This window comes from Protopterus annectens, chromosome 9.part0 (assembly GCF_019279795.1).
Source record: "Protopterus annectens isolate FY-2018-M chromosome 9.part0, PAN1.0, whole genome shotgun sequence".
Lineage (NCBI taxonomy): Eukaryota > Metazoa > Chordata > Ceratodontiformes > Protopteridae > Protopterus > Protopterus annectens.
Window position 1 is genome coordinate 689501735 of NC_056743.1, and position 72089 is coordinate 689573823.

A 72089-nucleotide genomic window follows, 5' to 3' on the forward strand; every position below is an offset into this window, starting at 1 on the left:
AGGCATACATGACTATTTTTGATATAATGTAACAGCTGTACAGTGAACAGTGTAAATTGCAACTAAGAGCAAATGTGATACTTTGTTGCAGACAACTTGCTGATCAACCACCACAATGCAATACATCAGTTATATATATATACTCATTAGTTTTAAGGAATACCACCTCACCTAAAACTTAAAAAAATAAAATGTTGGCATCCTTGTATATGTAACATAGCCCCTCAAGTACACATGTTATTTACATTTACACATTTTACATACATGTACATAACACTTTTTAGGCATGGGCAATACTGTCATTCTACCTTGTAAATGTAAGAAAACCAATTAATCAGGAACCATGAGGTGTATAAAAAAACTTTAATGTTGCTAGTGTTGACACACTTTCATGTATTTTTTTTTATTTATTACCAGTTTGATGACCGGGGAGGTCCACTGGGCTCAGGGAGCCCATTTTCAGTGGAGGCCCATGGAGAAAAGCTCTGCAATTACAAAGTTTAGTTACAGATACAACCATAGTCTAGAAGGCACAATTTACAATTTCATATCATATTAGAGAGCAGGCATAAGTTCTTTTGTTACATAGTACAAATAAGATATTTACAATATGTACATTTTTGTGGTTAGCTAATACTGAGAGTTAGTTAGGAGTTTAGGGGAGGAGTAAAATATTAGACTAGGTGGGGAGAATTCAGTTGCATTTCTTGTTAGAGGAAAGAAAAGCATGTAGCTGAGTTTTACAATTTTCAGTTTTCACAAGCCCTTAGAGAGGAAGGAAGAGAATTCCATTTTTTAGCTAAGGAAAAGGATAGCAGAAGTTGACCAGCGGGACAATTGGGTTTTCGAACAGTGATTAGGTTTTGGTGAGTAGATCTAAGAGTTCTCTGAGGGGAGTAAGGTAGAAGGTTGCTGGAGAGAGCAGGGCACTTAGTTGGTTGAAAAATTAGTTTGTGGGCTGCAGTTATTTGAAGATAGTCAAGATGGTTGGGGAGTTCAAGCCAGTTTAACAAATTAAGGGCAATACAATGATGGGAGGAGAATTTGGCTTTGGTGGCAAATTTAGAAATCTTATTATAACAGACTTCCAATTTTGAGGTGAGAGCAGCAGATATGTTTGTTAATAGAGGAGCGCCATACATTAGTGAGGGGAGTAGACAGGTAGTGGCAAGAGTTTGTCTGGCGGAAGAAGAGAGAAAGTGATGTTCCTGTATAGCATACCTAGTTTTATGTGGGTTTTCTTAATGTTTTGCTGAATGTAAGTGTCGAATTTTAGGTGTTCGTCAATGATAACCCAAAGTAGTTTGGCAATGGGAACAACCTCAATAGTAGAGTTGTTTTGGCTAATAATTTGGAACGAGTTTTTATCAAGGGGGTAGATTTTGAGTGAGAGAATAATAGAATTTTGGATTTATTGGCATTTAATGAGAGGTGGTTTTGAAGCATCCAATTTTCAGTGGTGGAGAAAGCAGTTTAAGTCATAGTTTGAAGCTCTGGGAGGTTAGAGGCACAGCAGATTAAGATAGAATCGTCTGCATATTGTACAATTTTGGTATTAGGTATGGCTTTGTGGAAATCATTAATAAAGATGTTAAACAGCATTGGACCAAGTATAGATCCCTGGGGTACCCCAGTGGGGGTAGGAAGGAAGGTTGAGGTGCCTTTCCCCCATTTTACAGATTAAGACCTGTCAGAGAGGTAGCTTGAGAACCAGGATAAGGTATTCTGGGAGAGATTAAGGTTAAAAAGATGGTTCAAGAGATGGGTGTGGGAGATGGTATCGAATGCCTTAGAGAGATCTAGTAGAACTGTAGATACTATTTTTCCAGAGTCACGGGCCAGATTTATTGTGTCTAAGAAGGAGAGAAGTGCAGTGATAGTACGTAGATGTACATAAAACGCTTCTTCAGGCAATGACAACCAAAGAATGAATTCACGTCTTGTATACAGATAATGAATAACATGACAAAAAGGCAATTAAAAAATTTACTAACATACTACTTTACAAGAGGTATGCATACAATTTTTCTACATATGTTCAACATATAAATTATAAGTTATTCTATTGCTTAAGACTTTTAGAACTTGTATTATACTAACTACATCATTCAAACCTGGTGGATGGTGTGATTTGAAACGCAAAATCCACTTATTCTCTTCATTTTCAGTTTGCAACCTTATGTCTTCACCACAAACTTTAGGAGAAATGACACTCAAAATCATAAACTTAAACATATGTTTATTATCTGTACTCTGTATATGTTTAAACAAAGCATTATTTTCTATCCCCCTTCTTATTTCTGATAAATGGTTAGATATTCTATTCTTAAGGTGTTGGTTTGTTTTACCTATGTAGTATGCTGGACATTCACAGCAATTTGCTAAATAAACCAAATTTCTCGTATTACAATTACCATGCACCCTAAGTATGATAGAATAATTGTTGTATAAGGGGTGAATAATAGAATTATCAGTATAGATAAATTTACAAAAAGTACACCTGCCACACTGATGAGTACCAGTTTTTGTATTACGAGTTACTAATGTTCTTATTTGTTCTTTATAGCACAATTGATTTTTTAATGTAGAGGATCTTTTATATCTAAAAATAGGACCTTGCTCATATAAATTCTGAAGTTTAGGTATATGTGACAGTGTTGACCAGTGTTTCTTATATAACCCACTCCTGCGACCTATAGTCTGTGCTAGGGGTTAGGTTACTGAGCTACTATCTAAGGTTTTAGAAAAAGAGTTAAAAGTTGTTTTAAATACTTATACTACGATTGTAATGGACACGGGATTTTTTAGAGCAGTTATCTATTTGGAAAGCTTCTAATGCTGTTATTGGGTGTTATTTTGTACATTTGATGTTGACTCTTTACATCAATTCCAAATGAAGAAGGTATTACAATGCATCCTTCCACAAACCCCTTTTACCCATTTTTGCAGATGGGGTCGGGGTGTCACTTCTCTAGTGACAATCATCTAGAGTCAAGGTTTACACCACTGGTTGCCTAACCCTGGTGCACTCGTGTGTGTGTGTGTGTGTGTGTGTGTGTGTGTGTGTGTGTGTGTGTGTGTGTGTGTGTGTGTGTGTGTGTGTGTGTGTCTGTGTGTGTAGTCTGCATATATATTAAATGTTTGGCATCTACTTCTCTGAAGTACAGGCCAACACTAAGGGACTTTAGCTAACAAAGTTCACAGATGACTGCAAACTGGGAACCATTATTGAATCCTCAAATGATGTGGATATTCTACACAATGGCCTTACAGAAACAGATGCCTGGTGCCAGAGCCATGGGCTTAAGCTTAATGCCAAAAAATGTATAGTTATCCCCTTTGGAAAAAAACATGTACCCGTGAATTACCACATAGGTGGCAGGACAATAAACATCGAAAGTATGATGAGAGACTTAGGGACACAGGTGGACAGTGGTCTCAATTTCGATAACCACATTGCCACAACAGTCAGGAAATCCTTCTATGTGGCACAACTCATCACTAAGGGCTTTTCATTCAGAAAAAAGGAGGTCATTGTCCCACTGTACTCATCCCTCATTAGACCCATTATAGAGTATAATGCCCCGTTTGGTATGTACCTCACAAGACATCTGCAACAGCTGGAAAGGCCACAGAAATACCTCACTAGAAGAATCACAGGCCTAAAGCAGATGCCATATGCTGACCATCTAAAAAAAAACTCCAGCTGTACTCTGTGGCATATCGTCTACTCAGAGGCGATCTCTGCTTAACATACAAGGCCATGTCAAACCCTGAGCTGTTGGACATGCTCCACTTAAAGAAATCCCAATCCCTCAGAGCCACACACTCCAGGGATCTAAACCTTGTCATCACAATGAACAAAACATGCTGGAAGGATAGGTTCCTGACCCAGAGACTCCCCATACTCTGGAATAGACTGCCCATACATGTCAAGCAGAGCGTCTCATTGGCCCTCTTCAAAAGGAACTTTGATGATTGGATGGGAGATAGGAAATTCACCCCAGGGATCATGTCAGTCGCCCTGCTAGACAGGGGTCCAGAGAAGTAAATATTGTGGGAAGAAATATCCAGGGAATTGTTATGACTAGGCTTGCATAGGCCCTAGGGCTGATAGCCTAGTACCAACCTATGAACCTATATATATATATATATATATATATATATATATATATATATATATATATGTATGTGTGTATGTATATATATATATATATATATATATATATATATATATATATATATATATATATATATATATATATATATATATATATACACATGGGTCTACTTCAGAATTCTCTCCTATCCACCCAACCATCCATAACCCCCGTTTTCCCATTTTTGCACATGAGTCGGGGGTCACTTCAACAGTAACGATCATCTACAGCCAAGGTTTTCACCACCAGTTGGCTTGCTCTGACACAGTAGTCCTTCTACACTATGCAATCACACTCACACCTGTGGACAATTTAGAGTGTTCAGTTTACTTACTGCATGTCTTTGGAATGTGGGAGGAAACCAGTGTACCCGGAGGAAACCAACGTGAACACAGAAAGGATATGTAGACACTGCACAGAAGGCACCCCAGCCAAGAATTGAATCAGGGAACCACTTGCTATGAGGCAACAACTCTAACTTATGTGCCACTGGGCCACCCAGTCTTTATCATATCATCTGTGACCTCAACTGATCCTGCTGCTTTCCCTGACTTCATTTTCCTTAAAGCTATTCTTACTTCTTTCATGGAGGGCTCCTGCTCTTCTCTCATTGTAGGCTGTGTCAGGAGAAGTACAGCTTCTGTGGGGTTTTCTTCATTAGAGGCTGCTCAAAGTACTCCTTCCATTAACCTTTAATGTCCTGTGGACTGTTGAGCAAGTTGTTGTTGGCATCCCTTATGAAGGGTGTCTGACTGTCTTCTTTATCTTTCTGTCTTTGCCTTGCAGCCTGATATACTTTTTGTGTTATCTACTGAATCACCTTCCAGAAGTTGGTACAGTGCCTCTGATGTCTTGTTCTTTGTTATTGCAACTCCTTTTTTAGCCTTCTTGTTAGCCAACCAGTATTCCCTCCTAGTCTTGTCTTTTCTTTCTCCCATTTTTCTCTACACTCCTTCTTTCTTTCGATGACTTCATGGACTTGTGCATTCTTCCATCAGCATTCCTTATGTACCTTATTTCCATGCCTGGCTTGGCTATATATATGTTCTGTAGTCCTCACACATGCTGTTTTGATGTGCTTCCAATCTTCTTCAACTCCACTTATTTCCTCTTCTTCTTCAGGTGCTAGAGCCCTAAGCGATTCCTAGAACTGTTGTGCTTTCTCTCCAGTCAACTTCTAGGTCTTCAGCCTGGTCTCTGTTGACCTTGGAAACCTTCTATGACCACTGCTTGCATCTGATTGTGTTTCTTACTGTGGGCTTACTTTTCACTGGGGATGAATTTACAATCACTGATTCTACCCCATTGTCCTGTCTTTCCTGATATGTGCATTCAGGTCAGCCGTTATCAACACTAATTCTTGTTGTCCTGCTTTATAAAGCATGTCATTACAATGAATGTGTTTCCTCTCATGCCAGTCTCTGTTTTCCAACTCTCCTCTTGGGCAGCTGTTTTTTGTGGTTCCCCTGATTTTCACTGAAATTATGTTTTCACATCCAAGAGTGTTACAAGCCTATAAATAGGGCTCTTACAATTGTATGATTTATTATCATTTTCTGCAGATGTCAATCTCCACTGCAAAATTCAGTTTCTTGAAGTTTGTTAAATTAACTAAAACATTGACTAATTATATAAAAAATAGTTACAACATTTTCAGTTTGTGATAAGAGAAGCCTGAGTCAATTGGTTTGCATGTTAATTATTCTATAATTGTTACAGTCATCCTTGGCTTTTTGTTAAGGGTTTGTGATCTTGGACATACTGGATTAAACAATGGGTGCCAGCAGAGGTGAAAATTGTCATATCCAACTTGGTATGGTGTTAAGTGCATTGGTTTCTGGCTTGGTATTGACTTTCATTTCATTGAATGAGACATTTAAATGCTGAGCTGTTAAAAATGTCTTATGCATTTCAATGTATGTATTTCCCTGAATGTTTTAACCAGTGTAGTATATTCACACATTCATTACAAAGTAGTAAAGTCAGATATTGTCCAGGTGCATCATGTGGAGAGAGAAGGCCTGTCTTAATTGTTTGGGGGGGGGGGGGGGGGGGTATGCTGTTTTATGAAACAATATACGTCTCGCTTTCTACAGAATTCTGCTTAGTTGTGGAACTCACAGCCATAAGGGAAGGTTGGACAAGAGGATAATGCAGCATTTTTTTTAATTAAATTAATACTGTTTTTTAAGAATTTTGCTTTTTATGGTTGGTGACAGTGGGGTTATAAATGACTGTCACAATTTGCTATAGGTGACTTGAATTTTGGAGTTAGTTTTACAGATAATGGCGGTATTCTGCTGGTTAACCTGTTCTGTAGAGTCTGTGCAAGCCCTCTGGAGAAGCAGTCAGCATTGTAGGAGATGGCTGCTTGAAGAACTAATGGGACTTGTTTAGACTATACACTTGGACATTACAATTAAGTGAACATTTTTATACTTGGGAGATTCAGATTTAAACTGTGTGTTATTGATGACATCTCGTTTGGTTTCATTACTGGAGAAATTTAAGTGGACAATATGTGTCTGTTATACTTTTTGTTTCCATGTTGCATGGTTTATATAGTGTAAAGCTTTGTATTATCAGTTTAATTATTTACAGGTTGCTAGTTTTCCTGCACTCAGAGTGTGCAGTAATTTCAGTGTGTGTTTGTGTTAATGGAAGAGTGTTATCTCCATTGCTAACTGGCTATTTTTCCACTGATTGCATGGGAGTCTGGTTTTCTAGGTTTACCATGTTCTTTTTGCTTTGCTCTGCAGGATTTTAGTCCTACTAACAAGATGCAGTCATTTTTGAGGATCTTAGTGCGGCTTATTTATTTATTTTTATACAATATTTATTGTGTTTTCCTTTTGTGGATAGTGACAATACGTTTAGAATTACTTTTGTTGAGGGGTTGTGAAACCGGAGTTGTCACTTCACCTCCTGGTGCTGTATGCAAATGATTATGGCCATGTTTTATTGCTCAGATACTGGGTAGGGTTTCCTGCTAGCTCGAAGGAAACAACAATGCACTTCACACAAGAACATGGCTCCAGTGAGGCATTCTGGTACATGCTTACAAGCCTGTTGAAGGATGCTACAAGTTAGTTGTATGTTTTTATGTATGAGATTATTTAAATTCTCTTTAATTATTTATGTCAGAGTTTGAATTTGGAATATATGTTTTAGGAAGAAAAGTATGAATGATGCATTCAGTGTATTGTTGCGTCATGTTTTGAGCATAACTACTAGATTCATAGATTTATACTAGATTAATGACCGAGAGAGTCTTTACAAGTCCAAAATCATGTATAACTTTTAAATATTACCCTAATCCACATTAGTAGGAGAATAACCGGGTTTTGAACAACATGGATTTCCTAAAGAGTAAGAAGTATGACACTCTAATGTCTGGCATTACTGACTGACTGTAATCTTCAGTGATTTACCAGAAAATCAAAACATTTTACAAAGAGAAGGGTAATAATATGAGGCACAATCAGGGATAGTTGAGCAGTATGAAGTAGTTAATGACCAATAATATTGCTTTCATATTTTTTCAGTCTGATGATTTTTCTTGTGGTGTGGGTGGCCAGTTATTTCCATAGATTTCATTATCTGGGTGTAACTTTTTTTCTTGATTTTCAGTTGGGTAGTTGTTGCAATCACAAGCTGTATAGCGTATTGTATTGTATTATATTATATTATATTATATTATATTATATTAGTGGGGTGTAGCCAAGGGAAACATTTGTAAGGACAAGGTCAAACATGATATTTGTTTACTGATGTCTGACTACCAGGAAAGTCTAACTGGGTAGGTGTCCATTTTTATCTAGATAAAGTTAGGAAGTGAGTAAAAAGGGTGGGTCAGGAGGTGTAGGGTATGATTAGGAACTTGGTCATGTTTACGGATATCATTATCCTGAGGATGGGCAGAAAATGAGACAGATTTTGGCTAAGAGCTACTTCTGAATGGTTTTGAAGTACTGAAGGGAGGGTACTGATCTAATGGATATAGGTAAGGAGTCCCAGGCCTTAGCAACATGGTATAAATATAGATCATGCACTGCAGATTTGATAGGGTTGTGGACAGAAAGAGTTTTCCTCACTGAATCATAATGATGGAGTACGAACACAGTTGTCTAGAACGGTATTTATTGCTAGACAAGCAGATGATTGCTGGCTAATGTGGTAGGTGTGGAGAAGCTCTGTATACATTAGTTGATAGGTTAGTTCTAACCAGTATATAGGCTTTCAGTGCTATACAGTAGTGGGTTCTGAAAGGGGGGGGGGGTTGCTGATAATTTAGACACTTTTATTATAGCATTGCTCAAATTTTGCTTTTTATGGTGACTGGAAGTTAGTAGGAATGGGTGCTCCGTAAACTAGTGAGGGGAGGTGTTAATTAGTGGAGAGTGTAGCTGTAGTTCTTTGGTGAGAAAGTTTTTGGATCTGTAAAGCATTGCAAGTTTTTGGTGATTTTTTTATGCATTTTTGTATGTGCATCTCAAATGCAAGATTATAGGTTCATAGGTAAGGTAAGTACTTGGCTAGCTGCTCCTGCAGGCCATTTTATCTAGGTAATTTCACTTTTTGTGTTTGACATAATGTATCTCACTTGGTTATAGATTGGCCTTACCTGTTACATGGTTGATAATTATATATTATCCCTAATGAAAATAACTGGGATCATACCATAGATAATTTGAGTGGGGGCCATGCCTAGGATAATGCATTTAGGAGCTGCATCTGCCCATTAATAGTGCATGGGGCCGTTGTGGGGTAAAATTTCTGTTTCCCATCCATATATCTAAGTTGCAGTTGAAAATGGTCAGGGATGAACTTTGTTTTATGTGGATGGGGAATCTTTTCCACAGCAGCAGCATCGTCCCAGAAATATACCTGCCCCTCCAAACTGTTCTATTAATGTTGCAGAAGAGATTTGCTTGCCTAGGCAAAGCATTTCTGATGCCATTTGACTTACTGATGTGGAGTACATCCATTAGTAATAGGTCAGAAGTTTCCTTGTATGCCAAACACAGGTCACATCTTCAGAATCTATAGGTTACCGAGTATATTCCTAGGGGTTTCAGTCGGTCCATGAAGGATTTGTTGTTTAGGCCTTGTATCTTTTCAGTAAGGTATCTTTGTGGGAGCTCCAGTTGTTGCATGTGTCTGAATATATACATGCCAAAGGGGGATTATGTGCAATAATTGGACCAATGAAAGCTGAGTAAAGGGGGTCAATGACATCTGTAGATCTAGACACAATTCCTTCATTTATAATCTGTGCAGTAGAGAAGGACTTTCTTACAACAAGACACATGTTGATCAAAATTTATGTCACTGTCCACATAAGTTCCCAAACCCTGATCAACTGGGTAAATTGCTTAGGGGCATCTTGTCAGTGTGGTAGTTTCCAGGTGTAGATGACTTTCCAAAAGATACAGTAATGCATTTTTTAGTATTTAGTTTTAGACCATGGTTTTGACACCAATTATTTATTTCAGACCAACCTCCCTGCAGGATGGCCAAATCGTTTGAGGATTCTGTGACTGCTCCTGGCTTGCAGTCATCTGCAAACTTAGAGGTCATCATCCACTTTTATCATTAATATTAGTATTATGATCATTGTTATTATTATTATTCAGTATTACCTAATCATTCACTATCCCCCCTCATTATTTGCTATTAGAAATGACTTCAGATAGTGTATTATTAAGTGAGAGGATTTTAAATGTTGTTTTTCATGACACAGCCCTGGGGGGAATGGTAATATTTTGGGGGTGGGCAGTTGAGCATGAGTTGTGAGTTGCAAAGCCTTGTTTCAGTGTCTGTTACAGCTTCCTGAATAATTTTTGGGAGATGTGCCAAGTTGTATGATACACGGATGAGTGTAGAGTCATCTGTGTATTGTATGTGAGAAGCCAGTTGTGTGGCTGAGTGGAGGGTGCTGTTGTGTTAAAGAGGAGAAGACCAAGGATAGAGCCTTGTGGTACACTGGTAGTGACTGGAAGGTATGGAGAGAGTGCAGAGTGCCACTTTATTGACTGATACCTGTTGGACAAGTAGCTTTTGAACCATAGAAGGGTGCTCTGCGATAGACCTAATATGGAAATTTGAAGTAGAATTTTGGTGTGACAAATTGTGTTGAAGGCTTTAGACAAGTACAGAAATAAAGGGGAGACTAGTTTGTCATTATTTCTTTCTTTATTAATGGCATCTGTAGGGGTTAGAAGTGCAGGGTTAGTGCTATGGGAGGTGCAGAAGCCAGAGATGGTGCATTTAGCATGATGATTAAGGTCTTCACCTCATAAACACAGAGTACACAGTTTGATTCTGAATTCCAGGCAATTGGCCTACTATTCTCCCATGAAACTAAGATGACTCTACGTCTAAGGTTAGTGATGTCTGTTGAATTTCCTACTTTGTGTAGATAATGTATGATTGTTTCCAAGGAAAGGAAACATGGGATTCCTAGATTGATGTATTTATAAGGATTGAGACAAGATGGGCAATGCTATTGGATGCTATTTTAAGGTACTCACTTGGAAGGTCATCAGCTGAGTATGGTTTGAGTTCTTTTATATGGATTGAGGGAACTGGTTTGAAGGTGAAAGTGGATGTAGTGATATATGGCTGTTGGACAGGGTTGGGATTAGATGTGGGAATCCTTGGTTAGGAACACTACACTATCTATGAAATAAGAGATACATTCTACTGCAGGTTTGAGTGTTGAGTTTTTGGGAGAAGCAATATGGTTGAATTTTTGACCAGGATGCAAGATTTCTTTAGTAGATTACTGGAATCATTTTAGGGTTGTGTTAGCTATTATTCAGAGTGTTCATAGGTTAGTACTAGGCTATCGGCCCTAAGGCCTATACAAGCCTAGCCATAACAATTCCCTGGCTATTTCTTCCCACAATATTTACTTCCCTGGACTCCTGTCTAGCAGGGTGACTGATGTGTTGCTCTGGTATAGCTTTTTTTGCCTTCATTTATTTACGTTTTAATACAGATGTGGAGCATTCAGAAGTTTGAGATATTGTGATGTTTTTGTATTTCTATCATTCTTTCCACACTTTTTGTTTATCCTATATTGGCATTACACTCTTTGGATAGCCAAATTGCATTATTTGTTTTTACTGTCTTCCTTCCAGGAGTTGTAAAGCTATTTAGAAAGTTGCAGTGTATTCATTTAAAGCATCATGTAAGGGTAGGATTTTTTGGATATACCAGTTAAAAGATAATAGGGTAGTAATGCATATGTCTGGGTTAAACTTGGATAAGGTTGCATGTTGTTTTATAAACATGCCATTTAAGTGGATGCGTCAGATGTATAATTTAATTTCTCCAAATCTTTTTGGGTTTCTAATACTGTTATAGGAATGGACCCCATTCCTAAGTCAGGGTATAGTTAAAGTTCATGAAATGAACGTTGCTTCAATCTTTGTTATCCCAAAGTGCTCTTCGTAGCACACACAATAGGCCCAGAATTGATTCTTGCAATTCATTAATGGGTAGCATATCAAAAAATTACTTTAGTTTTTTTTTTAATTCAACCCATTGCTCCTGCTACTACAATTGGAAATGTCTGGGCATTTTTCTCCACATTGCTCTAATTTCTGCCTGCAGATCTTGATATTTTATGACTTTGTGTCTTGCTGTATGTAAGACACTATAATGGCAATGTATAGCAATTTCAATGACCAATGGTAGTTTTGTGTTTTCTTCAGGATCTACTATAACTGGTGGTCCTGCAGCTACTTTTTTGGACTGTTGGTAATGGCTGATCCACTCTGATGTACACTTCATCATTCTCTATAATACTTTGTGGTTCATGTTTCCAAAACTCATCAGGTACTTCTGCATTGTGGTGTTTGAACAATCATCAATGGAAACATCTTGCCACCCTATTGTGTCTTTCACTGTATAGGCCCTCTACCATACGTATTTATCACACCCAGCAACAAGGTATGCGACTCTTTCTAATTCTTTTTTTTTTTTTAGAGAACCTACATTTGTCTGCTTTTCCCACATGTTCAATAGTCTTTGTAAACTAACGTGTATGTAGTCTACTATTCTGGGCTGCTATTATTAACCTTTTATCCACTAGTTTCAACTTGCGTCCCCTAATTCATTCCTGTGCCAAATCTTATCAACATGATGTTGTTCAATGAGACCTCTATACTTCTTACTATATTTATGGCTTTTCCGTATTTTTTTCTTCTTATCTGATCCTTCTTACATTCTTTTTGTTTTTTTCACACACTCAGTTGCTGTATGATTTTTGTTGGCTTCTGGTTTATTGCAATTGTCTCATGTTCATTGACAACCACCTACTACTTAAAGGGACACTCTCGCCTTCTGAAAAAACATTTCTTGCCTCGGAATGAAGCCTGAACATCCAAGCTGTAATCCCTCCCTCTTTTCAATGTTTCAATAATCTCACCCACTGGATCAGCCTCACAATTGCAGAGCTGCTCGTTTTCATAGGACTGGACGCACAGATCTTATGTCTGCCCACTTTGGAAACATCTTTGTTGCAGGGATTGATTAATTGCCTGGTGAAACATCTCAACATTTAAATCATGCTCCTGCCGTAGCTCCCGTACTTCTCAACTTGCCGGAAAGTGCTCAAGAAATCTGGACAAAGACTAAACTTTTTTTTTTTACATAAACTAAAGTCAGAAACTTGATTGAATAACAGGAACTAAGTGTGCATTTCCTAAGGAGATAAAGTTTGAAACTAAAATGTATGTCATTATTTTTAGTAACGTCAGAAAACCACCATTTTTATGTAGAACAGACAGAAGGTATGAGTCAGAATTCTGAACATTCAGCGAAAATCTAGATAGCTGAGAAGGACTTGTACAACACATTCAGTGATCTGTAGCCATTCAGAGATGGTAAATGCATGCAGTAAGACATAATTTCTTTTAGGAAAGCCATATTCTGTTTTACACATATATATATATATATATATATATATATATATATATATATATATATATATAGTCAAAACCCCAGATCATGGAAGATGAGATCATCGAGATGAGTATCTCGAAATCCCAGTTCATCGAACCAATGGAACAATGAAGATCTTCCCAGTGTAAGTAACCACTTATCTAAAAAGAAACAAAACTTAAACCACATCATCTGTAACCCACCCAGGTGGGGGCACACCCCCCCACAACCCCATTGTGAGAGGGTGCCCCCCACACCCCCTAAATTAATATAACAACTCCAAAATTGCACTACAGGTGAGAAAAAGTCAAAGTTCACTGTATTTCACAACAGGTTACCTACCCTTCATTGTTCCGCTGGTTCAATGAACTGGGATTTCAAAATTCTCGTCTTGACAATCTCATCTTCGATGATGTTGGGTTTCGACGATGGCAGGTAAACCCATATATATTTATGTATGTATGTATAGAGGTCTACGTTGTTTTTTGAAAATACACTTACATGAATCTCTATTAGCCGAGATGACTTCACAGAACAGTTAAACAACTGAAACCACGAATCGCCGGCATTTTTAACTAGTCTAAAACTTTGTATTATAGGATCATAGGAGGTTCATAGGTTCATAGGTTCATAGGTTTATACTAGGCTATCTGCCCTAAGGCATTTATAAGCCTAGCCCAAATTTTTGTGGCTTACGCCACCCCTTATATGAAAAAATACTGTGCCCATTAGTTTGGTGTGCCTCTGTCCAGCAGTGACACAGAGATGATTCCCGGGGTAAACCTACGATCTCCCATCCACAGGTCAAGATTTCTCTTGAACAGAGTCAGCGAGGTGCTCTGCCTCACATGGACTGGGATTTTATTCCACAGCATAGGGAGTCTCTGAGTGATAAATCTATCCCTCCAGGACGTCCTATTTATATCCGTGCTAAGGTTTAAGTCACTTGCTCTAGTGGTTTTGGTGGATTTGGATTTTTTGAGGTGGAGCATGTCCATTAATTCTGGGTTGGACATGGCCTTTATGTCAGGCACATGTCACCTCTGAGCAGACGGTATGCGACTGAATAGAGCTGGAGTTTCTTCAATCTGGCAGCATATGACAGATTTTGGAGTCCCTTTATCCTTTTGGTGAGGAACTTTTGGGGTCTCTCCAATTGCTGCAGATGTTGGGTGAGATACATCCCGAATGGGGCATTGTACTCGATCATTGGTCTGATAAGTGAAGAGTACAGGGGAACAATGACCTCACTAGATCTGGATGTGAATCCCTTCATGATCAGGTGGGCAATGTAGAAGGTCTTTCTAACCACTTTAGCAACGTGAGTGTCAAAAGAAAGGCCACTGTCAACCTGGGTCCCCAGATCCCTGATAACCTCTTCTGTGCTTAGTGGATTGCCACCTATATGGTAGCTTGGGGTTACCTTGTTTTTCCCGAAGGGTATGACTATACATTTTTTGGCGTTTACCTTCAGGCCATGGCTCTGGCACCAGCTATCTGTTTCCGTGAGTCCCTTCTGAAGGATATCCGTGTCCGTTGCACTTTCCACTATGGCGCCCAGTTTGCAGTCGTCAGCAAACTTTGTCAGCCAAAGTCCTCCCATGTTGGCCTGTACTTCTGAGAAGTAGATGCCGAACAATAGGGGGCCAAGGACCGAGCCCTGTGAGACACCACTTGTGACCGGCTTGGAGTCTGACATAGCGCCAGCAACTCTAACCCTGTGGGTTCTGTCCTTAAGCCAGTTTGCAACCCATCTTGTGACATATGGGTTTACATTTAAGCTGGTAAGTTTTTCTACAATACCCGAGTGGGGTATTGTGTCGAAAGCCTTTGCAAGGTCAAGGTAGGCTGTATGGACTGCCTTTCCCTCATCAATGGCCTTGGTGACTGTTTCGAAGAAGTCGACCAAGTTCAAAAGGCATGATCTTCCCTTGACGGCCAAACTGGGTCGGGTCCAATGTCTGCAAGTCCCCTATATCTTTGTTTATGAGCTCCATTATGATCCTCTCCATAGCTTTGCAGACTAGACTTGTTAAGCTTATGGGGCGGTAATTACCAGAGTCCGTAGAGGCGCCGCCTTTGTGGAGTGGGACCACAGTTGCCGTACGCCACTCCTTGGGCATGTATCCTGTGGTAAGGCTGAGATTAAACAGCTGCCTTATGTGCGGGTTTAATTCCTCATTTAGCTCGTGTAGCACACAGCGGGGACACCATCCGGTCCCATTGATGCTGTGTTTTTAGCTTTAGAGAGAGCAGCTTTCACCTGCGCATTTGAGATGTCTGGGAGGCTACACTCGGCTGGGATAGTTATCTCTCCTTTGGGGGAGGGGTAAAGTTTGCACTGAACCTGTCTGCCAGTATGTTGGCAATGTCTGTGGGTTCAGTGATTTTTGTATCATTTTGGACTAATTCTGAGCATATCTGGGAGTTTCCACCCAGGTTCCTAACATAGCTGAAAAAGGCCTTATGATTGTCCTTTGAATCCATGGCAATTTTTCTCTCAAAATTGGCCTTAGTTGATTTTATGAGTGCTCATATTTTTTACTAATAATGATCAGGGTGACTTCCCTTTTATGGATTTTGTTCTATCATGTAATAGCTTTCTCCTCTTATTGTAAAGTTTGTTAATGGCTGGGGTCCACCAGACTGGACGTTTGCCCTTTGTGGAAAGAGTCTTGGTTTTATTTGGGATTGCCTGATCCATGCAGTCCTGGAGGTGTTCATAGAAGGCATTTGTAAGGGCTTCTGCAGCTTGGGTTGTGGTTTCCACTGGCTCAGGGGCCTTGAAGGATACCACACCAGTCTTGAGTAGTGTGAAGTTTGCTTTAGAGAAGTTCTTCACTGTGGTCTTTTTGTTTGGGGTGGGGGATGTGGATTTCCAGTGAGATTAGTTTATGATCAGATCTCACCAATGAGGGATATACTTCGTGTGGAGCATTTTGTCCCTATGTTTGTGACAATGAGATCTAGTATATTTTCTCCTCTCGTGGGAACAGTGACTAGCTGTTCCATGGCATTTGAATTTATGAACTCCAGGAACCGTTGGGCTAGAAAGTTAGGGCTTGAGTAATGTTCCCAGTCTATATTCGGTAGTTGAAGTCACCCAATATGATGGTGTTTGGAGATACATTTATACCCTCCAGTGTCTTCAGGAAGGCTGTGTGGGGTTCCTGAGTTTGAGAGGGTGGCCTGTAGCATGCTACAATTTGTAGAGCAGTTTTGCCTATGGTTAGTTGCACCTGGATGGTTTCAAGCTTCGTGCGTTGCCACCAACCTGGAGGTGTGGGTATCCTTTATGAATATGGATACACCCCTCTTTTGTGGTGTGGTCCGGGTTTTGGGGCGGAACGCATGAGGTAAAACCTAATAGTGCCGGGTGCTCTCAGGAGCCTTGAACCAGGTTTCAGTTACAGCACAGACATCGATGTTCTCCATACTGAGAAGGGCCTCGTGTGCATGCATTTTGAGATTTAGACTTCTGGCATTGAGCAGCATTACCCTCAGTTTCTTCCCATTTTTGTTTTCTAGGGTGGTAGGTTTAGAATTTGAGCCTTGCCTAAAAAGGCACTATGGGGTGGCAAGAGCCTTAGCCAATATCCGGAATCCCAGGGTGACAGGTGCAAGCCGTCCCTTGAAGCAGCGTGGCTTGTCAAGCATGTCATCCCAGGCAGACAGACACTGGATCCCCTTTGAATGACACCAGACATTAAGCCAATTGTTAAAGCTGATCATCTTGTCTCTATATTGTGGCATCATTCTTGGTGAAGGAAGGATACTGCTCAGGGTCAGGGTCATACCTGCCTGGGCTACATAATCAGAGAGCTCCTCTATGTCTCTTTTCATGTAGTCCAGGGAGGTACATCTCAGGTCATTCACACCAGCATGTACAATGACTGTGTCATATTTGTACTTGCCGTGGAGTGACCCGAGTGCTTGTGTTATGTGGCGGATTCTAGCCTCCGATAGGCAGCTTACTGTGACCCTCTCCTTGTTCAGCCTGGTGAGTGGGACGTCAGTGTGTCTGACTATGGAGTCACCTATGACAAGTATGTTTGGTGTTGTATTTGGCCTTGAGGGCTGTGACTGCTTTGCACACTGCTTTTGTGGTTTATGTGTTGCTTGTGGGGTGTCTTGAGGTAGCAGTTGTTTGGGTGTCTGCTTTGGAGGCATCTGCTGTTTAGGTAAATTTTTACTCAGAGCCTCTGAGTATGTCTTTGTGTGTTTATGTGTTTGATTCAGTGGAGTGGTAGCATTATGTGAGGCTGGTTTTGTGGTGTGTGTAGTTGCCTTCTCCTCCTGTCTGGTCTTGCCAGTCCTGAGTTGAGAGAGCTCAGCCTCCAGTTTGGCTAAATAGCTGCATCTCTCGCAAGTAATTGTGTTATGTGGGAGGAGGAGAGGGTTGTCTGTGTACATGAGGCAGTTATAACATTGCCTCAAGATTCCCAGATTCACCAGCTGGACCGGAGAGGAGATTGACAACTGACCTTTGGACATGCTAGAATAATATTGGGAAATCCTTAATTGAAAACAAGGGCCAGTGGGGAGTGAGGGTGTAGTGCTTTTAATTTTTAGTGCTGACTTATATAATTGCTTTAGTGAGCAAGTGCCAGGTAACTTGAGTGCAATGTGTTACAAGTAACTAAATGCAAAACGACAAACAGTAACTTTCTTTCAAGTGAAACAAGGAAATAAGTACAGTAAGCAATGCAGATATCACTAGTGATCCACAGAAGCTGAGAAGTTGCGTATTAGGTGGAATTAGCTTCCAGGAAATAACAAGCAAACAAACAACAAGCATATAAACAAAGCTAGATTCAGCAGGCCTGGATCTAGTCTATGCTAGAGCAAACAAGGTGTACCAATTTCAGTAAGATACAGTTCAAATATTCAGGCACTATAAACCTTTAACCAGAAATTCCCAGCTCAGAAGGACAGAGTCCAGCCTCTTCTCCAACAAGAGTGCAGACCACGAACCTTCTTAATGTAAAATAACTGGCCTGAAGCCCAAGTGCCTAAACCAGAACTAATACACTTGGACACTGGGCTCTCAATCAGCAGTTCCCAACTTAGAAGGATGAAAGCTACCTGTCCTGCCACCACAGTGCTTGCCACAAACCTTCCTAATGTAAAACAACTGGTCTGAAGCCCAAGTGCTTAATCCAAAAGACTTAGAATGATAGCTACACTTAAATTACAACCAAGCAGTAATAAATACAATTGAATACTTTAGAGAATGTCTGGATTAGTGCTCAAGTTACACAAACAAAGCTAGATCCAGCAGGCCTGAATCCAGTCTATGCCACAGCAAACAAGGCGCACCAACTTCAGTAAGAAACAGTTCAGATATGCATGTACTATAAGCCTTTAACCAGAAATTCCCAGCTCAGAAGGGCAGAGTCCAGCCTCTCCTCCCACAAGAGTGCAGACCACGAACTCTCTTAATGTAAAATAACTGGCTTGAAAGCCCAAGTGCTTAAACCAGAATTAATACACTTTTAGAATAAGACACTGAGCCCTCAATCAGCAGTTCCCAACCTAGAAGGATGTAAGCTACCTGTTCTGCCACAACAGTGCAGACCCCAAACCCTCTCAGTGCAAAACAACTGGTCCGAAGCCCAAGTGTTTAAACCAAAAGGCTTAGAATGAGTTACACCAAGCAGTAATAAATACAATTGAGTATTTTTAAGATGATGCAAAAGTAAAATGAAGTAGGTAGAAACACATGTACAGTAAAAGCAGATGAAAATTTTTTTTTTTTTTTTTTTTTTTTTATCTGAACAAGTGCTGAAATCAAAGAAACAGATTTGAGTGCTGAAACTAGAAAACTGGCTAGTTATAAGAAAAAAACAAGCTAGAAGGCTTCCCTCAAACACAGAAGGGCTTGGGGGCTCAGAAGCCTACAAATAGTCTATACCACTTAACAAGAAAGGCAGGAAATAAGCTTACTAGGCTATTGGTCCTGAGGCCCTTATAAGCCTAGCCAACAGTTTAGCCCATGTTTAGCAAATCAGCACCCAGTGTCCCTGTCTAGCAGGAACATGGGTAGAATCCCAGGGGGCATATTTTCAGTTTCCCATCCAGTTATCCAGGTTGCACTTAAAAAGGGGTAAAGAGGTACTCTGCTTAATGTGGAGAGTGAGTCTGTTCCATAGATGAGGGAGTTTCTGGGATACAAATCTGTCCCCTCAGTCCAAAAACAAACCCCCGCAATTAAGGCTGGTGCACAAGGCTAAAAAATCCTCAATGTTTAACAAAAACAAAGGCCAACACCATACGAGTAAGACCAACCATTTTTTATTGTGGCAACACCAAAATTCCTCAGTGATCCTAGCAAGGTGCCGGAACTGGTCTGATTTTGTGAATTTTGGTGTTGCCACAATAAAAAAATGGTTGGTCTTACTCGTATGGTGCTGGCCTTTGTTTTTGTGAAATACAAATCTGTCTCACCAAGTCTAGTTGATGTCACAGACCAGGTTGAGGCCGCACGTGCGAGTTACTCGAGTGGAGCTTGACTTGTGGATATGCAGCAGTCACATCAAGGTGGGGTCCACGATCACCTTGTATGCCAGACAGAGGTCACCTCTGAGTAGTCTGTATGAAACAGAGTAGGGGGATAGGGCTTTTAGCCTATCTGTGTAGGGTAGATGTATGAGGCTCTGGATTCTCCTGGTGAGGAACCTCTGTGGTCTCTCCAGCCGCTGCATGTGCTTTGCGAAGTATATGCCAAAAGGGGCATTGTACTCAATAATGGGCCTTATGAGGGAAGAATACAGGGATGTTAGGACCTCCTTCTCCCTGGATGAGACACCCTTACTTATGAGGTGGGCCATGTAGAAGGCTTTCCGTACCACAGAAGCAACATGGTGGTCAGAAGTCGGGTTGCTATCAACCTGGGTGTCCAAATACCTCACGACTGATTGAGTTCTTAGGACATTGTTATTAATGTGTTAATTTGTGGGGATGTCACTCTCCCCAAAGGGGATGATGATTCATTTTTTGGTATTCAGCTTGAGGCCATGTTTCTGGCACCAGTCATTTTTCTGAGTGAGACCCTCTTGGTGGATGTCCACATCACTAGGGGAATTGATGACAACACCCAGCTTGCAGTCATCTGCAAACTTTGTCAGCCATAGCCCACTGGTTTTGGCCTGCACCTGAGAAAAGTATATCCCAAATAACAGAGGCCCCGAGACTGAACTCTGGGGTACAACGCTTGTTACGAGTTTACTGCTTGAGATGGCTTCCCCTAATTTGACTACGTGGATTCTATCAGTGAGCCAGTTTGCTACTCATCTGGTAACATATTGATTGATGCCTGGTTGAGAGAGTTTATCTATTATGCCTGAGTGGGGAATAGTGTCAAAGGCTTTGGCCAGGTCAAGGTAGGCAGTGTGCATCGTCTTCCCCTCGTGCATGGCTTTGTTGACTGCCTCAAAGAAGTCAACCACATTTAACAGATGTGACCTCCCCTTGATGAAGCCAAACTGTGTGGGATCAAGTGTTTGGAGGTTGCCAATGTCCTTGTTAATGAGGTCCATGATAATCCGTTCCATGGGCTTGCAGATCAGGCTAGTTAGGCTGATGGGTCTATAATTTCCCAGATCGGTGGACGCTCTACCTTTGTGCAAAGAGATGACAGTGGCTGTCCTCCACTCAGCTGGGCAAAGCCAGTACTCAGGCTTTGGTTGAATATGGTGCCTAATGGTGCTGCAAGTTCATAGGTTTAATTTTTTACAGGTTGCTAGTTTTCCTGCAGTCTGAGTGTGTAGCAATTTCAGTGTATGTTTGTGTTAATGGCGGAGTGTTATTTACATTGCTAACTGGCTATTTTTTCACTGATTGCTTGGGAGTCTGGTTTTCTAGGAGGTTTACCATGTTGTTTTTGCTTGCAGCCACAGGATTTTAGCTCAGCTGAGAAGATGTGGTCATTGATGAATGTTTTAGTGTGTCTTATTTAGTTATTTTTTTATACAATATTTATTGTGTTTTCATGTTGTGGATAGTGACAATAATTTTAGAATTAGTTTTAGAATTAGTAGGGTTTGTGAAATAGGAGTTGTCACTTCACCTCCTGTTGCTGTATGTGGCTGTGATTATGGCATGTTCATAGATCATGACTTGCACGTTTGATAGGGTTGTGGACAGAAAGATTTTTCCTCACTGAATCATAACGATAGAGTAGAAACATAGTTGTATAGAGTGGTATTTAGTGCTAGACAAGCAGATGACAGCTGGCTATTGTTGGTGGGAAGAAGCTCTGTATATATTAGTCGGTGGGCTAGTTTTAACAATTTAGGCTTTCAGTGTGCTATACAGTAGTTGGTTTTGAAAGGGGCATTTGCTGCAAATGTAGTCACTTTATTATAGCATTGCTAAAATTTTGCTTGTTGTACTTCCTGAAAGTTAGTAAGAATGAGTGCTCCTTAAACTAGTGAGGGGAGGTGCTAAGTAGTGACGAGTGTAGCTTTAGTTGTGTTGGTGATAACGTTTTTGGATCTTTAAAGCATCCCAAGTTTAGGTGAGTTTTCTATGCATTTTTGTATGTGCATGTCAAATGTAAGATTATAGGTTCGGAGGTAAGGAAAGTACTAGGCTAGCTGTTCTTGCAGGCCACTTTATCTAGCTAATTTCCCTTTGTTTGTTTGAAATAACCCATCCCACTTGGTTGTAGATTGGCCTTACCTGTCCCATGGTTGATTATTACATAGTACCCCTAATGAGAATAACTGGGATCAAACCCTAGATAATTTGAGTGTACCCATGCCTAGGATAAAGCATGTATGAGCTGCATCTGCCCATTTGTAGTGCATGGGGAACTTCTAGGGTAACATTTTTCCCATCCATATATCTAAGTTGCACTCTGAAATGGACAGGGATGAAATTTGTTTTGTGTGAATGTGGAGTCTGTACCACAGCAGTAGTATCCTCTGTGAAATATATCTGTCCCTCCAAACTGTTCTATTAATTTTGCAGAAGAGGTTTAGATACCTAGGCAAAGTATTTCTGATGCCATTTGACTTAGTGATGTGCAGTAAATCCATTAGTAATAGCTCAGAGGATGCCTTCTATCATGCCTTTGGAGACTTTAGGATACCGAGTGACAGGGATTTCAGTCGGTCCATGTAGGACCTGTTGTTTAGGCCTTGTATCCTTTTAGTAAGGTATCTTTGTGGGAGGTCCATTTGTTGCATGTGTCTGAACAGATACATGCCAAAGGGGGCATTATATGCAATGATTGGCCCAATGATGGCTCAGTAAAAGGGGATCAATGACATCCCTAGATCTAGACACAATCCCTTTGTTTATAATCTGTGAAGTATAGAAGGACTTTCTTACAACAACAGGCACATCTTGATCAAAAGTTAAGTCACTGTCCAGATAAGTGCCCAAATGCTGAACAACTGGGTCAAGTCTTAGGGGTGTATTGTCAGTGTGGTAGTTCCCAGGCATAGATGACTTCCCAAAAAATACAGTAATGCATTTTGGTATTTGGTTTTAGACCATGATTGTGACTTTTTTGGTTCATCAATAAAGTACTTATTTTGTACATTTCCTTTATGTTTAACTGCATATCTTCTACATTTTTCTGCCTGTGGTGATATTTGCAGTCTATAATTTGTGATAGTACACAATAGATCCTGATCTGTTCTGATACTGTGCGTTGCTTTTGTCAATATCTATTTCTTTCTGAGTACTTGTCTTGATCTGTTCCCACTTCTGTACTCTATTAACAGTGACACTTCTTGTCTTAACTGCTTTATAGTTTTCTCTATTCAGTACTTCCACAATGACATTTGATTTCTTCCATTCCTTTCCCTTATTGTCATGTGTTTTTGTGGTAAGACTTTAACTGTTATTAATTTAGCTGCAAATTAATATAGCCTATTTACTTCTGTTATATTACACACATTTTTGTCGACAGATTTAATTACTGTGTTCATTTGTTTAATCAGACTTCTAACATTTTGGGTCTTATTGCCTTTCTGTAATATTTATTTTCATTGATCTTAATATGTCTATCCAAAAGTATTCTTGCATCTGTATTGTTTGGTTTCTGTCCTGTTTTTTTAATCAGATATACCTGTTGCTCAGGCTGCTGCAGAGAGATTTGACCTACTGCCAGCTGTGATACTGAGAAAGGATAAGTGCTTATTCCCCTTTTTTGTCTGCATTTTGATTTAATATCTCTGTAATCTGTACAACTGTGCTTCTTCTTCTTCTTGTTTGTCCCTACCCTCCCTCCCTGTTCTTGTTTTGGTGTTAGTGTTGGTGGCTCTGGAATTGCCCACCCCTCCTGTAAGTCTGTATTTGAACATTCCTCCTGAGTTCATCTCATTTGCTCACTTAACCGAGTATAGTGAGATCATATTCTGAGTCTGGTGTTCACTCTACATAATACAGAGAGAAGATTTGAGAAGGCCAACCCACTTAGGTTCTTCCTCCCTCTGTCCTTGCACTTTACAAAAAAAAAAAAAAAATCTGCTTTTACTGTATTTGTGTTTCCTCCTACTTTATTTTGCTTTTGCCTCTTCTTAAAAGTACCCAATTTTATTTATTCTGCTGCACTTATTGCTGCTTTGTGGTAGCCTGATTAAATTGTAACTGTTATTCTAATTCTTTTTGACAATCATTAGCGGTCCGGAGTTCCGCTGTGGCGACCCCTAACCGGGAAAAGCCGAAAGACAAACAGCAACATTCTAAGTCTTTTGGTTTAAGCACTTGGGCTTCATACCGGTTGTTTTACATTAAGAAGGTTTGTGGTCTGCACTATTGTGGCAGGACAGGTAGCTTGCATCCTTCTAAGCTGGGAATTGCTGATTGAAAGCTCAGTGTCTGCTATTCTAAAAGTGTATTAGTTCTGGTTTAAGCACTTGGGCTTCAGGCCAGTTATTCTACATTAAGAAGGTTTGTGGTCTGCACTCTTGTGGGAGGAGAGGCTGGATTCTTCCCTTCTGAGCTGGGAATTTCTGGTCACAGGCTTATTGTGCCTGCTTATTTGAACTGTCTCTTTCTGAAATTGGTGCACCTTGTTGCTGTAGCATAGGCCCAGATTCAGACCTGCTGAATCTAGCTTTGTTTGTATAACTTGAGCACTGATCCAGGCCATCTTTTTTGGAGAAGGTTCCCCTGCACCCTAGTAGCAGGAGTGTGCAGTTAGAACTTGTCTGATTGAAGACAGCTGGAACAGGGCTCAGTTTTGAGTTTTTTTCTGGTTATTTGGGTAACTTGTTTAAATCAGATTGTTCGTTTTCTATTGTTTTATATATATATATATATATATATATATATATATATATATACTGAACTTTATTTATCTGCTTTTACTGTATTTGTGTTTCTTCCTACTTTATTACTAGGGGCATTGACTACAACTCTGAACTGAGATATATAACAATAAGCATTTAAAGTATTTTTTTTATTGTGTCTGCTTTATTTTCTGAAAAAAAAAAAATATATATATATATACATACTTGTTTCACGCCTTTCTAAGCTAGTATAGTCCAGTTTTCAGGTTAGTGCTGTGTTACAAATCTCTGTGTTTGCCCATACCTTACATGGATAGAAGGAAGTTTCTCTGTTCACCTGTGAGAGAGGAGAGCTTTGAGCAGCCTAACTGTCCCTGAAAGTAGTAGTTTATTGGTCATTTTGGGCTAATTTCTATCTCTTTCATTTCCCTGCTATAAAAACCGCATTTGCCCGGTTTTGCGTGCCGGGCAGCGCCATTTAACTAGAGTATATCTATTCCCAGCTTCAAACAGTCTCCTCTTCAATTTTTCCCTTGGAACTAGACAAACTTTCAACTTAAGCACTTAAGCCATTCATTTCTCAGCCGGCACTTGCTCAAAACTCATAGCAAGCACTTATAAACCTTAGTACTACAGAAGGACAAGGCTCTCTATTCGACCTTACCAGCCATTCATTAAAACAGTTTACTGTACCTATCCAGGCATGTCCAAAGGGCAGTTTCAGGTGTACTCTACAGTCCAACTGGTGAATCTGGGCATTTTGAGGCAATGTTACAACTGCCTCATGTACAAAGACAACCCTCTCCTCCTACCACCAAACACTAATACATGCGAGAGATGCAATTATATAGCCATACTGGAGGCTAAGCTCTCTCAACCCAAGACTGGATCAGACAGTCAAGAGGAGAAGGGAAAATACTGGCCTCATACCACCAGTCTCACATAGACCCATTAAACCAGCACCGGCAAAAACACACGTAATTACATGAAAACATACTTGTAGGCTCTAAATAAAAATCTGCAAAAGCAACAGAGCCCTCCAAAGCAGACATCCAAGCAACCTCCACCCCCCCAACACAAACCATGAAACACATTCTTCACAAAACCAGTGTGCCACGCAATCACAGCCCTCAAGGCAAAATAACATACCCAACATCCTAGTAATAGGTGACTATAGTCAGGCACACTGATGTCCCACTCACTAGGCTGAATAAAGAGAAGGTTACTGTTAGCTGCCTGTCGGGTGCCAGGATCCGACACATAACACAAGCACTCAGGTCACTCCAGAACAAGTACAAGTACGACTCTGTCATTGTCCATGTTGGTGTGAATGACCTGAGCCGTACCTCCCTGGACTACATGAAAAGAGACATGGAAGAGCTCTCTAATCACGTAGCCCAGGCCGGTATGACCCTGACCCTAAGTAGTATCCTGCCCTCACCAAGAATGATACCACGGTATAAAGAAAAAAATTATCAATTTCAACAATTGGCTAAGTTTCTGGTGTCATTCAAAGGGGATCCAGTGTCTGTCTGCCTGGGATGACATGCTCGACAAGCCATGCTGCTTCGCTAGAGATGGCTTGCACCTGTCACCCTTAGGCTTTCGAATACTGGTCAAAGCTCTTGCCACCCCCATAGTGCCTTTTTTAGGCAAGGATCAAAAGACAAACCCACCGCTGTAAATAGCACAAGTAACAAAAATCTGAGGGTTATACTACTCAATGCCAGAAGTCTAAACCTCAAAAAGCACACACTCGAGGCACTCCTCTGTATGGAGAAAATCGATATATTTGCAGTAACAGAAACCTGGTTTAAGGCTCCAGAGAGCACTCCAACACTACCAGGCTACAACTCATACCATACATTTTGGCCACAGAACCCGCACCAAAATATAAAAGGCAGGGGAGTATCCATATTCATCAAGGATACCCACACCTCCAGGTTAGTGGCACAGCACGATGCTTCAGAGATTATCCACGTGCAACTAACAACGGGCAAAACTGCAATTCAAATTGTAGCTTGCTACAGATCACCCACCATGTCTCAGGACCCCCATTCTGCATTTCTGGAAACACTGGGTAACATAAAGGTCCTACCAAACACCCTAATATTGGATGATTTCAACTACCCAAACATTAACTGGGAGAACTACTCAAGTACTAACTCCCTTGCCCAACATTTCCTAGAATTTATAAACTCAAATGCCCTGGAACAACTGGTCAACACTCCCACCAGAGGTGACAACATATTAGACCTGGTCATCACCAACATGGGTGACTGGTGTTCCACACCAGAGGTCAACCCCTCGCTGGTTAGATCTGACCATAAACAAATCACTTTGGATATCCACATTCCGCCCCCACCCCCGGACAAGGAAACCACCATGAAAAACTTTTAAAAAGCAAACTTCATGTTACTTAAGAGGGAAGTGGAAAGTTTTAAAGCCCCCATGCTAAAGGATAATGCTGTCCAAGCTGCTAAATCCTTTACTAATGCATTCTATGAGCACCTACAAGAATGCATGGATCGTGCTATCCCAAGCAAAACCAAGGCTCACTCCTCCAAGAAAAGGAAACCAGTTTGGTGGACCCCTGCCATAAACAAGCTATACAATAGAAGGAGGAAACTAGTACAGAAAAGAGTAAAATCCCAAGAAGGGAAGCCATCCCTGATCAGTATCAACAAGAAACTATGATCCCTCATAAAATCGTCCAAGGCGAGCTTTGAAAGGAACCATGCCAAGGACTCCAAAAATAACCACAAGGCATTCTTTAGCTATGTCAAGAATCTAAGTGACAATGCTCAGATCTGCTCGGAGTTAGTGCAGAATAGCACAAAATACACTGAACCAACTGATATTGCCAACATCCTGGCAGACAGGTTCAGTGCAAACTTCACCCCCCACTCACCCCCAAAAGGGCCCATAACCATACCAGTAGAATGTAGAGCCCCCGAAATCACAAACACTCAGGTTAAAATAGCCCTATCCAAAGCCAAAAACACAGCATCAATGGGACCGGACAGTGTCCCAGGCTGCGTCCTACATGAGCTCAAAGATGAACTAACCCCTCACCTAAACACACTGTTCAAACTCTGCCTCTCCACAGGCTATGTACCCATACATTGGTGCACAGCAACGGTTTTTCCACTCCATAAAGGTGGAGCCACAACAGACCCCAGGAACTGTCACCCTATAAGCCTGACTAGCTTGGTCTGCAAGACTATGGAGCACATCATCATGGAACTCATTAACAGAGACATTGGGAACCTCCAAACACTGGACCCTACCCAGTTCGGCTTTGTTAAGGGCAGATCATGCCTCCTAAACCTGGTGGACTTCATTGAGACAGTTACCAAGGCTATAGACGAGGGAAAGGTGGTACACACAGCCTACCTAGACCTCACAAAGGCCTTCAACACCATTCCCTATTCTGGTATTATAGACAAGCTCACCAGCCTGAACATAAGCCCCTATGTCACAAGATGGGTTGCCAGTTGGCTCACGGACAGAACCCACATGGTGAGAGTTGCGGGAGCTAGGTCTGACCCTAAACCGGTTACAAGTGGCATTCCCAGGGCTCAGTCCTAGGACCCCTCTTGTTTGGCATATACTTCTCAGAGGTACAGACAAGCATAGGAGGACTAAGGCTGACCAAGTTCATAGATGACTGCAAACTAGGGGCTATAATTAACTCACCGGCTGACACAGACATTCACTGAGATGGATGCCTGGTGTCAAAATCATGGCCTTAAGCTAAATGCCAAAAAGTGCATAGTTATTCCCTTTGCAAATAACAAAGTACCCACAAACTACCACATAGGTGGTAGTCCCCTAAATACGGAAAACGTAATAAGGGATCTGGGGACCCAAGTAGATAGTACTCTCTCCTTTGATAATCATATTGCCAAAGTGGTTAGAAAATCCTTCTATGTGGCCCACCTAATCACAAAAGGGTTTGCATCCAGATCAAAAGGGGTCATTGTGCTCCTTTACTCATCACTCATCAGACCCATCATAGAGTACAGTGCTCCATTTGGGATGTACCTTACAAGACACCTGCAACAGCTGGAAAGACCACAGAAGTACCTCACCAAGAGGATCATTGGCCTCAAACAGATGCCCTATGCAGCTCGACTGAAAAAACTAAAGCTGTACTCGGTTGCATACCGCCTGCTCAGAGGTGATCTCTGCCTGACATACAAGGCCATGTCCAACCCAGAATTGATGGATATGCTTCACCTAAAGAAAACCTTATCCCCTCGAGCCACATGCTCTAGGGATCTAAACATCACCACAACAGTAAATAGGATGTGCTAGAGGGATAGATTCCTGTCCCAGAGACTTCCTATGCTTTGGAACAAGATTTCAATCTACATTAGGCAAAGCTCCTCGCTAGCACTATTCAAGAGAAACCTTGACAAGTGGATAGGAAACAAAAAGTTTACCCCGCGGATCACTTCAGTGGCTCTGCTGGACAGAAGCACAGGGAACTAATTTAAGGGGGCGGCGAAAGCCAACACATTCTGGTTAGGCTTATAAATGCCTTCGGGCAGATAGCCTAATACCTATCTATGAACCTATGTTAAGTAAAGCAACTGTTACCTTGGCTCTCCGTTTGCTGCAGGGATTCCACGGAAAGTTCCTGAACACCCTCCTGTGACATATTCTCTTCAGCTGCATCCTGCATCATCTGTTGCTCTTTCATATAGGAATTCAATTGTCTATCACTACACAACATTGACTGTGTCAGAGTTGCCAATGTTTATTTCTTGCTCCTTCTCTTGCTGTGCAACTCTAAACTTTTTAATCATGTCCTACTGAAGGCTGTAGAGAATCTTCATGTGGCAAGTGATCAGATGCTTCCTTTTCCACCTGTCTCTCCTTAATCTGTTAGATGCATTGTTCCATCATGCTGTGACATTACCACTGTAAGATTTTCTACACTAAATCTCAGGTAATCCATAACATCAGTTTCTTTTTCTTTAACTTCCATATTACTATTCCTACTTTCCCCCTTTGTTTTCATATTTTGTTTTGTATTGTGAAATTTTGTATATCCGGATGCCTTTGCCTTTATTTCTCTGCAACTGCCTCTGGTGACGCTTTTTGTAGTGATTTGTTTGGCTTTCTCCTTTGCATAAGTATTGCACCATATTAATGTTATAGTTTCCCGCGTCCATATTTCTTCCTTTCTCTTTCCTTACTTTGGAGACTAATGGTTCCATCATGCTGTGACATAAACTATATTAGACTGTTTATACTAAATCCTTCACTTTGGAAGTATTCCATAACTTCAGATTCTATTTGTTTAACTTCTACTGTACTAATCTTCTTTTTTACATTCCCTCTTGGTGATCTTAGTTTTTTTGTGTTGCGAAAGTTTCCATACCTCAATACATTGTGTGTATTTCTCTTCAAATATCTGTGGAGATGCTTTCCGGTATGATTGCTTTGGCTGTCTCCTTTGCATAAATATTGCAGCAAATCAGATCTCTTTCTTTCCCATGTCCATGTATATTTTTCATACCTTTCAAAAATCTCTAAGTGTTGTTTTTTTTACATTTTTTGCACTTCCTTGGTTGCTTCTTTTTCCAAATGGCCCAAAGTTTTTGTCTATATAATGGTTTACACGGATCTCTTGTAGTAATGAACTCAAAAATGCATTTGAAGGTTTTGACAGTTTTTCTTCCGCAAGTATTTTTCTTTCCTCTGATTTGTCTCTCAATCTTTTTGAATATCTTCTCTCTGGTAATTTTGGGCTTCTGGCATAATACTAGCAAAACATAATTTGTTTATTATCCTCAGTAGTACTCCCTATCATCTTTATGGCTCTTTTCTGGCCTATCAGTTTTTGTGGACTACTACTTCCTTCTACAATGGGATAGGTGCATCCTTCCCCTAAACCTGGCCTAACCTCATTGTTGGAATGTTTCTGTGTCTTGAACCAGTGCGCATATGAGGATCAGGCACTTTTCTATCTTGGGACTTGTGCACCTAGGTGTCTTTTTTATTTTTTTTAACCTACTTTTGTCCATGGTGTATGCTGTATAAACACATTATATACATCAATGTCATACCCAGTAAAGTATGGCTTATTCAAAGAAAAGCTAATTGCTAACCAATATCCTACGTTTTCTTACATTTCACTATAGATGATTTGGGTTATTATATGTATTTCTGGATTCCAACATGTTCATGTCACACAAATTTGTAAGAAAAGCAATTTCATACATTTGCAACTCACTAGAAGAAATCCTCATAGGAGGTTACCAGGCTAATGGCCCTAGAGCCTTTTTAAGCATGGCCATTCATGCCTCAGTTTTTGTAGTTGTCAATGCCCAAGGACCAGAATGACTTTTGGTGTATGCTTGAGCATTTGTAAGGTGCTGCTGTCCATAAAGGCCACAGGTGACAAGCAGGGATGAATTTATGATTTCCCATCTGTTAGTCCAAAATGTTATTTGAATAGGCTTAAAGAAGAGCTCTGTTTCACATAAATGGGGGGTCTTTTCCAGAAAAGGGTAATCTCACAAACACACCTCTGATCCTCCAACATGTTTTGCTTATGTCACAGACTAGGTTAGGTTGCTTAGATCAGGCAATTCTTGTGCTGTTTGTTTTGTGAATGTGTAGCATATCCATCAGGGCTGGATCTGAGAAGACCTTGTAGGCTAGGTATAGATTACGCTTCAGTAGTCTGTAGGAGACTGAGTACAGGGGCAAGGGTTTTGTGTTCTCCTCATAGGACATGTTATTTACACCCATTATTCTTTTAATGAGGAACGTCTCTCTCGATTATTGGTCTAATGAGGACTAAGCATCAGAGGATATGATCTCCTTAGATCTGGATGCCACACCATAACTTATAACTTGCACTACATAGAAGAAGTTTCTCATCACCGTGGGCACATGGTGATCAAACTTCAGGTTACTGTCAACCTGAGTTATCAAGTCCCTCACCACTGCGTCTACTCTTAGGAGAGTGTTATCGATGTAATTTGCAGGGGTGGTCATATTTGCTATGACTTCAGAGAAGTGTATTGCAAACAGGAGAGTTCCAAGTGCTACGTCCTGTGGAAACCACTAATAACAAGCCTATTGATGGAGGTGAATTCCCTCACCCTAACTTCATGTGTCTTATCCATGAGCTATTTCATTATCCATTGTGTTACATAGAGATTTCTGTCTAAAATTTTGAGTTTGTCAATAATTCCTAAGTGAGGTAGTGTATTGAATGCCTTTACCAGGTCAAGGTAGGCAGTATGCACTTTTTTGCCCATTATCCATGGCTCATCTAGCCTTCTCAAGGTAGTCCACTGAGTTTAGTAGGTGTGCCCTAGCTTTGACAAACCCGAATTAGGATGGGTCCAGTGTTTGTAGATTTCCTATGTATTTATTAGAGCCATTATAACTTTTTCCATTGCCTTGTATATAAGACTAGTCCAACTTATGAATCTGTAGTTCCCTGAGTCTGTTGATGGTCCAGCTTTATGTAGAGGGATGACTATTGCAGTCCTAAATTTCCTAGGACTGAAGCCTGACTGGTGGTTGTGACTCAATAGACATTCTCGTGGCCTTGATGTGTCAGTTTTCAAACTAAATAGGAGGCATCCTTGTATATTATCGGGGCTCATTGCTGTAGTGTGTTTAGCCCTGGAGAGTGCAGTGAGGACCTGTGCTGTAGTAACAGTAGGGGGGGTTAAGTGGTAGAGGGTATTTCCTGGGGAGTAACTAGTCATCTTCAAGTCATATGGACTCTGTCTTCTGCTTGTACCTTACTGTTCTTTTGTAACACTTTTGAGTAAAGTTACTGTTGTCTACTCTTTTATCTTGGACTTTGGTAACTACTTTAGGCAATTAAATGTTTCTGTTAAGGCTTCTCTCTCTGCACTATAAGGTTGAGAGGTATGCCTTCAATTATAACTGAAATTTCATGAAATTAACAACAAATTAATGGCTTTTATTGCATGTATATTCCTATACATTAGACAGACCTTTTTGTTTCTAATTAGCATTAGCCAGTACAACTTTATACATACATAAATAAGTAAACAGACACACATATTCCATGTAAAATTTTAGTTTAATTTATTTTACAAAATAAATAAACAGCCAAACAGACACACATGTTGAATGTGAAGTCATGGTTTTATTTAATTGACTGTTATATAACTATCATATCTAGGCATAGATAGATATAATTTAACAGGTTTACAGTGAAACAGTGTAAATTTGAAATAAAAGCAAGCATGATATTTTGTTACAAATAGACAATTTGCTGTTGAATCACAATGCAAGACATCTATAATGTACATTCATTAGTGTAAAGAACACCATTACACATAAAACTAAAAAAATAAATACAAATGGAGAGATCTGTCTATACTTAACATATCCACTCTGGTAAGCAACTTTATATTTATACATTTTACATATATACATACATACAAGTACTTCAAGCGTGAGCAATAATGCCATTCTTACATGCAAAGTGGTAGTTATAGTTGGACTTCAATTCCATTTATTATATTTTTTCAACTATCATCTTGCTTGGATTCCACTTCTGCATTTTGCCAAACTGTTTGACATTCTTTCAGGAAGTGGTATAATTCTTTATTCTATTTACAATTTTCTGTTTGTGTCTTGCACCATGGAGCTCAGGTTGTGATTCAAAAGGGTCTGTCAGCCTTCCACTTACATGGTTATCAAACTGAAATTAATAAGTACATAAACAAACAGCTGAATAAAGAAATAAGGGGAATGCATGAAATTATTTCAGAGGATAAGTTTAATTTGTGGTACCTTGGAGAGGTTGTTTTCATTACTTAATAAAGTAAACAATTATATGTTTGTTTACAGGTACCTTGTTATGTGTGTATATAGATGGTACTCTTACAGGACAAAAACACAGTGGGGGTATTCTGAAAGGAAAATAGCACAGTGTTTAAAGCTAAATCTTGCAGTAATGACATTCAAATGAGATGGATTATAGAGATACATTTGTCAATAAACTGATGTTTTTGTCTGCATATATATTCTGTATGCAGCATACACATGTGTAAGATAGTTGGTAATTATATATTAGGTTGATAAGGTCATAGGTATATACTAAGCATGCAGTTCAAAAGACCATTGATGAGCATAGCTACTTAAGCCTGAGCACTGCTGAGTGAGTCAAGCTCCATGGTCAAGAAATACCATGTTATATACCCCAAAGAGGATTTATGATTTCTTAGCAATTCATTCAGAATATTACTGAATACAGACCATGTGTAGTATTGCTTAACATACACATAGGAATTTTATTCAGTAAGTATAGGATTCCTTGGGATAGAAATCTGTTGTGCCAGACATATTCCATTTCTGTGTCTATAAAAGATTACAGTCTTTCTTGTGGGTGTTCATGGTGGTATGCATTTTGCATAGCTGTAAGAGGTCAAGCAGGATGGAATGTGCCATGCACCCTACTGACAGACAGCACTCTGTCTGCTGAAGAATGACATACAGAGCAAGAACTGCACATATCAAAAATGCAATTTGAACCCTTGATGTATTACCATGAACAGTAGGCAATAGTAAGGATTGTGGAAGGGTGTGCAGCTCAACAAACTGTGTGGCCTCAGTGTAAATGTCATAATTTGGGCTTTAACACAAATTTTACATGTTACACCTTAAGTGCCACAATACATCGCAGGTAATGTCAGCATGTACCAGCAGGAGATATATAAGACAGGTGTTCCCATTCACATGGAAGAGCAACAGCAGGGTGATCAAGCATGCAGGAAGCTCCAGTCCACAAAAGATAATGTGGGAAGTTGAAATGTGTGTCTTACAGGTTACACTCAGGTTCTGCAAATAAAAGACAACAATGCTAGGCATGGTAGAAGAGGTTCCCTCTTCCTAATTTCTTGATGCTCTCCCATGATGTCCTTGCCCACTGCACATGAGAAGCTGCTGCTATGCTAAATGAGCATGGAATCTAACTGAGCGTGCGGTGTATGTCTGGGGTCCAAGCTTCATCACCCCACTGTTTTCTTTAATACAGATCATGCCTGAAGGTGGGTAAGCAGAGCACTCTTCTCATGGCAGAAAACTGCTCCTTCTTAAGTACCAGTCTGTGATCAAACTGTGTGGCTGGATTTCTGTGTTGTAGGCACAGTGTTTGGTACTCTTGTAGCCATTGTACTACATTACATTCTGTGGCTCCTGAGGCTTGAGATAGCCACTGGTTCTTCACCTCCTGATCAGTCATAGGTTGCTCCTGTTTATCATTAGAATATTCTTATTTTAACCCACTAACTGCTCCACATAGGGATGATATACAACAGGCTATGAAAAAACTGTTGTATTACTGATGACATATATTTGGAGTTTGTCCCATAAGGCTCACACTACCACCCCATGCCTTTGTGCAGCCAACTGATTGCTTGTCAGGTGTAATGCTGCCTTCAACTTGTTTTAATCAACCTCTAACAGTAGCAGGGTGTGTGCCCTCCATTGTTTTACTGCTATGAGACATGTAACTGGACAACCTTGCATCTTCCTATTCTTTCTAAACTGCTGTAGTACCCTTTTGTAAGCCACCTAATTACCTGTACTGAGGGTGTTTATTATCTGTTGTTCTCATACGTCCACTGATGTTGTGAATTAATCTGTACACACACTGGTACTGGTGCTATTTCCAGTGCTACTGTCTTGAATTGAGCCCACTGTTAAAGCAACATAGTGTAAAATGTCCAATTATTCTTCACTTCACCCTTTTTGCTGATTGCTCCCTGCCTGAACTATACATATATTGCCCAATTTTGAGTTGGGAGTACCTTGTTTGCCTTCTGTTTGTATATCCAGGAAGAATTACAACTATGTAATGGTAAATTAATGTTTACATATAATTACTCTTGGCCACCTGCTGCTGAGCATGCTTCCTCCTAAGTACCTCTCCCCACCAATTTTTTATGAATATGGCAACAGTTATCCTGAAAAAAAAATGCAGTGTGGTCTGAGACTGTGCCAACACACAAGTAAGATTATCAACTCTAAAAATTTAGATGACTGGAGGCAAGAATACTCTTGTTGCTTGATAGGTTTATAGATGGTTACTAGGCTACTAACCCAAACGTCTTTATAAGCCTAGCTGTGTGTACCCAATACAATACTACAGAAACCCAATATAAAGGATCTACCCTAAACTCAAGATCTTAGTTAGCAATGACTGCTTGTATTTAGGAGGGTCATAGTTGAAATCCCCGGCAAGGAATTTATGGTTTTCCATCCAGTCATCCGGGCTACATACAAACAGGGTCATAGAGGGCTTTGTATGATGTGAATTGGCAGTCTATTCCAAAGGAGTGACAACCTCTGAGAGACATATCTGTCTCTCCAGCAGGCCCTACTTATGTCACAGGCCAGGTGAAGTTCCCTGGAGCAAGTGACCCTTATCCCATCTGACTTGTGGATATGCAGCATTTCCATTAGGTTTGGATGTGAGATTGATCTGTAGGCCAGGCACAAGTGTTCTCTAAGTAGTCTGTATGCAACTGAGTACAGTGACGGTGACTTCTATATGTCAGTGTATGACTTGGTGGAGACCCTGTAATTTTCTTGGTTAGAAATCTCTGAGGTCTGTCAAGTTACTGCAGGTGCTTGGTAAGGTACATACCAAAGGGAGCCTTGTACTCAGTTATTGGCCTGATAAGGGTCAAGTACATGGGGAGTTATGACCTCTTTCACTCTTGAGAATACCTCTTTCGCTCTTGAGACAATGACTTTGATAATGAGGTGAGCAACGTAGAATGCCTTCCTTACCACAGTAGACACACGGTGGTCAAAGTTTAGGCTACAGTCAGCTTGCATTCTCAAGTCTCTCACTACTGAGTTGTTACGTTAGGGTATTATTATATGATAGCCTGCAGGGATATCGTTTTTACCAAAGGGGATGATAATGCATTTTTAGCACTGAGTTTGAGTCCACAGCTTTGGCACCAACCATTGATTTTGGTAAAGTCTCTCTTGAAGTATATTGACATTGTTTGGGAATTCATTAATTGCACCTAATTTGCATTCACCAGCAAACTTAGTCAGGTACAGCCCCTCTGTTTTTGCCTGAACTTCTGAGAAGTATAGTCCAAACAATTGGGGGCCCAGCACTGACCACTGTGGAACTCCACTGCTGACAGTTCTGCTGGTTGAGGTAAAGTTCCCAACTTTGACTAAGTATGATCTGATGGTGAAACAGTTAGCAACCCACCTGACAACATAAGGGTTTATATTCAACAGAGAGTTTCTCAATAATGTCCGAATGTGGGACTGTGTCAAAGGCCTTTGCTAAGTCAAGGTAGGTTGTATGCACAGATTTCCCTTAATTTATGGCTGTGGTGATGTTTTAGAAGAAGTCCACCAGGTTTAACAGGCATGACCTGTCTTTGACAAAACCAAGCTGTGTCTGATGAAGGGTTTGGGGATCACCTATGCCCTTATTTATAGGGTCAATTATGATTTGTTCCATGACCTTACAGGTAAGGCTGGTTAAGCTTATGGGTCTATAGTTTCTGTAGTCTGAGTTACACTTTTAATACTCTTGTCAAGTGGCATATGACAAATGGAAAAAAAAACTGTTACTTGTAAACTAGCAATAAAGGGTCAGTGACACGAATGCTGTTAGGAGCAGCTATACTGTCACCTTAGTCAAAATACCTCCTGCATGCCAGTGTATGAGAGTGTGCATGTATATATGTATGTATGTATCTACCAACACACCACACATATAGGTGTATGTACGTCTGTATGCATAAACAGAGACACACAAATTCAGAAACAGATTTATATATATATATATATATATATATATATATATATATATGTGTGTGTGTGTGTGTGTGTGTGTGTGTGTGTGTGTGTGTGTGTGTATATATATATATATATATATATATTTTTTTTTTTTACTTTTGTTTACTGGGATGGTCTGACTGGAACAGTGTCCATTTTCAGCGAAGGCTTGGGGAGAAAATCTCCAGCCTAAGCTTACATACAAAATCATAACATCAGGGAATAGAAATTATAGACAAAGAAAATGAGTGTTAACACATTTACAGGATAAAAATTAAAAAAAAAAAAAAATATATATATATATATATATATATATATATATATATATATATATATATATATATATACTTTTATGTGCGTGTGTGTAGACATACAAATATATGTGGATGTATAAAGACATAAAGGTATACAGCAAATACATTTTAAACAACCAAAGCAATACATATGATAAACACATAATGACACATGACACATGCATTTATTTATTTAAATTATTATCTATTTCCATCTTGATAAGGAGGTAAGTGGTCTCATCAACACAGCCATCTGCATCACAAAAGAGGCAAGTTTGAGAAAAGTTATGAGAATTCCTAGACTAACAGTGAAGTGTACCAGTAAAACAATTATGTGCACTGCATACAGAGTTTTATTAAAATACATGCATTATCAGCCATACCTCTAAACTGTACAGATTTTCATAGAATGTACAGATTTTTACTGCATATTTTTGGTCCATTTTTTCATAAAATTGTGTTTTTCTGGCAAATTAGTGGCAAATCATTAAAGACTGAAGTTAGAAAATTGCAGAAATTTGATTTTCAGACTTCATACACTTCAGAATATTCATGCTAATGCAAAACCTGTTATTCTGCCAACTTTCTAAGTTTGTAAGAGCAACATTTAAAAATTGTCCCTGTTGTTGAACCTTTGTTCCCCTTTTATTTATGGCTTTGTGTAGATTTCTTGCTCTAAGAGGTTGAGAGGTATGAATTTATCACTTATGCAGCATATACAAATTTGACAAGATAATCAAGAATGCCTTGAATAGCAAGCCAGTCAGTAAGACATAGCAAGGCTGTGGTTTTACAAACACGTGTATATAAACTTAGTACAGTAACACAATTCAATTTCAGAGTTGTCTGACATGTTTTTATTGAAACATTATAATTTATTCTTCTACAATCTTAGGATAGTTGCAACTCAGTGGGTTTGTTTCCAAGATGCAACGGTCCAAAGCAATGCTGTCCTGTGAAATGAGAGGAAGCTGTCTTATAAATGTATGTTTGAATTAGTACATGCACTAATAAGCAACACTATTGCTGACCATATGAAAAATAATTACCAGTGAAGGGAAAAAAGCATGTAGCAACAAGCATGAACAAACAAACAACAGAAAATACAATTGCCTAAGTTGGGATAGTCATTCCAGTAAGTTTTACAAAAAAAAAAAAAGGAAATACTACAGATGTAATTTCATTGCTGTAAAGGCTTCAGATCTGAGTGCAACTATATAGATTCTCTGGCTGAGGCTAAACCAGTCAGTCATTCAGCTAATCAAATAAATAGCTGGGTGGGGGGGGGGGGGGGGGAAGGAAAATACAAAAGAACAAACTGTAAACTGTTAGCATTTCCTGTACTGACCATCCCCCACTAAAGTTTGTGAAATCTTACCTGCAGTATGCTAATAAAACTTCTCTGAAAATTGTGCCACTGTGTGAACATGTGACTTGCACTGCAATAAAAAGGTAAACAAAGTACTCCAGCAAACAACTGATTTTAGAAACGAGATATTGCTCCTTTAAGGGATTCTCCAAAGTCCAAGAGTGCATGCCATTCAGGGGCAGGGATCTTGAGGAGCACTTAAAAGCAGGGCCAAAAATATGAAGGGTCTGGTCAATGTTCAGTGGTAGTGTAATGGAAATGAGGTTTCTCAGAGGGACAGAGAAAGAGAGATGGAGAGAGTAAATAAGCCATGAAACCATTCTCCTTTAATGATCAAAACAGTGACATTCAAAAAGACACAAGAGAGACATAGGGCAGTTATGAGGAGGGCCAGAAGGAGTTTTGCTAAGTGTAAAGACCAGATGAGCCAGATGCTTGTAGCAACTATATCTGCATTTTATTTTTGTTCTTGAGAGAGATCTTTGTATGTCTGACTCCTGTCAGTAGCTCACACTATTCCTCCCATATTGAAGAAGAAAGATTTCCTTCTGTTAAAATCCACGTGTCTGCAACACTCAGTTATTTACATTAAAAGGGACATCCCTCATATTAACATTCAGAAACCACAATGTTCTTACTTCTCTTTAGGTTTACACAAGCAGATAAGGTGGGTTGCTTATTTGTTTACATAATATAAGCCAGTAAATGAAAAGAATATAAGTTCAAACAAGACAGCGAATAAGGCAAAGAACGTGTGACTTTCACTGCAGTTTCTTCACCCTTCCCCACCTTTTCCCAGTGCTTACATGGGGACAGGGTGTCATATCGGCTGTCTCCACCTCTGTCAGTTCAATGCCATTCCCTTATCAACTTCTACAGTCATACATGTCACAGGTCTTTTCTCATGCAGTCCATCTATTTATTTGCTTGACATCATTGTTTCCTGTTACCTTTTTCCTGCCTCTCCCTAATCTTCTTCACCAAACTGATTTCTGCTTTAATGCACGTTTGCTTGAACTACAGCAGTCTGTTCTCTTTAACCTTCTCCGCCACTGGAGGTATTTGGACTTCTGCTCTGGGCAGATGTCCTCATTTCTTCATCTCTCCCAGAGTGTGCATCCTGTCAGCCACCTCAGGCACTTGATTTTCATCACCTCTAGCTTCCTCAACTGCTTTGCTTCATTGTCCAGGTTTCTGTACCACATAGAAGTACTGGCAGCACTGTAGCACCACTGTCTTGTGCACCTTCATTTGCAGCTTCCTTGGCAGGCATTCTTCTGTTACACACTACCCCTGACATCATGTGCCTGTTAGCTGCAGCCACTATGATTCTAGCTTTGACCTCCTTATGCAGACTTTTTCTCCTCAACCAGCCTTCCCAGATACTTGAAGCTTTTAACCTGTTCCACTATTATCTAAATTTTCACTTTCTTCTGATTTCACCCATTTACTGCCGTGGCAACTTTTGTGTGTACTTGGTTTTATCCTAAGTGCCCATTCCCTTATCATTTTCTGAATTTCCTCTCAAGAGTCAGCTTGTAATGCCACATCATGTGCATCCAGCAGCTTTGTCCCCTTCAACCTGTGATGTAGTCTATAACTAATGTGAACAGGACCGGGCTCGGAGCTGAACCCAGGTAATAAAAACAGGACACTTTATACAACTACACAGCACTAAGAATTATGTAAACTGTAGACTTGCCATCAGCTTGCACTTGAGTTTAAACTTACCAAAGATTCAGCAGTTAAATGCAAAGTCTCTCTTTTTCTATGACTTGCACTGATGAGGATTCAAGCAAATCAGTTACAGAGGACTGCAAGCTTATTCCACTAAGTCTCACCCTGGTGAGTAGACCGAAGCAAATTAACACAAGTCTCTCTCACCAGATCTTCTCCTAGAACATAAAGTCTTTCTCACCTGACTGCCTGCTGGTAGTTAATAACAGTGCAGAACTTAAAAGAATGAAATTAACTTACAGTCTCTTTCAGCAGACCTCCCACTGGCATATAATGCTGATTTTCTTACAGAGTGTTTTAAAGGGATTTGCCAGTGTATCTGTTTACATTGTAGTATTTCGATGAGTCAAGTGCCACAATGTATTTTCCAGCTTGTCCTTCCTTACTTTTTTGGTTAGCTTTTTAATAAACAGTTTCATAACCTTTTTATTACACCATGACCTCCAAAATTTAGGATCATAGGAAGTTATTAGGCTAATGGACCTAGGGCCATTTACAAGCCTAGCCAAGTTCTGCCCTTGTTTCCATCATCAGCACCTATTGCCCCTGTCCAAGAGAGACACAGGTGGAGCCCCTGGGGTGAATTTACAGTTACCCAGCCAATCATCCAGATTGCACTTGAAGAGGGCCAAAGAAGTGTTCTGTTTCACGTGAATTGGAGTCTTTTCCATAGGTGCAGCAACCTCTGGGAGCCAAATCTGTTCCTCTAGCAGGCTCTGTTAATGTCACTTACCAGGTTATGGTCCTTAAAGTGAGTAACCCATGTGCTATTTGACTTGCGGATATGCAGCATTTCCAATAAAGCAGAATCAGAAATTGTCTTATACGCAAGGCAGAGATTGCCTCTGAGTAGTCTTATGAAACGGAGTAAAGTGACAGTGATTTCAGCCAATCCATCTAGGACAGATGCTGAAGACCTTGAATTCTCCTTGTGAGGAACTTTGCTGGTCTCTCCAATTGCTGCAGGTGCCTGGAAAGATATATAACAAAAGGGGCATTGTACTCAGTTATTGGCCCGATGAGGGAAGAGTACAGGGATGTTATAACTTCTTCTTTTTCTGGAGGCAATGCCCTTACTTATGATATGAGCAATATAGAATGCCCTCCTTACCAATGTAGAGACATGGTGATCAAAGGTAAGGTTGCTGTCAACCTGTGTGCCCAGGTCTCTCACCACTGAGTGCATGTTTAGGGTGTTTCTATTGATGTGGTAGTTAGCTGGAACATTGCTCTTACCAAAAGGGATGACAATACATTTTTTGGATTGAGTTTAAGGGCATGATTTTGCCACCAGTCATTTGTTTGTGTGAGATCCTCTTGTAGGATGTTGACATTGTTTGGGGATTATCTGACTGCTCCCAGTTTGCAGTCATCAGCAAACTTTGTTAGTCACAGACCTTTAGGTTTTGCTTGTACACCGGAGAAATACATTCTGAACAGTAGAGGTCCCAGGACTGATCCCTGTGGAACACTATTGGTTATGGGTCTGTTGTTGGAGGTAGATTCCCCTATTCTGACTGCGTAGGTTCTATTGGTGAGCCAGTTAGTGACCCACCTAATGATATAAGGATTGATACCTAGCTGGGTGAGTTTGTCAATAATACCTGAGTGTGGAACAGTGTCAAAAGCCTTGGCCAAGTTTAGATATGCTGACAAATCCAAACTGAGTAGGGTCTAGTGATTTGAGATTACCTATATCTCTGTTGATAAGGTCCATGATGATTCGCTCCATGGCCTTGCAGATAAGGCTAGTCAGGATAATAGGTCTATAGTTTCCAGCATCAATGGAGACACTACCTTTGTGTGAGGGGATAACAGTGGCTGTTTTCCATTCAGCTGGAGTGAAGCCGGTGCTTAGACTATGATTGAAAAGAGTACACAACGGCATTGCTAATTCTTGTTGGAGCCCATGTAGGATGCAGCCTGGGATGTTATCAGGTCCCATAGATGCTGTGTTTTTGGCCTTAGAGTGGACATTTATAAAATGCTTTCTAGAGATACAAGGTGGAAGACAGGTGGAAGAAATGTCATGGGGTATGTGTCGAGGGGATAGGGGAGTGATGTTTTCATATAACCTGTTAGCTAACAGGTTTGCTCTGTCCACAGGCTCAGTGTATGTGGTAATCATTAACTACCAGTTCAGTGCAAATCTGGGTCTTACTTTTTAGGCTATGGATGGAACTAAAGAACACCTTATGGTTGTCCTTATTTGAGAATGCTAATTTGGATTTGTAGTTTGCTTTGGAGGACTTCACAAGAAGTCTTATTTGGTTGTTTAAGATGAGGAGGGAGTGTTTCCAGTTTAGGGCATGCTCCCACTTGCTTTTGGGCAACAATTTCTTTCTCTTATTGTAAAGCCTGTTAATGGCAATTGTCCACCAGGAAGGTTTTTTCTTCCTTGAAGAGCTTGTTTTTGTCCTATCATGTACAGCTGCCTCAATGCAGTAAAAAGGCATCAGTGTAGGACTCGGCATCGTTGCCAGTTCCATCTGAGGGTGCATTGAAGGTATTTGTACCATTGCTTACAAGGATATAATCTGCTTTGGAGAAGCTTTTTAGTTTAGTTGCTGCTTGGGGGGCTACAGTGTGATAGTTAACTTGAATGAGACTGATTTTTGGTTAAATATGACAAGGGAAGACCTCACAGTGAGGGTGCTACAGCGGTACCCCATACTGATAAGCACCAGATCCAAGATGTTGGCACCCCTAGCTGGGGTGTCCACCAGCTAGTCCAGGGTGTTGGGGTTAATGAACCTAATGAACCTTTGGGCAAGAGAGTTGAGCACAAGTAATTTACCCAACCAATAGATGGGTAATTAAAATCAACCAGAACCATGGTGTTCAGATGTATCTTGATGGATTCTAGTAGATCCAAGTAGGCAGAGTGGGTGTCTTAATTCATGGGGGACTTCTGTAGCTGAAATGACTTGAATAGATGTCCTACCGACAGTTACTTGCACCTGACGTGTCTCTAGGGCATCATACTGTTTGACCAGTCTGGAGATGTATTTATCTTTAATGAATGTTGATACACTGCCTCCTTTAGTTTTCACACCTTTTGTTTATGGTCTGAACGTGGTAGGAGGTGTAACCTGGTATGGCTGGGGTGCTCTCCACAGCCTTGAACCAGGTCTCTGTGACTGCACGGATGTCAGCATCTTCCAAGGTGAGGGCTGCTTCCAGTGAGTGCAGTTTTTATGTTAAGACTCCTAGTGTTTAGCAGCATAACCTTGAAGACCATCTCTGGCAAAGCATTGAGGTCTATTGATCATGTCATCCCAGGCTGACAGAAACTGGATCTCCTTAAAATGCCTCCAACAAACAAAACAGGCCAGCACTCTAATCTCAGTGAAACCAAAATGTAGTATTTTATTATATATTCATGTACCGGTTTTGGCTGTATAAGCCTTCATCAGTGTGCAGGTTGTTTGTTTTTGGTCCCCTTAAAATGACATCAGGAACTAAGCCAATTATTGAAGTCAATGATTTTCTGTTTATATTGTGGTATCATCCTAGGTGAGGGCAATACGCTGCCCAATGTAGGGACATACCTGCCTATGACACATAATCAGAGAGCTCAATCACGTCTGTCTTCATGTACTCCATGGAGCTACATCTCAGGCTTTTCCAGTTGTGATATTGCCATAAGGTAACTTGAGTTACATCCATAAACTTTAACGGGGCACCTTTCCCCATGTGCCATGATGTGCCTATTAAAGTCTGTGGAGGTAACAGATGATTTGCCTGTGTCTATGCCACTGAGATTAAAGTATTTTGTTTTTCCTGAGTGATGTTAGTGCAAGGAAACTACAAATTTTAAAACTAAGTTTATGCAATGACCAAAATGTTTTCTGGTGGGGGGAAAGTGCTGTTCAAGCTGCATGCTGTAGTGTTAAGGTGTGTTTAAGAACATCAGCAAATCACTTTAAAATTATTTAACAGTTAGTCTCATGGGTGCAGCAATTCAGTAAACTGATCTCTACATTTAAAGGCAGTTTAAAGTCACTGCACAAGGAAATAAGCATATTTTGATACACTTCTTGTTTTTTTTTTTTAAACAAAACAGCCCAAATGTCTTTAGCAAATAAAGAAGTATTGAATAATAAAAACAACGAATGGTAGGTACTCCACAACAATCGAAGCAAACCACTAAAAATGACTGAAAATTACTTCTTTATTCCATAAAAGTAAGCGCTTTCGCGTCTCCAAGGACACTTCCTCAGACTTAAAAGCAGTTACAAAGCATTCAAAATAATTTTAAATATCATTCTCTTCTATCAAAAACCAATAAAATGCCTGATAAAAATCACATGATAAAATCACTTAAAGAAATTAAAGTTACAGTTCTTTTTGTCTAACTCTGTACATAAATGATCCCAAATGCATATACATATATATAAAAAACATATTGAAAAACATAATATATATATATATATATATATATATATATATATATATATATATATATATGCATATATATATATATATATATATATATATATATATATATATATATATATATATATATATATATATACACACAAAATTACAAAAAAAAAAAAAAAACAAAAATACAAATTCGGAGACTTCTTCCTTATAACATCAAAACATCATAGGCTAACAAATATGTGTAATGTAACTCATAGTCAGTTTCATTAACACTTCCCAGAAAAAAATATATATTTACTTACTTCTATTAAAATGTATATTAACAATTATATCACTAGGACTTAATGTTTCAAAGCTCGATCAAGCAAGAATGGCTTCAATGAAACTCTGTCATTCAAACCATGCCCCCTGTCAGCTTGTAACCTAATTATCCACTTCCCTTCCTCTTTCTCTGTGTAGTTACTAATATTGCCTAGCCTCTTTGTGGCATATATAAACTCTAATACCAGAAACTTAAATGTGTGTGTTGTATCATATTGTAAAACATGTTTAGCTATGGCATTGCCTTCATTCTCCCTACTGATGGCATAAACATGTTCTCTTATCCTTTCTCTAAGTGTCCTGTTAGTCTTGCCTACATAGAGCTACTGCATTTCCAACATACAGCTAAGTAGACAACATTCCTAGATCTACAATCAGCATAATGGTTGAATTCATATCTAATATGTGTGTCTGGATGTTCAAATGAGTTATTGTTAATAATAAAGCTACATTGATTGCAATTATGACAAGAAAAAGTTCCTTTCCTGGAAGAAAGTAATCCCTTCTTGCCTTTGTTTTCATAGCACAGCATACTTTTTAATGATTTTGTGCTTCTGTAGCTAAAACTAGGATGTGTACCTACTAGTTCTTTTATTTGTTCATCTAATAATAGTATTCCCCAATTTTTCTTAATTACCTCTGTTATAGTATTATTACTATTCGTATAGGGAATAGCTAACCTCTTAACTCTAAGATTATTATTCCTGTGCACCATATGGGAATAATTATTCCTTTTGATATATGGTTGTCCTGCTTACTCACGTTCAGCTTCATGTAAAATTCTGAGGTCCCTATTGTGGTAACCTCTTTTTGTAAAATCTCTCTGTATGTCATTGATAGCTTCCCTATAAACTGCATCATCACTTATTAAGCGGGAATATCTCATTGCTTGATTCCTTACTATGTTTCTATGCACATGTGGTGGATGCATATTATTTCAGTGTAGAAGGGCATTCCTTCTACATGGTTTCCTATAGATTTCTGTATTGATAATCCCATATTCTTTCTTGAGTAATACATCTAGGAACTCAATCCTATTTTGAGATTTCTCACTTGTCAGTGTAAGGAAAGTAGTGGTTCCATTTATATAAGAGATAAATTCTTCTAGAGTATCTAAGTCACCTCCACAAATGAGAAAAATGTCATCTACAAATCTCTTATAGTATTTAATATATTTTGAGAACAATATATGATTGAGAATATAGGTACATTCCCATTATGCCAACACCATGTTCGCATAGGAGTTGGCACATGGTGTGCCCATTGCTACTCCTGTGATCTGTAAGAAATAGTTTCCATCAAAGGTAAATACATTATTACAAAGGACCAAATCCATTAACATGGTAATTCTAATAATCTGACTATTCATTAGTCCTTGAGGTATTGAATAATACCTCAGTGGATGAACAAAGCAATGTCACTAGTTCAAAAGTCATGTGTCTCTGCACTGTGGCAAATAAACAATACCTCCATCCCACCTCTCCTTAAAGGAACATACAATCCACTTCAAGTACCAGGACTTCACACTGCCTATCAAAAAAAAAAAAAAAAAAAAAAAAAAAAAACCAGAAGTCACACCATCTTGTAGATTTGGTCTCAGTGTACCTTTCTTCTCAAGAAATCCATTCAAACTACTCTGGAACTGGGAACACTGAAAGACAACTAGGCTCTCCACTTACTTCTACCACATAGTTAGTGAATCTGCCTTAAATAGGTGCCTGCTTCTAGCTGCCATCAACTGTCTTTAACCTAATGTAAATTGTGTTATAGAGACCCAAGCCCAAATTCCAGATCTCACTAATCCCAACTGCTATAGATAATCATTATTCTCCATGGATATCTGTGGCAAAGCTAATGTCCACCCAAGTAGTCAGCATTTCAGTCACTCACATTACGATTGCTAACTGAAAATATTTAAACCTTACAAAAATGAATATGAAAAGACAGATATCTACAAAGAATACCTGTTTAACCCAGTGAATCAGTTAAGTTTTTCCTGGAATCAAGAACTGTTCATGCTCCTACTTTGGTTAATGTCAGGTTCTGCTCTGTGACTCTGAACCTTGTGCTGTTAGAGTCTTATGCCCTCATATATCCCACATACCCTGCATTCTTAGTGTGCCTAACTGTCCTACCATCTTACCAGTTCTCCCTGTTGTCATCTGCCAGGCACTCCCAGTGGTGCTATCATGCTATGTTTTACATATAAACATATATCTATCTACATATATATATATATATATATATATATATATATATATATATATATATATAGGAACACCTTATAATCTCGAAATACTGAAATGTTGAATTTCAGTATCTTGAGACTATAAAGTCGAATGTTTAAAATAGCGAAAGTTCAAAATTGCGAATTCGAATATTCTCGGTTATGGCGTTACTCTGTGTAATGTCCGGGTTTGTGTGTTGATGGTGTGGGGTGCGTTGTGTGGATTTAAGTGTAATGTCAGGTAAGGGAGTATTTTGTAAGGGTTTTGAGTGGGAGTTAGAGTGTATGTGAGTGTGCTGATATGTTTGATGTGTGTGTAAGGGACTGGAGAATGTGCGTGTGTAAGTTTGCTTTTGTTTCCTGTTTGTGCGATCTCTGAGTTACTATATTTAAGTAGGGGGGTGTGGGGGGTGCAGCTTATGTGTGTATGAGTTATGTATGTGTGTAGTTTTGTTTGTTTCTTTTGTGATGTGGGTGTTGTGGTGTATGTGTGGTGTGGTATGTGAGGTTTGTTCGGTGTTTTGAATTTCGTGGTTTTGGGCTCGGGGTTTTGCAGTTTTGATGTTGTGTGGATTTGGTTTTATGGTCTCGAGATACTGAAATTTGATGTTTCAGTATTTTGAGATTATGAAGTGAGTCTACATATATATATATATATATATATATATATATATATATATATATATATATATATATATATATATATATATATATATATATATGTATATATTTATGTGTGTGTGTGTGTGTGTGTCTGTGTGTGTATATACAGATATATATATATATATATATATATATATATATATATATATATATATATATATATATATATATATATATTTGTTTGTGTGTGTGTGTGTGTGTGTGTGTGCATTATATGAGTTATAGCTGCACACATTTTATCCCCTGCTGAAACATTAATATTTTTATCAGTGATGCAGTTAGTCAAATTATGTAACAGTCAAAGTTCATTATATTGACTGTTACATAATTCCTTCCCCTGGATTCACTATCCTGACATGCATGACTAACTTAGTCATGCACGGAGGCTGCCATTTAGGAGCCTGCAGAAGCATGCCATGCATATTAATGAAGGCGTGCTACCTGAGCTCTAATCCTACATGGAACGTGTAAGAGTGCAGTGGGCGTGTCTGAGAACAGAGCTCCCAGAATATACATGCCCCCACAATGAAGGACTGTAGAAAGGTACTAAACAATGAGTGAGACCGCTCACAGATGTACTCATATCCTCAGCAACATCCCCCCACATGTATTACAGCAATAGTGGAAAGAAAAAATGAAATAGGTACTTTTTTTTAATGAAACGAAGTTTAGCCATCGCTTAGCTATGGTTAATACAGCTTAAATAGCAGAAAGAGGATAAAAAGCAAGATATATGCAAATGAAGCAGTACAGCAATAGTGTAGTGGGCAGAGCATTCGCCTTACAAGCAGTCATTTCCACTTCGAGTCCCACCACAATACATTCCATTTTCCATGTCAAATCACTTTATAACCAAGATTTTTAGTTGCATATCCTATTAAATAACATATATTTGTGAACTAGAGTACTGTATTAAATGCAGATGTGAGGTGTCAGTGTTATAATGTTGCAAAGTCCGCATATAACCACATGTGCCCCATACAGTATCACAGATACAAATGGAAGGTAAACTGTGTAATGAATGATAATGCCATACATCTTGCAAATTCCCCACCTCCACAAGAAGCATCACAGTAGTACTGTCTAAAAAATAGCAGCAGTAAGTGGTTGTAAGCATATTTAAGCAGTAGTAAGTGAGTGTAAGCCCGTATGTGTTGGGGTAAGCAATGCACACACAGGTTAAGCAATATTGAAGCTAAGTCCTTGCAAGCATATGTAACCGGAGGTTAACATTGCTTACCCTTGTGCAAATCAGCGCAAGCCCACTTACAATTGCTTAAAAGAGCCTTAATCTCTTTGTATGCATCAGCTGCTGTTCTGGGCAGAAAAAAAATAACCAGGCTTTGAAGGTTGTGAACTCAGCAACCTCAACACTACACTCACAGTAATTAACCACTAAGCCATCACAGCAGTATGTAAGACTGAGGTTTCAACAAGCAAATCCTCACTATAGGAAAATCAAACTGATCATGTGAAAGGAATCTATGTACAGTGTGATGTTGTATAACCTGCTACATAACATAAATATGTGAACTGAAGTACTGCAGTAAGTCCAGATGTGAGGTGTTATTGTAATAAAGTGCTGAAGCCCCCAGGAACCCATACAGTGTACATACACATGAATCATGGATACCAGACTCATATATAATATGTAATGAATAATAAATCAATGTCAAAAGGAAAATATAATGCAAAATAAATATTAAGCAAAGCTAAGCATTGCACAGATCAGCTTAGTTGCTGTAAGCAATGTGTAGGCTAGGTAGCTCACTCTGCCCATTGGTATACTCCTTAAAACAATGCCAACCTTAGGTAAGCAGGTGTGTCCATAGCCTAGACATTTCAAAACCATCCAATCATGGAAAAGTGTGGGAAATCAGCCGTATTTAAACCCCACAGGTGGGAATACTTCCCATAACTAGTTGCAGCCCCCTCCTGTAGGCAGAATGGCTGGAGTTGGGGAAGGCACTCGATTTTGAGTGCAGAGCTGGGGCACCCAGGAGTCCAGATTCATGGTATGGCCAGGAGCTGCCTTAGGTCAACCGGTGCCCTAGGCAAAAGGGCTCCACGGTGCCCCCACCACACCACCCAGTGCCCCCATCCTAGTCTACCTACATTAAATAAATACTGAAAAAGCGCCCCTGCTAGAGCGGCACCCTAGGCGACCACCTAGTTGGCCTATGCCTGAGGCCGGCTATGGGTATGGCACCTGGTAAAACATCATGAGCAGAGACTACTGTAGGGCCAGTACCTGGGCTCCCAGTATAAGGCAGAGGCCTGGGACAGCCTCACCCATGACCTCACCAGTGCCACTGGTATCCCCTGGACTGGTGAGTAGGTCAGGCATCACTATGCTGACCTGAAGCAGCGGAGGGAGATCTCTTGGAGCAGTGGATCCAAGAATCAAGGTGGATGGATGATGTCCCAGCACTAAGTACCCATTCTACTATGTAGATAATCATTGCCTAGCTTGTGTATACTATGGATAGGTAATGGCTAAATATCACTGTATTTCCCTGACAGCTACAGATGAGTGGGTGGCGAACCAGCAAGCCCATGCTGCTAGATTGCAAAGGCTGCGTTGTGAGGCAGGTTAGTAATAATCTTGCATGTACTGTCATAACAGATAAATATAACAGTTCTAGAAAGTGTAGTACCAGTATAAAAATGTATTGTGTAAAGGATGCACTGAATAAACTAGACAATATGGTAGGAAGACTGTCATATAGGTTGTATGTAAATAAATGTGTAATATTTGTGAATAAAGGTATAACCCCTGGAGTGTTTGTGTTTATTCTGCTGTCATATGTTGTTGTAATGTTGCATTTTATAAATAATACTGTTGTATTAAGCAGTGTCACCCACACTGTGGAATGCAGATTAAATGTGTAGGAAGTACAGTATAACAATGTTGGAAGTCCCAAGAGGGCAGTCATATCGTACAACTGAGGGAGACATAGGCAGAAAACAGTGGAGTACTTTACACCAATTCCCTTATAGCACAGTGTACTGTGATGTTAACTGTAATAATTTTTCCACATACAGTAGGGGTTTGAATCCCAGGAGTGGTAGTAAGTTGTATGCATACTCATATCCCACAACTGTACAGAGTCTGTTAGAATGTCTAGATAGAAAGCTGTATTCATAATTAGACCCAACAAGTGTACAGAAATTGCTAGAATGTTCAGGGAGTAAGCTGTATGCATAATCACACCCCCAAGTGTTCCAATCTGTCCAGCATGTCCAGATAAATGGCTCAAATCTGCTGCCTGGTACCCTGTTCCCCTGACAAATCTGTGTGATGATCCCAGAAATGTAGGCAGCTTTTAATGACATATACGTGATAGTCAGACCTGTACATAGTCAGAGAATGTATAGGAAAACAAACCTGTCATTGTTGCATCTCACCCAATGTGTATGAGAGCAATACTCAAATTATGGTGCATTAACACCTGCATCTTGTTAAGCCTTGACCAGAGTGTGTGCAATAGCAGATTGAAAGGTATGTGTATAACATCAACATGGAATCTAGGAGCATGTGTAGAAATTATCAGGTAGTGTTAACAATGATTGTCCCACCAGCTATAACAGGCAAGAGGTGTAGACTATACGTAAGGCACAGTCCATGTATATACTAATCTACAAACATACCATTGTACAAAGTAATGCCATTGGGTAGTGTAATAATAGATGTAAGGGACAGATCACTGCAGTGACTAAGAAAGTTGTGAAAACTACAGGGATATATTAGGTGTTAATTGACCTCTCTATCTCACCCCCACCATATGTGCAACAGTTACCTCCTTACACACCTCAGTGGGTACATGTACACTCCAAACTTTTGTTGGGATATATGTCCTATTGGTTTATAAATATTCACATTTGGTTATATGCATGTGCCATGTTAAAATACTCCCATATTGGTGGCCTGCTGTCATCAGTGAAACCTTCATGCTGTCGTAATGGCCACTGTTGTCCCATATATGCATGTGTTCGGCTTGCTCTGCAACTGTTCCAAATCTGGTGTCTTGGGTTAATGGGGATACCTATGCATGCTGTTATAACTAATTCTGAATGATGTTGACAAATACTAACCCATATCTTCTTTAAAACTGCAACACCATAGCTCGTATGGGAATGCCTGTCCCAGTGGACCCACCTGTCTCAAATCAGCTGGCCGTGGCACCATGCACCAGTACATCTGGTGCCCAGCCTGGGACCTCCTCCTCCGTTGGTCCTGCATCACCTTTGGGTGGAATTGCCACAGGGGATGGGGCTCAGCCTCCCCCTGGGAGTGGGGGCAGAGAGGAACTTGTCACCCCATCATCAGGTCTGGGCCATGGTGTGCAGGGAGATCGACAAGGAGATTCAAGACCAGCTACACCAGCTTGAGGGCTGCATGGTGCACTTAGAGGGTGAGCCTGCCCCTCCTAGCCAGCCCACAGCACAGCCACCTTCGGGGCCTTGAAGGTGTGGTGGTGACTGCCCATGGGTGGGGAGTTCAGTCCCACTGTTTCCATCTGGGGGCTCATGGGCTTGTGACTTCCAAACACCCCTCCCCGTCCAAGGTGTTCCCCCCCACATGTGTCATATACTATCCCTGTATGCTGTATTGTCTGTCTTGTCTGTCATCCTACCCAACCTAGCCTCCCCAAGCATACCTACTCTTTTTCCCCAACATCCCACTCTCACCTTAAAAAAAAAAAAAAAAAATAGGAAATCTGTTCCCACAAAAAAACTCGCCCCATACATAGCTGCTCATGTCGCACACGTGTCCACTGGACACATATAATCTGGTCTAATTGACTTCACAACATGTTATTGCTGTCCTTACCCCTCTCTCAGGGGTTTGAGTGTCCAAATCTACCTCCAAATTCAGTGTATATGCACAGCTATTGGTGTAGAAGAAACGGGCAGCTATGGACCTTCCCTACACATTTCCTGCAAATCCCTAGCTATTTCCCTACTGTCTTTCCCTCTTTGTGCCCCTTTTTCACCACTTTCCTATCAACCTTTTTTCTTTTCTTTTAAATAAACTAGCATGGGGGTAAGTGGGAATAAGTGCTTTTAAGCAGCAGTAAGCAGGTTTAAGCCTGTCTGCGCGTAGGTAAGCAATGTGCACACAGGTTAAGCAAATTAGAAGCTGAGTATAAGCAACTGTAACCGGAAGTTAGCACTGCTTACCTCTGCACAAACCTGCACAAACCCACTTACAACTGCTTAAAAGTGCCTTCATCACTCTGTATCCAATGGCTTTTGTTCTGCCCAGCAACAAAATAAACAGCCTCTGCAAGGCTCGAACGCAGGAGCCTGCACATCATAGCCAATGTGATTTACCTCCAAGCCATGGCAGATACACATAACCCAGATGTTTTCACAAACATAGCAACCAGCAATATCATTCCACAGTACAGAAAACATGCTGCAGGTGGATTGGGTACTCTAAATTGGTCCTAGGCGTGCATATGTGTGTGCCTTCTGCGGAAGGTTGGGCACCGACCTGGCAACTCGATACAATAAATCTCCACTGCAAATCATGAGTAGACAGTGAATCCACTGTGGTGACCCCTAACCAGGAAAAGCCAGAAGAAGATGTATTTCTGCATGTACATATATTTATAAATAAATAGATATATACCTCTCTCTACATGTATACATATATATAAATATATAAATATATAAATATATAAATATCTACAGTTTGGGTTTGTAAAAGGCAGATCATGTCTCCTAAACCTGATAGACTTCTTTGAAGTGATCACCAAAGCTGTAGATGAGGGTTAGGTGGTACACACAGCCTATCTAGATCTCGCCAAGGCTTTCGACACCATCCCCCACTCCGGAATTATAGACAAACTCACTAAACTAGGTATAAATCCCTATGTCAAAAGATGGGTTGCCAACGGCTTACTGACTGAACCCACACTGTGAAAGTAGCAGACTCTAAATCCAACTTCAGACCAGTGACAAGTGGAGTACCACAGGGTTCAGTCCTAGGTCCTCTCCTGTTTGGTATCTACTTCTCTGAAGCATAGGCTAACACAGAAGGTCTTTGGCTAACAAAGTTCGCAGATGACTGCAAACTAGGAGCCATAATCAAATCTCCTAAAGATGTGGACATCCTACAAAAGGGCCTCACTGAGACAGATGCCTGGTGTCAAAGCCATGGCCTCAAGCTCAATGCCAAAAAGTGCATTGTCATCGCTTTTGGTAAAAGCTCTGTACCCATGAACTACCAAATAGGCGGTAGTCTACTTAACACCGAAAATGTGATAAGAGACCTTGGGACACAGGTGGACAGTAGTCTCTTCTTTGATAATCACATCACCACAGTAGTCAGGAAATCTTTCTACATGGCACACCTCATCACAAAAGGTTTCTCATCCAGGAAAAAAGAGGTCATTGTTCCCCTCTACTCATCACTCATTAGACCCATTATAGAGTACAAAGCCCCTTTTGGTATGTACCTCACAAGACATCTTCAACAACTGGAAAGGCCACAGAAATAACTTACAAAGAGGATTACCGGCCTCAAACAGATACCCTACGCAGATCATCTCAAAAAACTCTAGCTTTACTCTGTCGCATATCGCCTACTCAGAGGTGATCTCTGCCTAACATACAAAGCTATGTCAAACCCAGAGCTGTTGGACATGCTCCACATAAAGAAATCCCAATCCCTTCGAGATACATGCTCTAGGGACCTAAATCTTGTCACCACAATAAACAGAACCTGCTGGAGGGATAGATTCCCTTCTCAGAGACTTCCAATACTCTGGAACAAACTACCTATCTATATCAAACAAAGCTCCTCATTAGCAATCTTCAAGAAAAATCTTGATGATTGGATGGGAGATAGGAAATTCACCCCGGGGATCACTTCTGTGCCTCTGCTTGACAGGGGCACTGGAAAATAATTTTCTTGGGTGGCAAAAGCCAGGGTACCATTTGGCTAGGCTTATATAGGCCCTAGGGCCAATAGCCTAGTACCTACCTATGAACCTATATGCATACATCTATACATATATATGCCTATTTTATATATATATAGACATATATGTAACTACACATACACACAGAGAGGTATGTCTAGGAAGATACATATTTAGAGGGTGCACAACACACTGAATAGCCAGTGTCCCCACAGTTGCAACCTCAACAGATTGACAGTGTATGACTCATCCATACAAAAAACAATTGTTGCCTGAAACATGTACCCACAGAGAAGTCAAAGGATGTAACACTACACACGGATTTGCACATTTTTAAAGATTTATTTGTGTACTATTACAGTTCCATATGCCATGTCATTTAGCAGTTTTTACTCTGAAATATATACAAACAGATCAATACAACTGTCAAACAGATCTTTTACAACAGTAATCTGAAAGCATAACATATGTTGCTGTCCAGGCCAAGGCCTTCAAGTAGTACAACAGGAAATACTGATTGGGCCACAGAGCAACAATCAATAAACAGTAAGTAATGCAGATGTACAATCCAGCAGCCTCTAACTACACTCTGTACTCAATCACTAGGGAGAAAAGACCTAGGTTGACACAATGGGATGTATCTGTTACATAACAATGCATAACTGAAACCGTCACAATTGAAATGACAAACAGAAAGGGCTGTATTGCAGTAATCAGTAGGCCAGCAATGTTCACAAGGTGAAATGTATGGTAATGTACAGCCATATATCTTAAGCCAGCTTACTACTGATATACCTCACATGTTGTAAAACCCTAGTGTAAATATGGTGCTTACCCCCCCCCCCCCCAGACTGACTTACAGGGGCATATAACACTGTTACATACACTGACCTCATATATATATATATATATATATATATATATGGATCCTACTCCACAATATGTGTGGGGGCCACAACAACACTGGAATGATGATGATGGAAATGGCAGTGTGACATAATCACTGGCCACCACAAAATAACCTTTTACTGCATGTAATATTGACAAAGCCTGGTATGCCGGAGGACAGAGGCTGGTACACCAGACCATAGGTGAAATACTGTTGCTATACACTGAGCAAGTTGCTGTTGTCGCAGGATAGTGTGCAACATAGCCTTAGACAGGAGTATGAAGTCAGAAACACAAATGGATATAGCCACCTACTGATGGCATTCAACACACACACTGGCAGTGATATATCTGACAAGACCTGTGTGGTGGACAGACAAAACATAGGTCCACAGTTGAGAGCTATGCAGACAGACTGCAGTCCATGTTAAACTAGTATGTACACACAAACCCTGCAACACTGGTGCTATACAATGCATATACCTACACTACTCACACTCTGTCTGTAGTTCTGTAACCTTATACAAACATGTAGCAGCCCTGAGACTGAAAGTCCTATTCTGAGAGGTATTGCTACCTGCTGTCTGTAACATTGCTGCTCACACACAGGAAGGATGTCCACCATACAGGAAGGTAAAGGGACCACGCCCAAATTATGTAGGGATTTATAGTAGTGGGTTGCCATGACAGTGGTAATTGGAAGTACTACACAGTATGCTGCTTGCAGGAAGCAAGTGGAGGACACTGATTGGAGCAGAGGCCATCCTCTGATCATGTGCCTCACCTACAAAAGCCATGCTGCAATCTATGCAAAAGAGAGAGAAAGAGAGAGAGATAGGCCTAGAAAACAATTCTGAACAGACATCACCCACAAAACAGGGTATATGAAGTATGTATGCATGTCATTGACTGTAGTACTTGGGCCATAATAATGGGATAGATTATGCTGAATGGATTTATATGTGCCAGCAGGTGTTGTAGTTGTAATGATGTCCAGCTGAAACAATGCCATCGAGTCTGTTCCTGAGGGATGTGGGCCATACCCACCAACTGTCCAGAGCAGCACTGACTGACAAGATGTAAGCCATCATAGTGTGTTTTGTGTTATGGGAAACATGTCTAGTAGTGTGGACAATAGCTGTTGGTAGATTTAATGGCATAATGATGGATACGTGGGCTCCAGAGCTCACCACTTGCAGGATACTCAGGTTATTGTGTAATGTAGCATGCTGAAATGCCATAGGTGTGTAATAGGTCTACCTGCAATCTGTCCATGTATATACTCCCCTAATGGTAGGTTGTGTCCATATGTGGTACCTGCCTGAGTTGTAGCAAGGCAGAACACTCCAGCTGTGCATGAAGAAGATTTAGAGATTGTGGACCTGATGTCTAAATGTACCCCTTATATTTATATATAGATATTTAGATACATAGATACGTTGATAAGTAGATATATATAACTATAGATATATAGATTTACACACACACATATATATATATATATATATATATATATATATATATTTGTATATATACATGTATGTATATGTGGATATATATGTATGTATATATGTATATAAATATATATATATATATATATATATATATATATATATATATATATATATATATATATGTATATATATATATATATAAATATATATATATATATATATATATATATATATATATATATATATATGGGTTCATGTCAGTACATCGACATGTCAAAACAACGAAAGTCACTACTTCGAAACAAAACCATCGAGAGTTGAAAACATCGACAGTACATGTATACGAAAGTACAGTGCTAACATGGGTCCTGCAAGGGGGAAGTAAAGGATATGATATGATACTGTACCCATACTACCTCCCCCCTGCAGGACCCATGTTAGCACTGTACTTTCGTATACATGTACTGTCGATGGTTTCGTTTTGCTGTAGTGACTTTCGTTATTTTAACACGTCGATGTACTGACATGAACCCATATATATATATATATATATATATATATGTATATATATATATATATATATATATATATATATATATGTATATACATATATTGATATATATATATATATATATATATATACATATATATATATATATTTATATATATATATATATATACATGTATGTCTACAGATATACAGACACCTACATGTACATATAAACACAGCTATACAACATTATATATATCTACACATATATAAAGATATATACATGTCTGTGTCTACATATGTACAAACACACACACAATTCTACATACACATACACGCCCTGTATTTCCTATCACAGTGCTTCATGCTATGTAGGAGGGGAAATCACACATATCAATGCACACAAACATACAGCAGCAAATGTGTGCAACATGGACAGTTATGTCACTCGTGAAACCCTATGTGGGACCACATTGCACTTGTCTGTGAAGGTGGGATTATGAATCCGTGTATGGATAGCAAGTATATTTGTTGAGGTGGGTTGGGTAGGTAGATAGAGAACATAGCCTACAGGTGTGGTATATGACACATGTGGTGGGTAAACACCCTGGATGGTGTTTGTCATCTGCAATGTCGAAGCCACATGAGCCCCCATATGGAAACAATGGGAACAAAGCCCTCACCCATTGCCAGTCAGAACAGCAGTTGCATAGATGAAAAGGTGCCTGGGCTGGAGGCTGAGCAGGAGTAGCATGTGGACCCTGTGAGTGTGTACTGAGGGCCTCAAGGTGCTGTAGCACATCTCCCGTGGTTTGTGTGTACCTCCCTTTGCACCAAGCCCTGGATCTGAACATGGGATACAGGATCATGTGTGTGTATGCCCCTGGGGGGGACACCACACCCTGAGGAGGTACCACCTGAAGGTAGTGAAGAAGACCAGTAGGTGAGCAGGCTCCATGGTGGGTCCCACATGTGATGTGGCCTGGTAACATGGCCAGATGATGTTGGAGAGGTGGCTCAGCTGCCAAATATCCCCATAAACAGGCTACTGTGTCACTGTTATAGAACATATGTGGTTAGTAATATCCTTCACAATCCCTGAACATGTCCAAAAACATGCGTAGATATTGCCAATAACACAGAATGTCAGATGTGCAGCAATCACATAGCAAGCATACCACATGCATATGTGGAACCATAGTGGCCCTGACAATGCCATGCAGGTGAATAGTATGTAACATGCCAGCAATGATAGTGTCCATACAGGGAACATGGTCACAGACACATAGCACAAAGTGTGTTACAATACAGTACATATATATCCCACTGTTAGTTAAGATGTGCCATACCTATTGAGTTATGTGAATAGTTTGTTTGTGTAGATTTGGGGGGGGGTGACAAAAATGTGTTTTAAGAACTATGGTAACCTTGCTGTATGATTTACTCAGACCTGCTTCCATCTTTATGTTTTTCAGCCAAGATGTCTTTAAGCCGTCTACCTAATTATACACCGCAGGAGATGGAGCTAATTATCCACTACCTGACAAGTCATTATGACATGCTGTTTGGCAGGCATGCACATGAGCAGCAGGAGTGGATCACCCTGTGTAACGACCTCGTCCACAGGGTCAGCGATGTCGGACATCATAACCGAAGTTATGAGCAGGTCCAGCATCGTTACTCTGACCTGCTTCACAATGCCCACAAGCATGCTGCTGCAGTACGGGGGGATTACCTTGCAACTGGGGGGGGGCCTTCAACCCATCCCCCCCTGACACATGTATGGCAGCTCCTCAGCCGCCTCAGGGCACCTGCCCACACAGATATACAACAACAGTCTGAAAGCTTGTTGGATGTGGGTATTACCCACACACCAGCTGAGGAGCATGCAGGTAAGACGACAGGGAACATCAGTAGACCACTTTAACATATGCATCTACATCTGTATAGGTGGAGGATCTCCTTCTTCTTTTGGCTTTTCCCAGTTAGGGGTTGCTACAGTGGATCATCTGTATCCATCTCTCCCTGTCCTCTGCATCTTGCTCTGTCACACCGACCACCTGCATGTCCTCTCACCACATCCATAAACCTTACCTTAGGCCTTTCTCAACTCCCCTTACCTGGCAGCCTCATCCTCAGCATCATTTTCCCAATATACCCAGCATCCCTCCTCAGCACATATCCAAAACAATGCAATTCCTCCTCTCTGGCTTTGTCTCCAAACTGTCCAACCTGGGCTGACCCTCTAATATACCCATTCCCAATACTGGCTACCCTCGTCACACCCGGTGCAAATTGTAACATCTTCAACTCTGCCACATCCACATCTGATTCCTGCCTGTTTGTCAATGCCAGTGTCTCCAACACATATAACATAGCTGGTGTCACTACCTTCTTGTAGACCTTCCCTTTCACTCTTACTGGTACTTGTCCATCACAGAACACGCCTGACACTCTCCTCCCCCAACTCCACCCTGCCTGTACTCTCACCTTCACCTCTCCACCACACTCGTCATTACTCTGGACCGTTGATCCCAAGTATTTAAACTCATCCACCTCACCAACTCTACTCCCTGCATCCTCACCAGTCCTCTGTCCTAACTCTCATTCACACACATATATGCTGTCATAGTCCAGCTGACCTTCCTTCCTCTCTAGAGCATATCTCCACCTTTCCAGGGTCTCCTAAACCTGTTCCCCACTATCACTACATATCACAATCTCATCTGCAAACATCATAGTCCATGGGGACTCCTGTCTGATCTTGGCTGTCAACCTGTCCATCAACACTGCAAATAAGAAAGGGCTCAGAGCTGATCCCTGATGTAATCCCACCTCCACCTGAAACGCAGCTGTCACTCCCACTGCAGATCTCAATGCTGTCACACTACCCTGGTACATATGCTGTACCACTCTAACATAATTCTCTGCCACTCCAGACTTCCTCACACAATATCACAACTCCTCTCTAGGCACCCTGTCATATGCTTTTTCTAAGTCCATAAAAAAAACAATGCAACTCCTTCTGACCCTCCCTGTATGTCTACATCAACACTCTCAGAGCAAACATCACATCTGTAGTGCTTTATCTTGGCATGAAGCCATACTCTTGATCAGTAATAATCACCTCCCGTCTTTAACCAGCTTCCACTACTCTTTCCCATACCTTCGTGCTGTGAATGATCAGTATTACCCCTCTGTAGTTACTACAGCTCTGCACATCACCCTTATTCTTAAAATCCAGTACCAAATCACCTTTCCTTCACTCCACAAGCATCATCTCACATTCCAAGATACCATCAAACAGTCTGGTTAAACATGTCACTGCCATGTCCCATAAACACCTCTAAGCTTCCACAGGTATGTCATCTGGACCAACAGCCTGTCCATTCATCAGCCTCTCCATAGCTATCTGTACTTCTGCCTTGTAGAACATGCATATATGATATGTCATAAATATTGTTTGTTGATGCATAGTGGTAATAAACAGATGTGCATAACTGCTAGTATTGTGGACTTGTACTCTTGATGTACTGTAAAGCTGCACCCACCCTGTAACAATGCCACAGCTGTGGCTACTAACATTGCATCTCTCACACTCTTATGCAGGTCCCTCCGGCATACCACCAAGGCAGCAGCCTGTGGCTGGTGAGTATGGTTTATGCTGATGATTGATGTAATGGCTATGCCATGCACACATCTAACACACCCACCCTTAATGCATGTTGTACATGTTCACGTATTGTTGCTATTAAATGCACTGCATCACAATGGTGACCATGATGGGGTATTGAAAGGTATGGCAGATGGCTGCAAGATACCTGATGTCCTGTCATTGTGAGATTTGTCCACAGCAATTAACATAATGGTGGCACACACAGCCTACAGTAGGGACACGTGTGTAACATCACCCTTGTACAGTGCACCAACAGATCTTATACCAATATTACGGTGGCAACTGTTACAGATGTACACTATGGCATAATGTATTATTGTGGTCCACATTATTTGCTGGGACTTGGCTGTGACATGTGCTGTTCAGTGTATGGGACACTGCAAACTGAGACACACATGTAGGCCATACTTGTCAAGCATCTACAAAAAGGCTGGAGGTGGGGAGGGGGTGTCAGCATGACACACCAGTGCACTGCAGCAGACAGCCATAAGGATGATAAAAATGGCTGTATCTGCACATAGACAGGGTCAGTAACTGTGGCAGATGTAACTCCACATAAGTACAGTCAGACCTCTGCACATACAGCTACTGCATGGCTCAGAAGCATCAAGGGATTACAAAAACATGGTAGAGCCAGCAAACAGTGGACCATAATCCGTTTATTGAAGGAAGAAGGAAAGAAACATACCGGTTTCGGCTGTTAGGCCTTCCTCAGTGTTTGTAACTGTTACAAAATCCACAATGTATATATAAAGTGGTCCAGCACCACCTACAGTCCATAAGCAAAATTGCATACATTTATATATTCATTTTTATATATATTCATTTAAACCAGGGGAAAAAAGTGCACCTAATTTAATAATCCATTTCTTTTCCATTTTGTTTAATATTGCATGCCAACCAGATTTATTACCTGTATTCTGTTATATAATGTCAATCACAGTAAATCTAAACTTGGCCTTTGGGTGTTTAATTTTATGTTTATACAGTACATTCATAGGTTTACAAGTCCTAATGTCACTAAGATGTTCTGAGATCCTAAATTTAACACAGCGGGAAGTTTGTCCTACATAAAATGCTGAACAATTGCATGATGCCAAATAAATCACCCAGTCTGATTGGCAATTTGCAAAAAATCTAATAGAAAAAACTTCACCAGTGTTCCTACTAGTAAATTCCTTTGTTTTACATATATTATTACAATGTGTACAGTGGCCGCATGGGAAGCATCCCATTAGAGGGCCCCCTTGTAAGGTTATTTGGTTAGATAAATTCTCATTTCTGTTGATATGTTTATAGTGGTTGAAAAAGGACCCCATGTTCCGACCCCGTCTGTATCAGAAGTGACATCTGTCATCCAGTATTGCCCTAAGTTTATTATCTGCTGACAATATATTCCAATGTCTCTGCACACAGTTGATAAGTGTATCTGTATTTCTCCCATATGTAGTAACCAATCTAATTTGTGAGTTTGATTTCTGTTTATGCTCCTTATATTGTAGTAGATTCTCCCTGTTTGTGTTAGTAGCATACCGTCTCGTCGGCCCTGAACGATATCATCTTTTTTATATCCATGGTTAAAAAATCTTGTGGATAAATCTGACTCATATGTGGTAAATGTGCTTTCCTCTGAACAAATCCTCCTCAGGCAAAGAAATTGTGATTTTGGAATGTTTCTGCAAATATGGGGGGGATGAAAGCTGGAGGCATGGAGTAAGGAGTTGTATTGGGGATAGTTACGATAAATTTCTGTTGTTAGTGTATGATCAACATTTCTTGTTACTAAGACATCTAAAAAGGTAATCTGATTAGTGTCATAAGTTATCGTAAATCCAATACCCCATTTGTTTTCATTCAAATAAGTGACAAACTCCTTAAGATATACGATGCCAGATCTCCATACCATCCAGCAATCCTCCAAATATCTCCTCCATATATCAGTTTCATCAATCTAGATGTTGTGAGCTCTGTCATAAATAATTTGGTCTTCAATGTAGGCCATAAAAAGATCTGCATATATGGGAGCAAATGAGGCCCCCATGGCCGTGCCTTTGGTCTGTAAATAACATTCATTGCCATAGAATATCACATTTTTGGTTAACACATGCTCTGCCATGCATAGTAACAGTGCATTGAAACCTGGGGGGTATAATTCTGACTTTGTTAACCAATATTCCAAAGCATCTAGGCCAGCTCAATGGGGGATGTTGGTATATAATGCAGAAACATCCAAAGTGCACAAATACCACCCTTCCTCAAGCTGCATATCTGTTATTATCCGGAGGAATTCAGTCGTATCTTGTATTCTTGCTCTAACACATTGGAGCAAAGGCTTGAGATGTAATGTAAGAAATTGAGATAATGGTTCAGTGATGGAACCTCTACCCGAAACTATCAGTCGACCAGGTGGATTATTTGGGTCCTTATGGATCTTAGGGAGGAAGTAAATGTATTGGTTACAGGGATTTGTTACTGTAAGATGATGTTGAGTATCTTGTGTTATAATGCCTTCCTCCCTAGCTAGTTGTAAGAATTTGTCTATTTCTTTTTGAATCCTAGTGTAGGATCAATCACCATATGTGTATAGTATCTATTATCTGATAATTGTCGCATCGCTTCAGAATTATATGATGACCAATCCTGTACTACAATGGCACGCCCCTTTGTCTGCTGTTAGTATTACTAGTTTCTTGTTGTTGGCCATTTCCACAATAGTGTCCATCTCCTTCCTGGATACATTATAACTCCACACCCACAGAGATAGTGATGACACTGTGTGAACACCAAGGGGTGTGCATATGAGTAGACCTTGCAATCATGCACAGTTGGGGAACATGTGTAGGGCAGACTGATCATACACAAGCCAATGCAGATGGGCCATGATAGTATACTCCTTGCAGAAATAGTGACTGCTGTCGTACACATAACAATGGGTGCAACAACACATCATGATGATCTTGTGCACACATAGGCACACACAGGACTGTATGCAATGTGGTCAGCATCTGCACACCTCATACCCGGAGTAGACACTGTATGTGGAAGTACAGGACATATGGCACATATTAGGCTCATGTACTGTTAATGTATGTAGTGATGTCCCATGGCAGATCAAGGAATTGTGCATCCAACCAATAAGAGTGTGTAGACTCCCCATAGCCACTGTACAATCTGCCAGTTACCAGTGTAATACTATTGGATTGTTCATACATGGTCTGCTAATGTTGAGAACTGTAAACCACACATCAAGCATTCACAACCGACATCTGACCACACATCATCCCACATATCTTTTGCTGGAAAACATAGGGGCTATGAGCACTACAGCTGACATAACTGACACTGTACAACAGATTCAGCAATGGGATGTACACCTGTGAGTTGTGGTGCACAGTATATGGCAGGGTGCATAACAGGTGAACAGCAATATTGTGTACATGGGTGCAGTGTTCCTCAGGGGAAGGGATATCAACTACTAACACAGGCCATGCCTCACACACATGTATACTGTTGCTAGCATGGATTGACTATAGCTGCACTGCATGCTGTTGTGTACCATATGTTATGCATGTTGACAGATGGGTAATGGGAGGACTGTGTGTACTGTCATTGTGCAACCTCATCTGTATGTATGTGTGTGTGTGTGTGTGTGTGTGTGTGTGTGTGTGTGTGTGTGTGTGTGTGTGTCTCTGTGTGGGTGAGTGCTCATTTAGTCTGCAGGTTCAATGTGGTGTAGTGGAGGGAGGATGCTGCATGTAGGATGTGTGTGTGCATGTGTGTGTGTGTGTGGTTGTGTGGGTGTTCATGTATGCACATGTGACTGTGGAGTTCTTCATATGGCAGTACTCCCCTTTGTGATAGTGCAATACATGGACATGGACTGACACAAGACACAACAGGAATACTTGTCTGATATGTAATCACAGGACAGCTGATAGTCTAATAAGGTGTGTAGCATGGAACATGCATTGGAAGGGAAAGTAAATACCAGGTATACTCTCAATATCACATACAACAGGGAGGTGAATGACAACTGATGTAGATAGCACTACAGATGCATTGTGGAATTACTAGACAACAGCAGGGAGTGTATACATATATCACAGTTGTCACATGATAGGTTGAGCAGCATATCAGGCATGCACTGAGCAATCTGTACACATGACAGTACAGTGTGTGACATTATGGAGGGAATGTATCAGCCCCTCACATATAGGGGCCAGTCACACAAAGTCCAAACATACACAGGGTGAACGCTGAATGACAGTAGTGAGGCCATGTAAAAGGTACTACACTGAGGTCATGGAGTTAATGGAGTAACAGGTCTTGTGTTGTGGTCAGTTATGTAGGCATTTAGAGGAGTGAGATGGTCATGAGTGGCATTAATCAGTGTATGTCACCAGTTGTTATGCATGATGGGCAACATATGGGAATAAATGTGGGACTGTCTGTAGCATCACAGACAGGTAGGTAGTAAGGTGGAGTCTGTGTGTGTGTGTGTGTGTATGTATGCACTGATATGCAATGCTGGACAGGTCTTAAAGTCCATTATTATTTCTCCCCCACAGTTGGCGAGGTGGGTCAGGGTCCCTCCTGCAGGCTACCTGATGTCGGTGTGCACATAGACACTGATGATGATGAGACCATGATTGAGGCACAGTCGGGTTTGTCAGGGGTCGACACCGTGCCAACAGTTGACATCCCCCTCCTAGCCACCCCACCCCCACACACAGTTTCAGTGCCTATACATACCCCACCACTAGTGGCCATAGCTGAGGGACAGTTGGCACTTAGTGGCAGTGCACAGGATAGTGTGGTGATCATGCCAGCTGTGTCTGTCCACAGCAGGCATAGCCAGACGTCCAGTGGGCCACCACATAGGCGGATGTGCCAGGATGCTCATGGTAGGGATGCTAGTCATCCTGCCCCTGGCAGAGGTGCCACAACTGGTACCACCAGGTGCATGTTTCAGGCTGTCATGGAGATACAGGCACGTATGGAAAGGTACACCAGACAGGGCCAGAGTCTGCAGAGGGCTGCATACTCAGCTGTACGTGATAGCATCCATGAACTTGCTGCTGCCCAGCGTGACACATGAACACAACAAGATCATGGATAGATGGTGGGGTGAGATGATGGGCCTCCTCGACTATGGTATGTCCATGCTTGAACACCTGGTGGTAGTGGTGTGATGGCCACATGGAAGTTTGCCAGAAACACCAACATCTGGTGGTCAACGTGGACGTGGTAGGATGCCATGCCATTCCCATAGTGGAAGTAGTAGCCCCAGCACATCAGTGGGGGTGCTTTCCACACCACAGCAGGCCTTGTGCACTTGGCCCTGGCCAGTCCCAGGCAGGACATGGTTCCAGTGGACAACTGCCATCATCAGGGGAGAGCAGCACCACAAGGCCTGCACCTGCACGTTATGGTTACAAGAATTCCTGTGTGTAAAGCAACTGCACTGCTCAAAACCATGTAATAAAATCCAAATAAGGAGCCAGTAGACAGTGACGAGCTGTGGAGATTTTATTGTTAATCAAAGCACAAAAATGAAAACAGACTGGTTTCAGCTTGTAAAGTCTTCCTCAGTGTCCATGGAACCCCTGGCAAGCACAGTCAGCATGTCCGTGGCCAGAGGCAGTGAACTGCACACCCTGCCAGGTATGGTCTGCAGCTGTCCAAAAACACCAGTATGGGCAGCCACATGGCAGAACTGTGTGCATGCATACCCACACACTATAGAAAAACAAGTAGGACAACCCCACACACCACATCACCACACCCCATCCAAATAATTAAACCCCTCACCCACACACATGGTGTCAACTGTATGGACCACCCTCAGCCCCTGGCAAACCAGAAACACACCCTGTGCATATAATGATACCTGTGTCACATCCCTGTCATCCATAACATCAATGCAGGGACAGTCTAATATGGTTCTGATGCACACAGTGACTGCACTACAGTGCAGCAATGTACTGCAGTGTAACATGTTGTCAGGAGTAATGTGTAGTGCATACACGTCTTGTAGTTTAGCCATCCAGCTATGATGCATGCCAGCTGTTAGTAACAATGGTTGATTGTGATCTCCATAATGTTATCCATTTGCATTGTAGGTGTACATGTTTCAGCAGGAGGATGGTCTGCAGTCATATTCCACAAGGGTTATGGCACTGTGATGACACAATGGCTGTGACTTATCCAGAGTACAGGTGCACACATGTCACAGGATTGTCTAACAGTTATTGCCTGTACCACATAGACAGGTAACCCGCTGGGACATGTATAATCCACAACCGTATGTAGACCCATCCACATACATGCACATTCTTTCATGGTAATATTGTGACTAGACCCCATGTAGGTATGTAGTGCTACTGAACTGTGTGGCTGTCATTGCACACAACACACAACATTTAGGGTGAGGTGTGTACCAGGTTACATGTTACATGCAGGACATCCACAGACATGTACAGTAATGTAATGTGGGATGTCATGGTCGTATATGGATAATACATGGTGTGACATACCATCATACACACATTGACAGACACATAACAGGCAGACACACATCCGAGATACCTAGGTCTTTTGGTGCTAACTAGTCCATGTGTCCAATGTGTCACAGGTAGACTGCACACAGCACATGTGTAACTGTGCTGTATTGTGGTTTCAGTTACCTGTATGGTTGATGGAGACATTGGTTACCATAAAGTGGTGCATGGGGCATATACCAGGTGTACCATGGTGTATTTATAGTGTACACAGCACCCACACCCCCCAGTGGTCAATGTATGCACTGGAACCCACAATGACACTTTGACATACTGGCTATCACACATTGCCCTTGACTGCAATACAACCCATTGTATATCACAACAGTGGTACTACAGGGATATGCATCTAATGCACATACCACAGGCATAGTAGTGTGTCGCACTGCCAAGCCTCACATATGGATGGTGATAACACTACCTGTACTATTGTGTGGCAAGTGTAGTGTAATAGGAGTATGTGGCTTCAGAATGGTGTACCCTACAGATATGCAGACATGCACACATACACACACTTGCCAGACCTCAATGGGTTGTGCATGCCTATCGACCCATTTGTACAACACCGGTGTGCTGGTAATGCATGGCTCATGTAGCTGATATGGTGAGGCATGTAACAGGGTACATGTCATGTCCAACACAGCAGCAGCAACATCTGACTATGGCACTGTGTGTTGAGGTGGTTGTGAAGGCCGACATGGAGTCCGACTTACAAGTGTACTAACACACAGACACTGCTCTCTTCAGTTATGCACACATACACATGTGTCAGTACTGTGATGCATTGCTGCAGGTGGTCATAGCTGTGTCCATGGCTATTGTCCATGGGGAGATGGGTTGTGTAGGGGTTGTGTGTACATTGGTATCATGCTACCTGCCATGTGCAAGTAGGCAATCTATCGACAGACACCACTTTGGTGATTGTCAGGGTGAGAGTGACATGCATCAGCCAAACCCCAGGGTGCCTTCTGCACATGGCCACTGAGATGATCCAGTTGAAATGTATGCAACATGTATTATGCCACATGCTTAGCGCCTCTGTTGGAGAACTGTACCCAAGCATGTTCTGTTGACTGTGGAAGTGTAGTGTAGGTACCCGTGGCAGGTGGTCTGTACAAGTTCTTGTCCCCTATATGTGCCAGTTAGTACACAGCTGGGCAGAAATGTCAGTTTCAATCAAGCATAGGTTTTCTGCACATATCCCAACTGGGTACCTGCCATTTACACATCTGTAGAGGGACTCACAGACATTAGTTTGGCATGTAGCTATGCAGTAGGATGCATGTGTCGACAGATGGATGATTAACAACAATATGTATGCCAGTACTAAATGTTGTACACCCTCACTCTGTACGGGCAGTAAACTATGGTGGCATTCCACTTGTCTGATCATTATCCAGTATGATATATACACGTGACACAGCCCACACAACAGGAATACAACACTGAAGTCTCATAGTCCAGCTATGCCTGCAGGTGTGCTCATTGTCAGTAGTACTTGTAGAACTCTACCCTTTCCTGGGACAAAAGTAGTACCACCATCTTACACTAAATGCCAGTGTTACAGCACATACCCTGGCTTACTACCCCTGCACATAACACATTGACACAGATAACAGTGCTGTGCAGGTCTGATATACTTGTGTGTCCCAGACATGACACTCATATCCCTTGCTACTGTAATGACAGCACGTAGATGCATGTATTGTACATAGCATTACATACACTCATTACAGATGTCAATACCCAGGGTTTGACATGGCCTTGTATGTTAAGCAGAGATTGTCTCTGAGTATACGATATGCCACAAAGTATAGCTGGAGGTTTTTGAGATGGTCAGCAAAGGGCATGTGCTTTAGGCCTCTGATACTTTTAGAGATGTATGTCTGCGGCCTTTGCAGCTGTTGCAGATGTCATGTGAGGTACATCCCAAATGGGGCATTCTAATTAATTATGTGTGTGATGAAGGATGGGTACAGTGGGACAATTACCTCGGTTTTCCTGAATGGAAAGCCATTAGTGATAAGTTGTGCCACATAGAAGGATCTCCTCACTGTTGTGGCAATGTGGGTATTGTATGTGACACCACTGCCCCCCTGTGTCCCTAAGTCTGTCATCACACCTTTCATGTTTAGTGTACTGCCACCTATGTGGTTATTCATGGGTACATGGTACTTCCCAAAGGAGATAACTACACATTTCTGGCCATTAAGCTTGAGTCCATGGCTCTGGCAACAAACATCTGTTTCTGTAATGCCCTTTATTAGAATACTCACATCATTTGCGGATTCAGCAGTGGCTCCCATTTAGCAGTCATCTATGAACTTTGTTAGACAGGGTCCAATAGTGTTTGCATGTACTTCAGGGATGGAGTTACCAAACAAGAGCAGTCCCAGGACTGAACCCTGACGTACTCCACTTGTCAGTTGTTTGTAGCTGGTATTGGAGTCAGCTACCTTTACAGTGTGTGTTCTGTCAGTAAGCCAGTTGGCAACCCAATGTGTTACGTGGAAATATCTGGCCAGCCTAGTACGTTTATCTATGTTTCCAGAGTGGGAGATGGTGCTGAAGGCCTTGACGAATTCCAGATAGGCTGTGTGGACCACCTTACCCTCTTCTACAGCTGTGGAGACTGATTCAAAGACATCAATCAGGTTCAGGAGACATGATTGGCCATTCACGGGCACAAACTGGGTGGGGTCCAGTATTTGAGGCTTGCCAATGTCTTCGTTGATATGTGCCATGATAATGCATTTCATGCCCTTCCAGATCAGGCTCGTCAGACTGATGGGACAGTAGTTTGTGGGATGCAAGGTGGGTCCCCCCTTGTGAAGTGGGATAACTGTATCTGTGCGCCACTCAGTGGGCATGACGCCTGAGGTGAGGCTATGATTACACATGACACATAAGTGAGGTGCAAGTTCATGTTGTAGTTCATATAGTACACAGCCCAGAATGTCATCTGGTCCCATGGATGCTGTATTCATAGTTGTGGGCAGTGCAGTTTCTACCTGTGTTGCCATGATTACTTGACTTTTGCAATACCTTGGTACTGAGATGGGCCCTTTAGGTGGTGTGAGGGGGTGAATGTGGCACTACAGTGATCTGCCAGGATATTGGCAAAGTCCTTGGGATCAGTATAGGTAATGCCATTCTGTTGTAGCTCAGATCAGTTCTGAGCATTGCCAGTATGATTCTGGCCATAACTATTGAATGCCTTGTTGTTGTCTGTGGTATCTGTGGGAATTTCATTTATGTAACTAGCTTTGGCAGATGTTATGCAGGATCTTAGCTTTTTAATGAGGCTGGAAAGGGAGTTGTTTGCATCCTGGGATTATCCCGCTTCCTTCAATAGTCTCTTCCGTCTGTGGTACAGTTTGTTTATGGCAGGGGACCACCATATTGGCATCCCTGTTATGGAGTGTAGCATCTTGTTTCAATCTGTGATGGCACAATACCTGTATGAGTGGATGTGCTCACACAGTGCCTTAATGTATGATTCAGCAGTTGATCTATCATCCCCCACCTTCACGGTTGCATCGAAGTTTCTCACGGCTGCTTGTGTATCATGAAGCAGGTTTTGTAGAGGTCCTTTATGGGGATCCCCTTCCTGGGGGTTGGTGGTGGGATGTGGATGTCTACAGTGATTACCTTATGTTCAGACCTGACCAATGAGGGGGTGACCACTGGTGTGGAGCATCTACCTCCCATGTTGGCAATGACCAGGTGTAGGATATTGGGGCCCCTGGTTGGACAATGGATTCCTTGGTCCTGACAGCTGGAATTCATGACCTCCAAGAAATGCTGTGGAAAGGCATTGGTACCTGGATCATTTCCACGCTTACTGGCAGAGTGGTTTAAATCAACCAGTATGACGGTTGATGGTTGTATCCTAATACTGTCC